General features: G+C 37.2%; 1 protein-coding gene and 2 long non-coding RNA genes across 4 annotated transcripts; 1 reads left to right on the top strand and 2 right to left on the bottom strand.

Annotated features, from left to right (window-relative positions):
* Positions 1-19,593: 19,593 nt before the first annotated feature.
* On the bottom strand, positions 19,594-27,339 carry LOC131535909 (uncharacterized). Of its 2 annotated transcripts, none has more exons than XR_009269780.1 (6): positions 26,950-27,339; positions 24,686-24,849; positions 21,516-21,631; positions 21,252-21,335; positions 20,016-20,086; positions 19,594-19,812 (listed from the first exon to the last, which is right to left on the bottom strand). It is a non-coding gene; the product is annotated as an uncharacterized LOC131535909 (long non-coding RNA). The 2 variants fall into 2 exon arrangements; XR_009269779.1 differs by having other exon boundaries at positions 24,646-24,849.
* A 21,083-nt stretch (positions 27,340-48,422) lies between these two features.
* Positions 48,423-59,386, bottom strand: LOC131538033 (uncharacterized). The gene is made up of 10 exons (XM_058771825.1): positions 59,197-59,386; positions 54,296-54,788; positions 53,221-53,528; positions 52,900-53,095; positions 51,993-52,100; positions 51,777-51,910; positions 51,507-51,689; positions 50,393-50,619; positions 50,056-50,274; positions 48,423-49,322 (listed from the first exon to the last, which is right to left on the bottom strand). Exons 1-10 carry the CDS (start codon positions 59,217-59,219, stop codon positions 48,922-48,924), a joined length of 2,292 nt encoding a protein of 763 aa, XP_058627808.1. The 5' UTR covers positions 59,220-59,386; the 3' UTR covers positions 48,423-48,921.
* On the top strand, positions 54,803-57,568 carry LOC131538034 (uncharacterized). The gene is made up of 3 exons (XR_009270458.1): positions 54,803-55,778; positions 56,596-56,636; positions 56,732-57,568. It is a non-coding gene; the product is annotated as an uncharacterized LOC131538034 (long non-coding RNA).
* Positions 59,387-72,089: the final 12,703 nt, after the last annotated feature.

Here is a 72,089-nt window from a genome sequence, read left to right on the forward strand (position 1 = left end):
TTTAACTCTCTGAATATCATCAGTTACGTTAACAACAGCCTGCGCCATCTAGAGTTTCATGACTGAACTATATAACTAGTGCTGTCAAACGATTAATCGCATCCAAAATAAAAGTTTTTGCATAATATATGTGTATGCACTATGTATATTTATTATGTATATATAAATACACACACATGCACATATATATTTCAGAAAAATGTTGTTTATATATTAAATATATTTATTTATAATATAAATTATATGAATATTGTAATTTATATTTGCTTTTGATGTGATGTGACACTCACATTCAGTGTAATCAAGTGTCAGCCGTTAAGCAGTGAACACCAGTGAGCACGGTCTATGTCAATGTATTTCTCTGAAGGCTGCGTTTATGCAAATGTTTGTGCCCAGGTTACTTCACCTTGCACCTTAGATTCAAATGAGCTCTTTTTGGAGCTTAGTTAAATTAATACTTTTTTATATAATTAGGAGGCACAGGGCCACAGCTAGAGAATTCTAGGCCTTCTGAATAAATACTGATGTGGGCCCCCACTGCCGTATACTCAAATCATACAGTATAAGATTAGAGATGTTCCGATACCCTTTTTCCCTTCCCGATACCGATTCCAATACCTAGGCTCAGGGTATGGGCCGATACCGAGTACTGATCTGATACCTGGGTGTGTATCTGTATATACAGCTGTATGTACTACTAACCCTATATGAATTGATAGAATTATTTTATGGTGTGCTTCAGACTTATCCCTTAATAAAACATGAACAAATACATACAGTGAACTGAAGTATACATTTTTTACAGTAATATTATTTTTCTTAAGTGAAACAGAACTTCAAATGCAGCCACAAATCTAACACTGTAAACTGGAAAATGTATATTAGTTATAAAATATGGAATGATATGAATCAATGCTTTAGCTTATTAAACAGCAATTAACTTACATTTTAAACAAATAAAAAGGTACTCATCTTTCTTATTAATTTAAATGATGTTTTCAGCTCACAGTTGATCAATTAAATGTCCATTTTTCGCCAATGAAATCAAGTTACGTGCCCTGTATGGATCACCATTATAAGCCTGTATGGAACACTGTTAAGCCTTATAATTTTATGTACACTGGCAGAGGAGGTACTTTTCCCCACTTTTCTCAAAAACTACTGGTTCTAAAGACATCAATCAAAGTGTGGACTGTATAATGGGTATTCCCCCATTATAGTTGTTAATACTTGTGCCACCCCTCGAAATTGCAGCATGGCATATGAGACATGTTGCCGTTTTACTGGCTGGTTGGTTCAGTCTGAAATACTGCCAAACCGCGGACATACTGATTGCACGTTGTATTGTCTGTGGAATTTCCGATACTAGTAACGGAATCGGAACAACCCCTATATAAGATATTGGCATGGAAGCCCACATCTGTTGCCATGTTTTTTTTTCTTTAATGATTCGTGATTCATGCGTATCACAAAGCTAATGCTAGCCGAGCATTTGTGGTTAAAAAGTGTATACATTTTTTTAAGAAAATGACAGATCGTTTCGCTAGATGAGACCCTTATTCTTCGGCTGGGATTGTGTAAAGTCCTTTGAAGCTGCATTGAAACTGCATTTTGGACTTTCAAATTGTTGGCCACCATTGAAGTCCACTGTATGGAGAAAAATCCTGAAAAGTTTTCCTCAAAACTTTTTTTTTTTTAAAGAAAGACAAGGTGAGTAAATTATCAGGAAATGTTTATTCTGAAAGTGGACTTATCCTGTAAAGGTTGCTTAAGAATAAGCGTCCACAAATGAGTTAGATTGTGTGAACTATGGAACCGCTTTAGCCCCGATTGATTTGTCAGGTTCTTTTCAAAGCAGCTTTTGGACTTTAATCCTGCTTTTCCTCAGGTCATATTCATGCAGCAGCGGTGATGAGAAAACGCGTTTGAGAAACAGTATAGAAATCAATCCATATAATATAAAATATTGTTCACAGATTATTGGTCACTTTCTAAACAACAAAAGTATAGTGCATCCACTAGTAATTATATATAAATAGTTTTTACCGATTGTGAATGGATAACTCAATCAAAGGGCTCTCCCCTTTATAGCAAATATAGTCAATATAGTTGCTTGACTCTGGAATAAAAACTTACAAAATCTCTGTTTCGCCATCGCTGCTTGCCGTGAACGAATTTGTTTTTTATGATAAATTGATTCGCTAATAGGGAGCAAATGAGACACACCTTTTCTGTCATGTGTGGAAGTGCTTTACTCTTAAAAAAAAGTTAATAAATATTAGAATAAGGCGTAATGTTACATCCAATAATAAATACTTCGTTCTGCATTCCTTGTTTAATCAACACGTTAAATACATAAAAAGACAAGCCTCTCTTTTGCCGATCACAACAGATACAGGAACACGGTGCGGCCTTATGACGTCACTTCATCAAACCAAAATAAAAGTCCTGTTAATTTTTTTTTATTATTATTTTAGAAACAGAAGCGTTTCGGTTTCTAAAATAATAATAAAAAAAAATGCATAGATTTACATACAAAATTTGTTCAGTGTTGTGCTGAACATATTAAGAAGCACTAATAAAAGAATGTAATATTTCGTCTAAAAGTTAAAACTGTAATATTTGGGTATAGAAACCATTTCTATCAGATATCAGCGTATTAATAAAATTTTATGAAATTGCTGTGTGTTTAAATGTTTATCCTATTAATTAATATTATTAGATATAAAAGTCAGGCCTGTTTCTTGCCAGCTATAGATAGGTTGGCTGGCAGATATCCTGGGTGGGCAATTTAAAAACAATAGAAACCATCACAGAATTTGTAATGGTTTTACTGGTTATAATGGGACTTGTATTTGTTTTAATGGAAACTGTAATGGTCCCTGTGAGTTTCTGCTAGTAATTGGTTGCCTTCTATCGGTGGCTTGTTAAAACCACTATATCCTAATGGAACATGTCCCAAAACACACTACAGAAACCATTTTTAATGGTTTTAATTGTTGAAAGTTGATGGTTTGTAATGATTGTAATGGTATTTGTAGTGGAAACCATTAGAATTTCTGTGATCGTTTTTTCCTCCAGCAGGGTAGTCATAGTTACCACAGTTTTACTCTAGTATTACAACAATATTACAGTAGTAGAACCATGGCATCAAAACCATGGTTTGAACCAAAAAATCATGGTTGCCATAGTTTTACTATTTTAAACCATGGTTAATTGTTGTATAGGTTTAGTGCTTTTCACAATACTTATTTCAAAGCAGGTTTACAGGAAATGCATTTCAAGGTTGCAACTGAAAAATATGATCCTGGACCACAAATAAGCTTTCCACTGGTGTAAGGTTTGTTAGGATAGGACAATATTTGGCCGAGATACAACTATTTGAAAATATGGAATCTGAGGGTGCAAAAAAAAAAAATTCAAAATATTGAGAAAATCGCATTTAAAGTTGTCCAAATGAAGTTCTTAGCAATGCATATTACTAATCAAAAATTAAGTTTTTATATATTTATGGTTACAAATTTACAAAATATCTCCATCGAACATGATCTTTACTTAATATCCTAATGATTTTTTGCATAAAAGAAAAATAGATAATTTTGACCCATACAATGTATTGTATGGGTATTGTTATAAATATACCCATGCTACTTAAGGCTGGTTTTGTGGTCCAGAGTCACAAATATCCTTTAAATAGCCAGAGGTAACTCTATTGCCAGAAGATGGTCTTCCCCAGTGAATTAAAGTAATATCCATATGACAGTAGCTCAAAGACAATACAAGTCATGTATTCAGTTAAACACTATCCTTCAACATTATTAAAGGGTAACTTCAATGATTTTTCACCCACTTTGTATTGTTACATTGTTGGTAATATATGTTTGTTTCTCAAATATACCGTTCGTTTATGAGCAAAACTCTGCTGCTTGACGCAAAACACATTTTGATGAATGATGTCTTTTTGTGAAAACTTGTCATTTCATTTGCATCATCTGGCGGAGTGTTGCTTAAATATATAATAAAAAAAAATAAAAATAAAAAATATATATATATATATGTGTGTGTAGATTTATAGGTACTTGTAAATCAGAGAAAGAGTAAATATTGGTCATTTACAGATATTACAGAAATTGTAACAATACAAAGTAGGTTGAAAAATCGTCAAACTTACCCTTAAAGGCAATACAAGGATAATATTTGTCAGTTTTGTATGGCCATTTACAGTTGCCATAATCTGAAGTCTTTGTAAGTGTTGGCATAATTTGAAGTCTTCACAAATCAGGCTGGATCCAATCTGGAACAGGCGTAATCTCTAGTAAGAATCATTACAATGTATTGCTTTCAATATATATATTTTTTTTATCCACCGTTAACTGTGAACAGTGATGTTGTGCCTTGGATTTCAGAATTGATGTCAAGTCAGGAGTAATTAATGTAGTAGAGATGCGAAGCAGATCACAAAGATGGCTGTCAGTCAGACTGGCTCTCAGTGGACTCTTGTTCAGCATCATCAGCGAAATTATGATTTGCTCACATATGTATGTGGAGCCAAACAAACTCATCATCCTATGTGCATGACGTTTGATTAAGGGAAATCTAGATGTTTCCAAACTCTTGTAAAACTCGGACAGGAGAAGATGCTGGTGGCGGCTGCGAAGAGAATCATCGCACTGCAGTTCTATGAGTTCCAGCTGCACATTCTCTTGTACTTCTACATTAACAGAGAAAGGGGTTGAGAACAGTTTGATGCCATTATCAATAGTGGAAAAGTCTTGGAAACGCTGATTAAATTCTGTGATTAGGGATGTGAGCACTGTCAAATACTTATCCAATTTTCCAGGGATCTGAAAACTAGGAAAGTGCACAGCATTGCGGTCACTGATTTGTCTCTCAAAAAGTCTTAGCTTCAAAGCAAAGGATTTTAAGTGTGCATACGTTTCTGATATCCAGTTGGTAACATTTACAGTTGCCATAATCTGAAGCGTTCGTGATTATTGGCTTCATCTGAAGTCTTCACAAGTGTGAGTCTGGATCCAAGCTGGAACTGGTGTAATCTCTAGTAACCTTGGGATGGGCATCCTGAGATAGAAACAGGAAAACATTCGGTAAAATAGTCCATGTGACATCAGGGGTTCAACCGTAACTTTATGAAGCTACAAGAATACTTTTAGTGCGCAAAGAAAACTAACATAATTTATTCAGCAATTCTTCTCCTGGAGTTACCGTCTTCTACCATTTTGGAGAGTATCCCAGAACGTAATCAGTGTTGTTTACATTCAGTAGAAAGTGCACACATGCTGAACATAAACAACGCTGATTATGTTGTGCACTAAAAGTATTCTTGTAGCTTCGTAAAGTTACGGTTGAACCCCTGATGTCACATGGACTATTTTACCAATGTCCTTGCTACGTTTCTGTGCGTTGATCGTGGTATTATCCTTGCTGTCTATGGAGGGTCTGAGAGCTCTCGGATTCCTTCAAAAATGTCTTAATTTTTGTTTGAAGATGAACGAAGGTCTTATGCGTTTGAAACGACATGAGGGTGAGTAATTAATGACACAATTTTCATTTTTGGGTTAACTAACCCTTTAAGACAGTGTTTTTAAAAGATCAAACTCAGTAAGCAAATGATTAATAAACCATGCTATGTACAGACAAGCACTGTTTTAATGCATTAAGCCATGTTAAGCATTCTCCTTATAACAATTTGCAATGGGAGGAAAATGCTCAACACTTTATTACCCATGTTGCGTTTGTATCCTGGACTCATCTGCTTGTCTGTACATAAGTATTATTTATTAATAATGTGCTTTCTGAGTTTGAGCTTTGATAAACACTGTCTTAATGCATTAAGCCACATTACAGTTTTTTTTTTTTCAATTGCTTGCACACATTTTCAAAACTTTGCCACCTTTTTTCAAAACTTAAAACACAAATCCAAGAATTGCACACAGAAAATGCCTCACATCTTTTGCAAAATGAAGCACATATCACAAACACATCTCAAAAGCAAACATTTGCAAACACCTTTGCTATAATATTAATTTCTCTTAGATTTTTGTGTTACATAGTGTTACGTCCCAGATGTAAGGGTCTAGGGTAAGGGAGTAACAGAGGAAAGTAAACATAAAAATTGGTTGGGGTGAGTGAGTACCAGTCCCCTGCCAGGCACAACAAACACATCAAACTCCAAAAACCAAGCATTTTATTTATAGAATTTCCAAATTACAAAGTAAAATAGGAAGCAAAATAGACTTCAGGAGGGGGAAAGGCCAAAACAACAAACAAAAGGACCCTCTGATTAGTTAGGTAGTAAAACGGTCTAAACTGACAAAACAAAAGAAAATTAACAACAGAAATGTATACTAACTCCTAACTAAGCAAAAACAAGAGACAAAGATTCACAGAAACAAAATGGCACCCACCTCCCTACAGCTTCCAACATAGAGAGACACGTAGCGCAACAACACCATTTACATATTCGGATGGCTTCAATAAGCTGTAACTTGGGTAAGTTTTACACAGTACCAAACTCATACAAAACACAAGGCAGGCGAGAGGTACAGCACTCTGGAAGTCAAGCTTCAGTACGTATGTTTACATGGACATCAATACTCCGATTTTAATACGATTAAGACAATACTTTGATTAAGAGTCTACCATGTAAACAGAGATTTTTGATGATCTTAATCCGGCTAAAGCCATACTCGAAGTAAACAAATCGAATTAAAACACGTGGAGTATTCCTGTTTTAGTCGCATTATTGAAGTGCAGTACAGACATGTAAACACCTTAATCAAACTATTACCGTCGTGTAGGACTTTTCGCCGCATTTTGTGACAGGACACACACACGGCAGTGTTCAACCGTTTGACGGCAAACAAAAGAGCTTCAACACCGCCGTCGTCTGTATGCACATACAAATAATTAACTGCACTTGAAGCTTTCATAAAATTAAAAATTAAACACCCAAACCTGTATATGGCATCATCACGAAGACTAACTATATGTTTATACGTGAAATTCTGGAGGAGACATCGGATGGCGTCGCGTGGTGACGTAATGACGCATGCCATTAATCGATCTATGTACTCTAACATGTAAAACGGGAACATGAAAGGATTATTCTAAAAGCAACTCGTGAAAACACCTTAATCATAATTATTCAGAATAAGGTAAATAATTAGATTACTGATGTCCATGTAAACGTAGTCAGTGTGGCATCTTCTTCTTGTGAGATTTGCGGCAGTTTAGACACTTCAAATGCGTATCACTGCCCTCCTCAGTTCATCTAAAGAACTCCTCTTAGATTAAATCCTCAAATAAAGACCTGTGTGGAGTAAAAAACTTATAACAGTCTTTGTTGCATATTCCTTATTTTCAAGAATTGATTTTAAAGATAAAGTTGAGACTCCGATTTTCAACAGATCAGAAAACATGCGATTTCTTGCAGCACGAAGAATTTCACACTCCATTACTACATGCTTCACGGTTTCCAATTCTCCACACAAACATCTGCCGTCTGGATGCTTGCCAACCCTTGCCAGCCCATAATTCAGTGCACAGTGCCCCAATCTTAATCTAGTGATTACCACACTATCCCTCCTCTCCAATCTTGTGAATGATGTGTGCATTAATGTAGGCTGAATTGAAAAATAATGTCTGCCTTTATTTCCTTCTTCCCATTCTTTCTGCCATATTTGCTTTATTTTTTGCTGTATAATACTCTTGCACTCAACTCTTCCATACATTACTTTCAAATCAACTTCACTCTTGTGTGTAGCTTTTTTTGCCATCTCATCAGCCTCTTCATTCCCCTGAATCCCTACATGTGCTGGAACCCACATAAATCCCACTATATTTCCCACTTGTATCACCCGATTTAGTGCAATCAGAATTTCAACTATTAAATCTGGTCTGGCCTCACTCTTCCTGCTCTTAATTGCCATTAGTGCTGCAGTGGAATCTGAACATAAGACATTTCTTCCAGGTCCTTGTCCCTCCACCCACCCAAGGGCCCACAAAATTGCTACTAATTCCGTAGAAAAGACTGACATGTTATCTGGTAATCGAAAACCTTGTTTGATATACCTCTGAGGGATACTTATCCCTATTGCTGCTTTTCCATCAAGTGGATTCATAGAGCCATCAGTATATATCTGCACACTACCTGACCAATTTCCTTTTAACTGTTCACTAACCATGGCTACAGGATCACCGTTATCTTCCTTAACTTGATCTAGTACTAAAAAAAATCAACTGTAGGCTCTGGCAGAAACCATGGTGGGACTGGAGACCAACACACTGCTGGTCCTATTATGTAGTCTTTCATGCCCATATCTTGAGCTCTCTTGTCCACGGAGTTAATCATGCTCCCCTTTCTTTCCCTTCCACCCCTTCTCTGAAACTCCCAATATTCCTCTAATAAACTTCTAGCCGGATTTTTACACTTAAAACTTCGCAGTTTAGACCAATAGTTCAGGGACAACTTAATCCTCCTTAACTCTAAAGTAGTCTCCCCATTTCAACTAATAGTGCATTGATAGGTGTTGTTCTCATTGCCCCACTACAAATTCTTAAAGCCTTAGCTTGAATAACCTCCAATTTCTTTAAAACAGATGGCGCTGCTGACCCATATGCCATACACCCATAGTCAATATTGGATCTGATGATTCCCCTATAAATCATCATTAATGTATTTCTATCCCCACTCCAGTCTCTTCCAACTAGACATCTTAAAATATTAATAACTTTCTCACATCTATTCACTATTTGATCTATATTTACCCTCCATGACATTCTTTCTTCAAACCAAACTCCCAAGAATTTAACTGCTTTAACCCTTTCAATGGATGTATTATAGATCTTTAATCCCTGTTCTGGTTTTTCCCTTTTAAAACCAAATACTACATATTTAGATTTTGAGACTGATACTTTAAAACCCTATTCCTCTGCCCAATTCTCTACTGTATTAATTGCCTGCTGTATATATATATATATATATATATATATTAGTGGTGGGCATAGATTAATTTTTTTAATCTAGATTAATCTTGGAATTAATCTAGATTAATCTAGATTAAAATGGCTCATTTGAATTCTGCCAAGTAGATAAGTAAACAACTAGCAGTCATCAAGAATTTAATATTGATAATAACATTGAAGACATTGTATGATTATTCCTTAAAGATAAGGTTTTAATAGTTTTAGTAGTAGTAGCCTATTACGTTCTGCCCAATGTCTTCAAGTGAAACCGAACTTTTATTTTGACGGGTTGCTGTGAATACCTTTACGTTTCTGTGTGTATATGATATGAGGATAGTTTTTCTCAAATGAAACGCTCGAATGCTCATGAAGTGACTCTCAGAGCAGTTCTGGAGATGTTGTTCGTGTATTTATGTCCTCATTTAGTGAGACGACAGACGTTAATATCGCCGCAAGCGTCACGCGCGCTTCTGTATGAGTAAACAAACCCGTGCGTCTGCGCCATGCATTAACACAGAGACACACAGAAGTCATATTTAAATAGACGTTTTGCGGCTTAATATTTACAAATAGGAGTGGGAGTGTGCTTACTTGTGTGTGCGCTTACATTTGTGTGTGTGTGTGTGTGTGTGTGTGTGTGTGTGTGTGAACCGGGGCGGAACTCCGCTGTGCGCGCGATACAGAGAGCACGACCATGTAACGTAGAGACAGAAATGACTTGCCGATTTCCATTGGGAAGCTTCTTAAAAATAAATTTTCCCTGAAGCAAACCCGGCGGCTTCATAGCTGCATCCATTTTAGCACGCATACACACAGGTTCGAAAACTCGTTCTCGCCCCCTACAGTGCAATTCGGCTAGGTATACATCCGCGCTAAAATATCAGGTGAAAGTCGTCATAGTTTGCGTAGTATAGACCCAGCTCCCAACCCAACTTTGAGGATAGATTAACGGCGATATTTTTTTTATCGCCCGACAAGAGTCTCACGTTAACGCCGATAACGGCCCACCACTAATATATATATATATATATATATATACACACACCTCAAATTTCGTCCTCTTTTCCATACTGCCCCATCATCAGCAAATAGTGACAAACCAAAACTCCCTTCCAATTTACTAAATATATCATTTATCATCACATTAAATAACACTGGACTGATTACACTACCCTGGGGGTTTCCATTTACCACCTTTTCCTCGCTGGAAAGAAATCCATCTACTTTTACTTGGATAGTACGGTCCTTCATGAAATTATTTATCCAATTTAACATCCTACCTCTAATCCCTGCATCATACAGCTTAATCACCAGCCCCTCCTTCCATACCATGTCATAAGCTTTTTCAATATCTAGAAAGACTCCCACAACTGCTTCTTTATTAGCTAAAGCTCTTTTAATATCTAAATCCAATACCAAAACAGAGTCCATTGTGGATCTACCAATTCTAAAACCACTTTGATAAGTAGTAAAAAACTCCTGCTTCTCCAAAATATAAACAAATCTATCAGTAACCATTCGTTCCATCGTTTTACACAGCACTGACGTAAGCGCAATTGGGCGATAGGAGCTGGGTTCTCCTGCATTTTTACCAGGCTTCAATATCTGCATAATTATTGCATGTTTCCATTCACCTGGCAATATACCACACTCCCATATATTATTTATTAACTTCAACAATTCGTCCAATACTGAATCATCTAATTTACAAAGAATCTGACAACCTATCCCGTCTCTACCAGGCACCGTATCTTTTCCCTTTTGGATAGCTTGTCTAAGTTCTCCCATAGAAAAAAAAGCATTCACTGCACTTGTATTATCTTTATTATACTCTAATTTAAATTTCTCATTCTTCAATTTCTCCTCTCTTTTGTTTTTGCTAGCCGAACTTAAATTCTCTGAACTATGCACTTCCTTAAATATTTTAACCAACATCTCTTCTTTATCCTTACTATTAACTGCTTCTTGCCCCTCAACCTGTAAAACTGCTATTTTAATTGCTTTATACACTCCTGACATTTTATGTATTAATGACCACAATTTCCTAACATTTGTTTCCATTCCTAAAGACCTACAAAATTTGTGCCAACTCTCTCTCTTTGTCTCTTTAATAACTCTTCTAGCTTTTGCCCTTAATTTCTTATATACAATTACTTGTTCTTCTATTGGGTTTTTCCTCAATCTTCGATATGCTTTATTTCTAGCTCGAACAGCAATAGTACATGCCTCATTCCACCAGGGCACAATCTGGCGTTCTTTTGGTAATTCAGCTCTTGGGATAAACTCATCTGCAGCCTTAATTAATATATCACAAATTGAGCTATTCCATCTATCTAAATCTCCTCGAGACACATTATGCACCATTTCCTGAGTCCTTTCTTTAAATTCATCCCACCTTGCTTTTGAATAATTATACTTCTTTGGTCTGTAATACAGTTCTTTAATTAGCCTTCTTCCAATCCTACTTAAAATTGGAACACGGTCACTTCCAATAGTATACCGATCTATTATATCCCATTCTCCTACTATAACAAGCTCAGGGGAAGTAAAGGTTACGTCAGTAAATGAGGTTGCACCACTTCTTGTTTGAAACCAAGTTGGCCTGCCATCATTCAACACTACCAATCCATGATTATCAATAAAATTCTCCAGGACTGACCCGTTTCTATCTCGAGACCTACTCCCCCAAATTCCACTATGTGCATTAAAATCCCCAGTCCAAATCACTGGCACCTCAACTTTAGCCATTATTCCTTCCAGTATTTCTTCCTCTAACTGCAACCCTGGATTATAATAATTAACTATAGAAATCCTTCCCTGCTCTGACCATACTATTAGTCAGTGTGGTAGGCAAGTTGAACAGCTTTTGAGCTTGCAGCCTCTTGCACAGTAACGAGCAGCAGGTGAGAGCGATCACCTTCCTCTCCTCCGCACCTGGTTGAGCAGCAGTAACACACAGAGACACAGAAGGAGAGAGAGAGAGAAAGAGAGAAAGACAGCACACAGCAGCACGTAGAATCCAACAATACTATATAAATAAACACGGAACGTAACAATAGAGAATTGTGTGTCGTGTTTTGTAAAAAGTGTTTTATGAACATTTTATGAGTCAACGGCTGAGAATTAGTGTATGGTTTTTCAGATTTGGTGTGTGCTTCTGCTGTTTGAGTGTCAGCTTTCAGAAATTGTGTGACAATGAAAGATTTTGTATGTAAGCAGTTGAAAAAAACTGTACGTGTTTTAGAATGTCCTGAACAGAATGAGGACTGTGATGTCCACCACTTTTTTTTAACCTAAAATACATTTTATGATGACCTTTTGAACACTGTTGTAATTTAAATTGTATTGTTTGCATGTAAAGTAGTCTGTGAAAGCAACCCGATCTCATTAAAGTGTGTATAAATAGTACGCCAAATAAAAATGAAAACTTGTGGTATTGATACGCAAAAATGCATTTGGCTTGTATGCTACATGATGGGTGGGATTAGGGTTGTGGGGTAGATGTGTATCATATGTACGCCAAAACTGCGTATCATATGCATGCCAACTAATTTCGTATCATATGCATGCGAAAACTGCGTTTTATATGCACGCCAAACACGTTCGTAGCATATACACGCCAAAGTCCACATTTGCGTATCAATACCACGAGTTTTCGTTTTTATTTGGCGTACTATTTATACGCATTTTCATAAGACCGGGCTCGTGAAAGAGGTAACTATCTATTAGTCTGTGTAAAGTTCTCCTCTAGGTTATCCAGATTATCTCAGACAGTGGATGTTTAACATGAAACGACAGAATTGGACTCCTAATAAGGCTTCTTGTCTGTGCAGTGAACACTTCGAGAGTCATCACTTCAGGGTACAGAGAGCTTGTTTTATACCTTACAAAGAGTCAAGTAACTTAGTTGAAATTTAAATATTGACCATCATACATTAATTTACATTATTAAATATTTGATTAGGCCACTGTTAAGGTGAAATTAGTGACACATCAGTGAATTTTAGTGTTTCACCAATGCAAAAATCCAATTGAAGATTTGACCAATCAAGCAACATGACCACTTTTTGCAAACCTTTACATTTCAGTGCATTTAATACAAATACCGTATCACAGAGTGAGAATTGCTAAAACAAATTATTCTCCAAGTAAGACAGCAGGACAGCATGATTTTATAATGACAGTTATTGAGCACAGTTACATATTCTTTTAATAGAAATAATAATTTTAATGTGTAATCTGTACATTCATACTGGTGATAGACCAATTAATGAAACAAACACATATATCTCAGTTATGAATTAAAACTATTTACTCTGCAATAATGTCATATTTTTTATGTTTCTTGTCATTTTTATTAGGGGAGGACATGCCTGAAGGACACTGCCGTGCCTACCATTTTCTCTTTCTCCAATGGCGAAGAACAACAGCCAAAAAGAAGATGCTTGGTAAGTATTAATGAGGTGGTAAGTGGCATCCCTATTTCTGCTGTAAATAGTAATGAGGAGGTTGCATATGTAGACAATGGGAATAGTGCCAACAGCCTTGCTGCCCATCAGAGCAGTGTCATGATGCTGGAAGACACATCTAAACAGGCTTTTGTTGCTCAAGACATCATTCATGATAGAACTTATAATTTCATCTGAATGTGTCTCTCTTCTTGAAAGTCTGGATGATGTTCCCCGGGAGATCTTTCAGAGAATCCAGAAGAAGAAAAAATCAGTTTTTCCCGAAAACTTGAAGCAGTTTGCAACTACACTGCACTTCTACTCTCCAAAGGCCTATGACTATGTGAGAGAGAAGTTTCTCTTGGCTTTGCCTCATCCTCAGACCACACGAAAATGGTACAGTAGCATCTCTGCAGATCCTGGATTTACTGTTGCTTCATTCACAGCTTTAAAAAGTCATGTTGCTGAGCAGAAGAAAGTTTGCTCATTGATGATGGATGAAATGTACATTCATAAGCAAACTGAGTTTGGTGGGGACCAAATTCAATGGCTATGTTGCCATCGGTGGTGGTGAGATAGAAAATGTTGTGGCAACACAAGCACTGGTCCTCATGGTTGTTGCAATCAATTTCAAACCTTTACAGGACCAGAGACAGCAAGTATCATCTGAGAGAGCCTTGTTAGGTTTCATACAGTCGGAGTTAGGGTTGTCTCCTTGACATGTGATGGACCCTCCCAAAACTTAGCAATGATCCGGGAGCTTGGTGCTAACTTGGACATCATGGACATGAGACTTTATTTTCTCCATCCTGAGGATCACACACAAAAAGTCCATGTGCTGTTGGATACATGTCACATGCTTAGGCTTCTTCGGAATGTGTTTGAGGTTCTGGTAAGAGAAGATGGCCAGCAGATAAGGTGGCGGTACATTGAGGAGCTCCACAAGCTTCAGGAGAAGGAAGGCTTGCATCTTGGCAACAAACTGAAAATGGCACACATTCAGTGGCAAAATCAGACAATGAAGGTCAATTTTGCAGCCCAGCTCTTTAGCAGCAGTGTGGTTGTGAGTATTGTGAGCAGGAGCTGAATTATCACCAGTTCAGTGGATGTTCAGCCAAAGTTCAAATCCTGCGCACAATTGATGCGGCCTTTGATGTCCTACACAGCCGCAACCCACTTGGAAAAGGACACAAAGCACCATTCAAGCCAACTACAAAACACCGTGCTAAGGGTATTTTAGCAGAAACAGAGTCACTTTTCCATGGGCTCAAAATGAAAAGAAGAGACAACACGCTTGTACATGTGCCTTCCACACAGAAAAAAACACCCATCTATGGTTCGTTCGGTAGCTCTCTGGCCAGAGTGAAGTCAAAATCAGTGGAAATTTAACTGTAGGAATTTATTTGTCATTCAGTCAATTCTAAGGCTACAGTTAAGTATTTTATATCAATATAAAGCTTAGAATCTCATTGGCTGAGACTACACTAGAAGTACAGGAGCTGAATAAGGAGCTCTTGGGTCTTAATATTTGATGTCTTACATTTTAATAAAAAATGTTGAACCTGTTTCACTGTGTTTGTATAAAGTACATGCCAATTTATTAATAAAATTAAGTTAGTCACAATTATTCACAACATCTACTTTTTGTTTTGTTTTTTTGGCATTTCACTGAATGACGTGTTTTTGTAACCTATGTTACCACACCATGAAAAGGTGAAATTATCAACTATTTAAGAGCAATAAAGTATCTCTTTCTGAAATGGAAAACTCAAAGCTTAAATTCAGGTCTTTTCTGTGCACGGGCCTTCAAAGCAATGGATGGAAATCTGACAGCAGTAAATTATTTTTCATTCAGGCAATTTTTTGGCCACAATAAAGTAATTCATATTAATATAAAGCTTAGAATCTCCCCTTTAAAAATAGTTGTATCTTTTTCTGAAATGGAAAACTCGAAGCTTAAAGACTGCAAAACTATGTATGCTTTAAATATGCAGTAATATTCAAATAGTATTTAATAATATGCTTCTGTGTACAGTATTACAATGTGTGTGTGTGCTGAACAATTCTGAAATAAAACACACATTGAAAGTGCTTCAGTGTACTTTTCCTCTCTTTCAGAGGCTGTGTGCGCAGACACATGTAGGTGTGAAACCATCCCCCCTGTCTGCACACAAAGACTGTGAAAGAGGTCAAACAGGTTCTGAGGCACAAAACACTGAGTTTTTTATGTTTTATATATATATATATATATATATATCTGCTTTACTTAATGTTCTGAATGTTGTTTTGTGAATATTGTACTGTAATAGGAAAACAGGAAGACTGTAGTAAATTATTTTTCATTCAGGCAATTTTTTGGCCACAATAAAGTAATTTATATTAATATAAACTCTTAACTGGGTGTCCGGTCACCTCGGGGCCTGGAGCGTTTACTTTGAAAAAATTAGTGTTCAAAGCAGGCTGCCCATCACCGCTGAATACCGCAGCTAGGAATAATGGAATAGGACTCCGGTTCTATTTTGTGGGTTTCTGGAACCCGGGCCATGATTAAGAGGGACGGCCGGGGGCATTCGTATTGCGCCGCTAGAGGTGACGGACAAAAGCAAAAGCATTTGCCAAGAATGTGTTCATTAATCAAGAACGAAAGTCAGAGGTTCGAAGACGATCAGATAGCGTCGTAGTTCCGACCGTAAACGATGCTGACCGGCGAGTCTGTGAGGGAATGGAGAAACCAGAGGTCAAATTCAGGTATTTTCAGAGCTTGTGTGAAGCCTTCAAAACAATGGAAATTGGTTGGTAGTAAATTATGTGTCATTCAGTAGGTTCTAAGGCTTAAGTATTTTATATGATTTTAAAGCATAGATTCACTGCTTTAAAATGATACTAGTGGAATTGTTGTATCTTGTACAGAAATGGATAAATAAAAGGTCAAATTCAGGTATTTTCAGAGCTTGTGTGAGACCTTCAAAACAGTGGAAATTGGTTCACTGCAAAAAATGCTTTTCTTACTTATATTTTTTATCTTGTTTCCAGACAAAATATCTAAAAATTCTTGTCTTGTTTTCAGAAAAAAACAAGTCAAAATTCAGTGATTTTTGCTTGAAACAAGCAAAATAATCTGCCAATGGGGTGAGAAAAATAAACTTGTTTTCTGTTTGAAATATGATTAATTTACATATGACTCCCTCTCTGACCTTCTAGGTTTTGACAATCTGTCTGAGTACAAGGAAACAGTAATCTCTTAAATCACAGGCTTTATTGTGAAAAAGATAAAAAAGTGACTTGCATGCCTTGCTCACAAGCACTGACCTCAGATGACTTGGCAGAGGTGGCCTACAGAAACCATCTCCAGGCATCACTGCAGTTTGCCAAGCTACAGAAAGATGCTTTCAGCGGCTTCTAAAAACCAATGAAGGAAGGGCTGCACGGGGAAGAGGAACAACAGAAGCCATTGTCACCCAGGTTCTTTCTGATTGTTCTGAGAAGAATCTCTTCCCACAGCTGCACAGTCACATGTTTGACGTGTGTTGAAACTAACCATGTCTATGTTCTGGTGAAGATGGCTTCTGCGTGGTACTGCAGAGTTAGATTAAATCATATAACAAGGCGGGAGACAGATGAAATTAAAGAAGGCAAGGTGGTCCGCAAAAAACTCACAAAATTAATACATTTTTATGGAGATTAAGGAAAAGGTGATTGGTCATTTCTGTCCATGTGTGTGTATGTGGTTGATGTATAGCATGTTTTTCTATGTGTATGTCAGAAAGTTTGTTGTTGTTTGACTAATACATGTTGCATTACTTGCTTTGCCTCTTTAGAAGCAGATTCAGACTTCATTATCCCAAAAGATCGACTGGCCAGGGAGAATTACATTAAGAGAGGTCCCATTCAGACAGAACTACAAAGTTATCCAAAACATTTAATCAAAGGAAAGGAGCTTCAATTTGGTTGATGTATAAATATAAAATAAATAGAATATTGCTTTTAACGTCTGTATTTGTGAACACGTTTCTGTTTGTTGTGCACACTGTGCCCCCTCAAAAAAAATAGGTGCATGACGCCCCTGCCAACAGACACCGATGCCTGGCAGACTGAGGTTGCTTCCCATGGTCTGGGCAGCTCTCTGGGCACCACGTCTGATATAGCTGTCATCAATGATCCACACTGTGTCTATGAAAGGAAAATAAATGTGTTTAATAAATGCTAGAGGTAATGAAAAATAAGAGCTTAACTATGAAAGGTAGCTCAGTTTTTATGTTGACAATTCTGTCACATGCAGAAGAAAATAGAACAAGGGAGCAACACTTCAAATTAAGAGGCATCAAATGAACAATTTACATTCTATTTAACAATAGAAAATGTCCAGCATCTACCTTTCAGAGAAAACCCCAAAGTTCTCCAGAAGGATAAGGGTCCACCATCTCCGTATGTTTGGAAGGTCACACTGGAAGACAAAAACAGAGAAATCTTGAAACATCATCTGATACAACATCATAAACGTTAGTTACTTTAACTGATAATTACTTACAGATGTAAAATCAAAGGGTGCTCCCAAGATAAGATGTAGAGCATACCGTAAGACAAAAAAAAAAAAAAAAGAATATTCTCTCTGTAAATGCCTAATTAAAAAATACTTCCTTGTTCCTTTTTCAACAACTAAATTAAAAAATAATAATAATTCACACCATAATTGGTTTATATCAAAATAGAATTTGGGCAGCAGTCAAGTTAGAAGGGAGTAGAAATAAAATCCCCAAACCCGTTTGGCGTGCCGATGAACTCCGGTATAGTTCGTTTCGATAGCTTCAACTCCTCCTTGTGCAGAGTCAGATACATCCAAAGATACTAACCGCCATAAAACGTCAAAGAAGAAGAAGACGGAAGTCGAGTCACGGAAGTGAGAGCCAGGTGGAAATGGCAGAATGGAGTTGCTGTACGGTTGCACCGAATAATTGAGGTCATCTTTGGAGAAAAACCGTTATCGCTTGAGTTTCAATCTTAAGGGATACAACAGGAAGATCGAGTTAGTATCTTTGGATGTATCTGACTCTGCACAAGGAAGAGTTGAGACTATCGAAACGGACTGCTGCCCAAATTATTCTGGCACACAACCCCTCTTTTATTCTGAAAAATAGAAGAGATGAAATGCTATTTCCATGCTTTTAGAGCTTTTGTCGATCTCAGATCCCTCACAGAACTTATCGGCCTTAGCTAGAAGAAGCCAATCATATCATTCGTTTTGGGAATTTAGTCATTTCTGTCCATGTGTGTGTATGTGGTTGATGTATAGCATGTTTTTCTATGTGTATGTCAGAAAGTTTGTTGTTGTTTGACTAATACATGTTGCATTACTTGCTTTGCCTCTTTAGAAGCAGATTCAGACTTCATTATCCCAAAAGATCGACTGGCCAGGAGAATTACATTAAGAGAGGTCCCATTCAGACAGAACTACAAAGTTATCCAAAACATTTAATCAAAGGAAAGGAGCTTCAATTTGGTTGATGTATAGCATGTTTTTCTATGTGTATGTCAGAAAGTTTGTTGTTGTTTGACTAATACATGTTGCATTACTTGCTTTGCCTCTTTAGAAGCAGATTCAGACTTCATTATCCCAAAAGATCGACTGACCAGGAGAATTACATTAAGAGAGGTCCCATTCAGACAGAACTACAAAGTTATCCAAAACATTTAATCAAAGGAAAGGAGCTTCAATTTGGTTGATGTATAGCATGTTTTTCTATGTGTATGTCAGAAAGTTTGTTGTTGTTTGACTAATACATGTTGCATTACTTGCTTTGCCTCTTTAGAAGCAGATTCAGACTTCATTATCCCAAAAGATCGACTGGCCAGGAGAATTACATTAAGAGAGGTCCCATTCAGACAGAACTACAAAGTTATCCAAAACATTTAATCAAAGGAAAGGAGCTTCAATTTGGTTGATGTATAGCATGTTTTTCTATGTGTATGTCAGAAAGTTTGTTGTTGTTTGACTAATACATGTTGCATTACTTGCTTTGCCTCTTTAGAAGCAGATTCAGACTTCATTATCCCAAAAGATCGACTGACCAGGGAGAATTACATTAAGAGAGGTCCCATTCAGACAGAACTACAAAGTTATCCAAAACATTTAATCAAAGGAAAGGAGCTTCAATTTGGTTGATGTATAAATATAAAATAAATAGAATATTGCTTTTAACGTCTGTATTTGTGAACACGTTTCTGTTTGTTGTGCACACTGTGCCCCCTCAAAAAAAAATAGGTGCATGACGCCCCTGCCAACAGACACCGATGCCTGGCAGACTGAGGTTGCTTCCCATGGTCTGGGCAGCTCTCTGGGCACCACGTCTGATATAGCTGTCATCAATGATCCACACTGTGTCTATGAAAGGAAAATAAATGTGTTTAATAAATGCTAGAGGTAATGAAAAATAAGAGCTTAACTATGAAAGGTGGCTCAGTTTTTATGTTGACAATTCTGTCACATGCAGAAGAAAATAGAACAAGGGAGCAACACTTCAAATTAAGAGGCATCAAATGAACAATTTACATTCTATTTAACAATAGAAAATGTCCAGCATCTACCTTTCAGAGAAAACCCCAAAGTTCTCCAGAAGGATAAGGGTCCACCATCTCCGTATGTTTGGAAGGTCACACTGGAAGACAAAAACAGAGAAATCTTGAAACATCATCTGATACAACATCATAAACGTTAGTTACTTTAACTGATAATTACTTACAGATGTAAAATCAAAGGGTGCTCCCAAGATAAGATGTAGAGCATACCGTAAGACAACAACAACAACAACAAAAAAAAAGAATATTCTGTCTGTAAATGCCTAATTACAAAATACTTCCTTGTTCCTTTTTCAACAACTAAATTAAAAAATAATAATAATTCACACCATAATTGGTTTATATCAAAATAGAATTTGGGCAGCAGTCAAGTTAGAAGGGAGTAGAAATAAAATCCCCAAACCCGTTTGGCGTGCCGATGAACTCCGGTATAGTTCGTTTCGATAGCTTCAACTCCTCCTTGTGCAGAGTCAGATACATCCAAAGATACTAACCGCCATAAAACGTCAAAGAAGAAGAAGACGGAAGTCGAGTCACGGAAGTGAGAGCCAGGTGGAAATGGCAGAATGGAGTTGCTGTACGGTTGCACCGAATAATTGAGGTCATCTTTGGAGAAAAACCGTTATCGCTTGAGTTTCAATCTTAAGGGATACAACAGGAAGATCGAGTTAGTATCTTTGGATGTATCTGACTCTGCACAAGGAAGAGTTGAGACTATCGAAACGAACTGCTGCCCAAATTATTCTGGCACACAACCCCTCTTTTATTCTGAAAAATAGAAGAGATGAAATGCTATTTCCATGCTTTTAGAGCTTTTGTCGATCTCAGATCCCTCACAGAACTTATCGGCCTTAGCTAGAAGAAGCCAATCATATCATTCGTTTTGGGAATTTAGTTTGATTGATTCTGTCCATTTTCATTTTCTAAGTTTGAAACTGTGATCTAAAGTTTTTTTTTTTTTTGAGCATGTGTATTGTGTTCTATGAATGCCCCGAAAAGAATCCTTTTGTTAATTGCATGCATGACTGAAGTGAAATAACTCTTGACTTTGAATTTGGAGAGTTCTTTATTTGGTAATAATTATTGGGGTCATAATTATTTTCGACAGTTATTTAACGGTCTGGCGCCCGAACGAAAATTTGAAATTGTGTGGCCACGCTAAAAGTTTGTGTTCTGCTGTAATAGTAAAAATGGATACAATGACTTGCATCAGGATATAAAGACTTAATAAAAGATAACACTTACTTTGGACCATCATGGATGTCGGGGTCGTGTCCTCCATCTCAATGTCTGAGGGGACTGGCTCGTCAATAGAGATGTCAGAATTTTCTATAACAATACAAAACAGCCAACAAGAGCTAGATCCAAACCTTATATTTCCTTTAAACACACACACACACTGGTTGGTGATCTACGGATTTCCACTACTTACCACTACACAACAGCCTGTCCATGGTTGGCAAGTCGTTTTCATACGGCTAAATGAATCAAACAGGCTGATTAACTCACTGCTGCCGCTGTCTTGAATATTAGTGATGGAGTTTTCATCTGGAAACCAAGTTTTCCCACCACAAGAAGATCTGTAGTGCTACCACAGTGAATGTCGTATTCACTGGCAGCATTACCTATGCAAACAATCACATTAACAAAAACATTACTAATCAGTAACTAAAAAAAAACAAACAATAGAACCCTGCCCAAAACACAATAGAAAATGTAATGTATTTATTGATTTTAATGGAAACTATAATGGTGTCTACTGGTATGTGATGGATTCTATTGGTGGGATGTTAAATCCTATTGGAAAAATGCCCAAAACACATGACAAAAAGGAATCTTGTAGTGGTTTTACTGGAAAAAGCTAATGGTTTATAATGGTATTTTAATGGAAACCATTTGAATTTCTGTGATTGTTTCTATTGGGCTTCTATTATTTTTTTAAAGACACTCACTAACAGCACGTTTGATCTGGTCCAATTTGACTGGACTTTGGTTCTTGGTGGCTTGAAGAAAACACGTTCGTTTTCCGCGGCAAACACGACTACAATGTGAAACTCGTCCCGGTTCACTTGAAGCACGGCATTAAAATATTTGTTGCAAGTTCGAGCTGCAGTCTTCAGTGCACTAACGTTATGCACATACCCACATACCGATTCATTTTTCTGGTCACGCTTTAATTTTTTAGCCGATGAAGCCATTTTTTCACATCCTTTACCACTACTTCTTCTTCATTTAATTGGCAATTGCTAATCTTACAATTGCATTAGCGCACCGGTTCTCAATTCCAGTCCTTGCCAATTTTAACAGACAGTTGCCATAATCGAAAGCAGAAATTGCAATTGGGCCAATGGAAAAATTTAGATGTAATCAGTCACTAGAAAATTGAGTTGGGAGGTCTGAAATTTTTTACAGAAGCGCTCCTGTTCAAGACCGGCAGAAAGCTGATCGTGCTGGCGCCTCCATGTCCTGTAAAGCGCGCTTCAGCTTCCACTGTGCACACAGACTGTTGGATATGCATCTAACAGCGCACATCTATATAGGTTAAACATTTAAACTAACATTGTGATATGCTTGAATTGTTTTTATAGATTTTATTTTAGGCAAGTCGTGATGATTTCATAAGACTAAATTAATCAAACACAGGCTATGATTAACTCACTGCTGCCGCTGGCTGCTTAAGCCTGATAGCACACGTACATCTCAGAGAGGTCTATTTGACGTCTGCATTTACATCTGCAAGAGGTTATTTTTATTTTTATTTTTTTTTAAAGAGTATTTGCTCATCTGCAATACATCTATTGGACATCTCCATTTACATGTCAAATAGACGTCTATTAGATGTCTTTAAGATGTTTATGATTTAGAATGTATGTAAAACTGACATCTGAAAGACGTCTGCCAGATGTTTTTTTACAGTGCACAATGATGAACCGAAACTCATCAACTGTCATTTTTTTCATCACAGTCTAAAATATAAAAAAATGGAAAAGCCTAAAACAGGCCCAATTATAATTCGCGTTTTATTTTATAATTGTATACAATTAAAAAAATTAAATACAAATTATAATGGTATATATGTGAAACTTTGTCCTTTAATTGTATAGCTGCACATATTTTCTGATTTTTATGTTGCTCTATCCTGAATACCTTAAAATTTTAAGGATTTGCTGCAACTCAGTTTTGTCTATGTTAATTATTTATTGGCCAATTTTTTTTTTTTATCTATGCAGAAAATGCTTTAAAAACATCTTTATTGCATTCCAGATGAAATTGACTTTGGCGTGCAAAAGACTGAGCCTGGTTTCTCCCAAGGTTTTTTCTTCATTCTGTCACCGATGGAGTTTTGCTTGCCGCTGTTGCCTCTGACTTGCTTAGCGACATCGTCGACTTGATTGCACAGAAACTATGAAGCCGGATTGACTAATCGGGAGCACCGGAAGGATTCCTGGTGGGCGGTCCGTTTTTTGGCCGCTAGGGCCGGTGTGTCATGCCACTGGGTTGAAATCATAGGTTGAAATATGCTGTCCCTATAGACTGCCTGCACTCACAACAGCCCTACTCTTTTTATTTTTATTTTCTCGCAGTCCATATTATTATTTTCACCAGACCATATTAATAACAAATTCTCAATCGATAATTAATCACTCTTTTTGCGCAAATCATTGTTATTTGTGAACGTAGGCCAGGCCCGGCCCGGCGCTACGGGGGGGCAATGGGGGGCATTGCCCCCCCAGTAAGAATTTGTGAGTTGAGGTCTGATTTTGATTAAATTAGAAAAAATTTGTCTGGCCCAGAGGGCCACAACCTTGCTTAGCTTCTGGCCCAATTCTGACTGGGACCCCGGCCCAAAACTGGCCCACACACTGAAAACCAAAAAATTTCCTCTGGCCCAGATGCGGCCCAAACCCTGTAAAATGACTCATTTATTAACGTGGCCCAGATCTGGCCCGCATACTGTTAAGTGACTTATATTATTTTATGTGGCCCAGACACTTAAGACCCAGATCTGGCTGAGACTCAGCTTGGTCCTCAGGCCAAATGTGTTGTATATCTCGTATAGATGTTTACGGCGCCACCAGCGCAGTCCGACTTTGATTCAATAGCAATCACTCGTTGAAAAAGACGAATCGAATGAATTAGAGCAAACAAAATAGAATTTAACTCATTAAAATTTAATCAGCTGACATTATCGTGCACTGGATACAGCTCATCGGTTTTTATATAAAAAAAATTACATATCGTTTCTCTAAAGAGACTGCGCCTAACAATTAGGCCTAATGTTAACGTAGACTAACCATGTTCCGTACACAACGATGTTCCGTACAGATTACTTTGTACCGCCAATCACTGAATAAATACTTCCGGGTCATACATAAAATATATATATCTGTCTCATCTTTATTTCTCCCTCTTTCACCCACCAATCACGAGAGAGACCCTCCCACCAGTGAGAGTTTCAGTAAGTTTGCTAGGTGCGCTTGAAAATGGACGTTGGGCAAGCTAAACGCGAGACTGCCGCTTGGGTGGGGAGACAGCTAGAGCAGCGAAAATGTGCATTTAGATTTAATTTATGCTTCTCACAGTACTACAGTCTTTATGAAAGGAATATTATGTTATCACAAATTGTTAAATAAATTACCTTTTGTTGAATAAATGCTTTAAAATGGGAATATTTAGACCTCAATTGTGGGCGATGACCACTTGGCGCCACTCTCCGCCTGAGACGTGCAGCAGACACTGTTTGCTCATCATCCTGCGACGATCTTTTAGCATATTTTTTCTTCGCTCTAGCTGGTGGTTGGGAAGGGCCAGCTTTGTCTTCTCCTTGGACAGGAGTGTCTTCCTAATGACAAAAATAGACAACAGAAAAGTTTAAGCAATTCCTTGCTTAAATGGTGAACTATAAATCTGATGGTTTGCTTTATGCTCGATAAAGTCAAGAGACAAATTCAAAACCACTTTGTATGTGTTCACATCATGACAGCATAATGTGTGTTACACTTTCAAGAAGGATACGACGTCCGTTCTTATGGCAACACATTTATTTTCTGTTAAAACAGATAAGAAAAACACAGGTAAATCCAGGAGCGTCTGTTGCGTGTACCACGAAAGCTCATCACGTACTGAATACTATTTCCTTGTTCGTGACAGATAATCATAAACAATAACATGTCTTATAGTGCAAATGTTTAATGCGGATACCCGACACTGGACACATTACTCTTTAAACCACACTCAATTCTCAAGAAATATCTGCTCTAAACTCATAGATCCGAATGTGTTCTGTGCCCACTGCACACAGCATAAAGAAAAAGTATGACAAATAAAATCAGTAATTCCAGCATAAATCTGAAAATTTCCACACAGAAAAAACACCCATCTATGGTTCGTTCGGTAGCTCTCTGGCCAGAGTGAAGTCAAAATCAGTGGAAATTTAACTGTAGGAATTTATTTGTCATTCAGTCAATTCTAAGGCTACAGTTAAGTATTTTATATCAATATAAAGCTTAGAATCTCATTGGCTGAGACTACACTAGAAGTACAGGAGCTGAATAAGGAGCTCTTGGGTCCTAATATTTGATGTCTTACATTTTAATAAAAACGTTGAACCTGTTTCACTGTGTTTGTATACAGTACATGCCAATTTATTAATAAAATTAAGTTAGTCACAATTATTCACAACATCTACTTGGTTTTTTTGGCACTTCACTGAATGACGTGTTTTGTAACCTATGTTACCACACCATGAAAAGGTGAAATTATCAACTATTTAAGAGCAATAAAGTATCTCTTTCTGAAATGGTGAACTATAAATCTGATGGTTTGCTTTGTTATGTTCGATAAAGTCAAGAGACAAATTCAAAACCACTTTGTATGTGTTCACATCATGACAGCATAATGTGTGTTACACTTTCAAGAAGGATACGACGTCCGTTCTTATGGCAACACATTTATTTTCTGTTAAAACAGATAAGAAAAACACAGGTAAATCGAGGAGCGTCTGTTGCGTGTACCACGAAAGCTCATCACGTACTGAATACTATTTCCTTGTTCGTGACAGATAATCATAAACAATAACATGTCTTATAGTGCAAATGTTTAATGCGGATACCCGACACTGGACACATTACTCTTTAAACCACACTCAATTCTCAAGAAATATCTGCTCTAAACTCATAGATCCGAATGTGTTCTGTGCCCACTCGCACACAGCATAAAGAAAAAGTATGACAAATAAAATTTAAACATCACAAACCCACTTTAACATGAATACAAGTGAGTAATGCAAACTCTATAAACAACCATGAGGATGATTAATTTTTTTTTTTTACCAGTATTACTCCAGCATTGATAACTATGAAGCTGTATTAATACTCTTTTTAATCAGTTTTAATCCTCTATGAAATATGTGAATTATCTGATTTTATTTCATGAACTAGGTCTTAACCGGACACAAGTTACTATGTTTTCCATAACAATATGACAAAATGATTAATAAAAGCATTTTACCACTGAATCTGACTGGAATTCTTATTAACTGTATTTCACGAATGTTCTTTCAAATGTAATGGCTGACAGAGTGACGCTAAATGAAGTTTTATCATGTTAACGTGTTATCATAGACACGTGTGCTTTCTTAATTCAGGCTGTATGTCACTACACACGACTAATCGATGTTCGTACACATCTATTTAATTCATCATTATTCCTCATTTTGCATTCTCATCTCCACTATATGTATTTTTAGACATTTACTTCTCACTTTGCTCGTGCTGAAAGTTAGTCTTTCTTGGAATTGATAACACTCTCATCCGCCATTTTATGTACGGCACTCTTAATCACGGTTAAAGTCAACATTTTATAATGCCTCAGGTCAGAAATTCGACTCTAGTAATACCCAACAGTATACTGTGTTCCTATAGAGTAATAATTATCAGCTTACCTGTTAAAACAGACAAGAAAAACACAGGTAAATCGAGGAGCGTCTGTTGCGTGTACCACGAAAGCTCATCACGTACTGAATACTGTTTCCTTGTTATTCAACTACTGATGCATAGAGTAAAGCGTGGGTGCAACCTGCTGATGAACCTGAGTTTAACAAGATTAATTTTACTCACAACACAGTATAATCCAGTAATACATAATAAATTGTCACAAGAATTACCATTGTTCCCGGATCGGAAAAAGTTCAAAATTTAAATGGGGGCCATTTTTATTTGTCTCTTTTAAGTTACTCCGGGCTACATTTATATTAATAAAGGATCAATTAAGTTAGCATTAACTTACATTCATTTGATTTAACATTTTTAATTGTCATGCTTAAACAAATTAAACAAACTAACAGCTAAAACTCAATTGATTGTGTTATTTCATTGCCAAATTTTCATGAAGTTATTTAACTTAACATTAACAAAGTTAAACACAATGATAGGATATTCAGACATTTAAGTTATTTAATAAGATTTCATACATCAAGTTAACTAGTATAATTACAAGACTTTGTGAATATAAACAATTTGATAATCATTTGAAGTTAAGGTTAAATTAACATTAAGTTACATGATTAACATAATATCATATTTCAAAGGAAAGTCAGTAAAGCAAAAGAAAGATGTCAGGAAAGAAAAAACAGTACTCAAAGGAGAAGTTAAAAGAGGCAGTTGAGGAAGTGAAGGCAGGAGCAAGTTTGAGGGCAACAGCAAAAAAATTTGGCATTCCCCACACCACTCTACAGGACTATAAAAAAAATAAATATGCCCATAACCCTCACCCTAATTCGGCCCTGACACCTGCAGAGGAAGAGGCTCTCCTTTCCTTTATATTCTGGATGGTGGACCATGGCTATCCAGTGACAAGATCCCTCGTCAAAGTACTGGCTATAGGTGGATCTTTTGTGACGCCATTGTTTACGTTTGTCGCGTTGCATCATGGGAATCGTGTGGCAGAAAACACCGCTAGATACCTGTAATTTGATTGTTTTGCACGTTTGGATGAGGATTTAGAGAAGAGGATGGTTCACTCTTGCTGTGTGGTCGATTGTACGGCTCGTTGGGGGCCTGATAAAAAGTTTTTTCGAATTCCCTCCGAAAAGGATCGCGAAAAACGAAAGAAATGGTTGCGTGCAATTAGGCGATTGAACCTGGACGCTCCGAAGAAAGCCTGGATTCCTGCAGCTTCTGATCGAGTTTGTGAGGCTCATTTTGTTCATGGTAAGTCTTAGTGACTATGTATTTATAGAAGATTGAAAAAAATAAAAAATAAAACTGAGTCAAATCAACCGAGTCATATGTTTTCGCGTTCTGATTCAGGTGTCCCAAACCGCGATCCACAGCACCCAGACTATGTTCCTCACATAAAAATGGGCTATTCTGGATCGCAAAACTTAAATCTTTAATCTTTCATGAGTGAAGGGTCCAGGGGTTTCTATTAAATAAGAATAAATGTCTCCCCAGCAGATTGGTGGCCAAGACACCGGCGAGTCGGACCAACGTTTTTTGTCATCCCAGATCTCATATGGGCTTTGAATAACTTCAATTTTGTCACCAATACAAATTTGGAGCTTCTCTCCAAACCTCCTCCGGTCTTCAGATGTTAAAGTGCTTATATATTGTGGATTTCGCCCGCTAACTCTCTTGAAAGTGCTCGTCGCGTCTTTACAGCCCGCCATACTGTTTGTTTTGTTGCCACACAACCACTCGCGCATGCGTACAAAGATGTCAACAAAGATCCTCCTATTGGGATCATAAAGGAGAGTGGCAGAACCGAGACCACCACTGTAAACCTGGAGAAGGGGCCAAGTGATGTGTGTGGTGGTTTAAGGCCCGCCATCCAGAATTGGCCTCAAGTACGGCAGATTCCCAGGACAGAGCCAGACTCCATGGTGCTACACCAGAGGCCATTGAAGGGTTCTTCAAATTGTACGAGGCCCTTTATGTGAAGCACAAGCTGGAGAACAAACCACATCTCAGCTACAACTGTGATGAGACCGGCTTTGGAGACAAGCCTCGGTCCAGGGAGAAGATCCTGTGCCAGACTGGGAGGAAACATGTCTATCAGCAGCAGCAGACGACCAGGGAGCACATCACGGTCCACTGCTGTGTGAATACAGCTGGGGACAGCACTCCACCCTTCATCATTTACCCCGGCTGGATGGGCCCCCAACGCCCTCTATGGCATCCAGGAGAAGGGTTACATTGACTCAGAGCTCTTCCTGAAATGGCTCCACCATTTTATTAGATATGCTCCTGAGGAGAGACCACTAATTTTAATTTTAAATTTTAAACACGAGACACATGTCTCAAGTGACGTAATCATGTTCTGCAGAGAAAATAAAGTTGAAATTCTCTGCCTACCTGCCCACACCACACACATACATACAACCCACTGAAAACTGCTTTCTCCACCATGGCCTCCAGGATGGGTCTGGTGCGAGGGGACATTGTTTTGGGGAAGAAGCAGTTTTCAGCTCTCCTCAAACATGTGTATTCAACTGCTGTCACAGCCCAAAACATCAAGGCTGGGTTCTGCAAAGCTGGCATCTTTCCTCTGTCCAGGACTGCTGTGGACACAACCCAGGTAATTTTAACATTAATACAATAATTCATCCTCTAAGCTGCTTGCATTTCTTTTCAAGTGTGTTAATGAGTTTTACATACGTTATATTTTCTTAGGTGGTGAGAGTGCTCCCATCTGCAGATGGAAGTGACGCCACACCATCTATCACTCCCGCCACCCAATCCAGCACTCAACGTACTGACACATCAACCATCACTCAAACACCTTGCCCCACCTGCAACATTAATAGAGTGGCCCACAAAAAATATCTGGTAACAGCAGGTGTAATTCCAGAGAGTCTGGCTAACATCCTCATGAGTCCAGCCCTGGAGAGGAAGGAGAAGGTGAGGCGTCGCATTCCGTTGCCAGCCTGGCCACCTGGCTCAGCAGATGAGGCCATTGATGAATGGGTCCAGTGTGACCTGTGCCATTTGTGGTTCCACCTGGAATGCGCAGAGGTGGAGGAAGTGCCAGACACCGACTGGCTTTGCCATAAATGTTGTCTGTCCACATAAAAACACACACACACAATGTAAATAGTGCACACAGAAAATGAACATGTTAACTTTTAGTTATGGTATTTTTTTAATCAGTTTAGTGTTGAATGTAAATAGTTGTAAACACACACACACGCACCTGCATCCTGATCATTTATGTTTTTAAGTCACACTGGTTAATCATTAAATATCTTGAATCAGTTCAAATTGTTTGCTCTTCTTTGTCTTCAGAAAGATATGGTAACTTTATTCACTAACGTTTCAAATGGTTCATCCTTAACCCACATGCCATAATCAATATCACGACACAATAAGGCCTAGCTCGCATGGTCCTCTAGCTTATTAAAGTAATTTAAAGTAAATAAAAAAATAAATAAAAAGGTACTCACCCTTCTTATTCATTGAAATGTTGTTTTCTTCAGTTAAAATAAATAAATAGCTCTCAATTGACCCGTTAAATGTCCATTTTCGTCATTGAAATTAAAGTTATGCACTCTTTATAGAACACCGTTAACGCTTATCATCTTCTGTACACATGCGGAGGAGGTACTTTTCCCCACTTTTCTCAAAAACTATTGGTCCAAAAGACATCAATCAAAGTGTGGACTGTGCAATGGGTATTCCCCCAGAGAATGATCAAACAAACTTGCTTGTCTGCCTTAAAACACAGCGCCTCCCTCATGCTCAATAAAAGCCGTAATTACAGTTGTGAGATAAAAGATTCTGTTTTATATATAAAAGATCTAGAAAACGCCACGAGCATAGATCAGTGGCCAAGCAACTGATTGACAGATAAACCACGAGCTCTATCAGTTAATGTTAATGTTCTGTTTTTTTTGTTTCAATGTACAGTTTGTTAATTTTGTCCAAAGCATACAGTCAAAGTAAACATCATCATACAGCTGAACTGTGCACATTTTAGACACTTCATGTCTTTTTCAATTCATGCCATATGCATGTGCCTGTTGAGCAGTGAGCTATGACTAATTTCACGGGCAAAGCAGACAAAATTACTATTTAAAAATCAATCATAGCTATAGAAATGTATCGTAATTTTTTTTTTTACAAATAAAGCTTCATATTATGAGAAGGATACTTTCTACGACCTTTATATCCTGCAGTCATGGCGAGATTAGGTTCCTTCGATCTAGAAATACAAGAATCGTAAAAGAATCGAAAACTACAGAGGAATCGATTCTCGGAATCGAATTCCATCGATTCCACGATTCCAGAACCAGGAATCGGAATCGGACTCGATTCCAAAAATTTCAGAATCTTACAGCCCTAGGCGGAAGAAAGTAGTTCTGCATAAAAGAGTGCTTTTAAAGATACTCCGTTGTTGTTTCTAAATTATTTACATGTGCCTACGGCCGCTTCCACAAGCACAGCGCATCGTGGCTGGTGCCGCCAAAGATAAAAAATAATTGTAGCTTTTTGCCGTGGCGGTTTCAACCAATCAGAGAACTGATTATTAACAACCACTTGTAACATTTCACTGAGCTCATGACGGAGTGTTGAAAACATGATGAAGATCGCTGTAAATCCTACTGGAATTCCCGGAGTTGCTGTGTGATCCATCAAAATCTCAGAGATATAATAAAATAAATAAATAAATAAATCCAGAGTGTGAGTGTAGCTTTGCGTCACAGAAATAATATATTAAAATAGAAAACCATTATTTTAAATTGCAATGATATTTCACAATATTAGCCAGACCCCGCCCCCTTCAATAAATAAATAAATAAAATCTTATATAAGGGTGTTTCTTCAGCTTATTAGAAAATAAATAACTTGAATTTTTATATTAAGTAGAGCATGATCTCATAAATTGTGGATACATTTTTAATGTGTGATGAGAACTTTTTCAATATTTTTTTAAAATGTGTGGTGATGGAAATGACAGGGTGTTGTGGAAATGACAATGAATTAATGTGAATGTAGAGAAACAGCAGATATATTTATTAGAAAAAGTCTGAAACTCATCACACTTATTAAACTCAATTCACAAAGTCATTAAACATATCAATTGTACTCCGTAACCATTTCCACCACAGAGGCAGTGTGGTGGAAATGACATTTCTGTAGTTTTTTGTGAAAAAAATGGAAGATAGCTTCACTGATTAGCTTTGAATTAATACTTAGCATTTCATGTATGCAAAATACTCTTATTTAACTTAAAATTTTTAGCTTTTTAAAAACACCCCTGAAGGTACAGCATGTTTGGAAATGACGTAGAATAAATATATTAACTGATCAAGTAATATTTACCTTGATTTTTCTTCACATGTTGTTGATGAAAATTTAAATTCCCTCCATGTCCAACATGTGCTCTGATGTCACTGAACATTTCCATAGAAACCACCTAAACAATCTTTCACACAAACTTTTTAAAGGAACATTACAGTGTTGTGGTGGAAATGACACCAATACTGTGCGACAGCTATATTTTGTATAAAAAGTAATATTGATAGTGGTCTCACATTAAATACTATAATGTATTTTAATTATTTTACTAGTGCTTAATTCAGGTACATTAATAGTTACCAGATAAGTCATATTTTTAAACTGTATTTTCATTGTTGAAGTTTAAAAGTCTGGGTGTGCGACAAGGAGAAAACAGTGATTTTGACACCTATAAGGAGGTTGTTTTAAAGTTGGTTTTATTGTTAGTTTGACAAAGAAAGAGGAATTTGTCCAAAATTATATGTATTTTTAAAAATATGACCAAAGAACATTAAAGTGCCCAGTCTAAGAATCACCCATAATTGTGATTCACTTATTTTGTTTGTCGTGTCCTTGTTGTTGTTGAGAAAACCTATTTCTAAGATAAAAGCTTATTTTAAGATGATCAGTGAATTATGTGTACCAAACAAGCAAAGAAGTATTTAGTATATAGGGGTGTGCGATATCTGATTTTTATCCATAACGATAATCAGACTATATTTTTCTGAGTGTGTTGCGCTGCAGGACTGCCCTAGACACCTGACTCCTAAAGTTTTTGATATTCTTCATGTTCTGCGTGGTCAGTTCACAGCGGTGATAGAAATTAATATTTTCCAACAAAAGTTATTTTTATTGCCCCTTTATGGGCATTTTTACTTTTATAAAGCCTTTTTTTTCTAGAAGTGTGCATTATCTTTTGCGTCAAATTCTTATATTTAATCAATAAAGTGAAGAGGCATTTAGATGCATTTACACACTGTTTAATGCAGGACATGAATGCTTTAACCAGCAGTTACAAATGCAGAAATAATGTTTTGATATTTTAATCCTAAAATCTTGACACAACAGCAACATGACACAAGCAACTGATAATAGGAAACAGCAGACAACTGGACACAATCAATTGTATGAATGTACCAAAGCACTTGTTCAAAAGAGACAAATTGCTTTAATGATGAGCACAAGTGACTAGATGATGTGGAAGTTGAATATATAGTTTTTAGAGTTTCAGCTGTGATCTGAGAAATGTACCAAAGCAACCGAGAAACCTGGAAGTAAAAGGTACAGTCAGTTATTCAACCTGAGACTCTAACTATTAGGCCATGACTTCCCCACACTTTCACGTTTCAATAGATTTGAAATGTAATGACTTGTGACTGCTTCGTATGATGATAATATAGGTAAAAAATATGAATATTTTAATAAAAAGCAGCTATTTGTATGGCTTCCAGATTTCAACAAAATTACATTTTTACTGGTATCAGTGTTAAGGTTTTTTTTTTTATTTTAAATGAACCGAATAAAACAATCTTAAATTGTGGCTTAATGCACTGCAGTAACCAGTAATTCGCACTTTTTTTTTGTTCAGTAAAACATACGTTACATACTGATAAACAACAAACATACAAACCATCGGTATGCCACGTCTGTGTGCAGTATTTAATTGCAACATCCGGGCCGGTAGGGTGCTGTCACTGTTCAGATTTCCACAGAATGAAGATCGCATTGTCAAAAAGTATGACTTTTTTTGTTGTTGTTGTTGTCAATGACCTACAACAATCTTACCAAGACCTATGACAACTTAGAATAGCCAGTAGCCACTATCTGAAGTTTTCTCGTAATGACGAAAGTTGAACAAATTGTGTTTTATTATAAGCCGTTAGAAAAAGAAATATTAAATATAAAATATTAAATAAAATGTATAGTGCATCTAGTTGGCAACACTTATGAAACGAAGAATGTAGAATTACAAATCTCAGCATCTTCTTTCTTCAGTTGAAATAACAGTCAATGGTCACTTAAATTTTTCCAGTTGGAAACAAAAACCCACAGCAAAATTGAATCGACTCTTATGAATTTCTTTACTAAAGGCAAAAAGTGTGGTTACACAATATCAGAAGAGCAGACCTCTCTGAAAACAACAAAAGAACAGCTTCAGAAAGGTGGATATGTGGTCTGCGAGAAGCATTTTAAGGATACAATGATAATAACAAAAGTAATTCATCTGACTTTTTTAATATTTACTATCACTTAATGTAGCCTAATTTTAATAAATTAATATAAACACCCACGCCTAACAAAAACATACACGATTCTTCTTAAGGGTGGCAGGAAATATCTAACCCCCATGCTGTGCCAAAAATAAAGGGGAAAGGTAAATTAAAAAAAGAAAGATCTACAACAGCTTCCACATAAACGTACATGTCAGCATCCACGTTATTGTCCACATCAGGGTCCAGGTCAAGGTTCATTTCAGGGTCAGGGTCAGGGTCAGCGTCAGCATCCACATCAGCGTCCGGGTCCGGTATTAATTCCAACATAACTGCAATGTATGCCTTTCTTCTCTGGTAATGAAGAGAAAATTAAGACGACATTGATCATTTAACATTTTTTTGGGTTAAACTAAAAAAAATTAAAAATGTGATGAAATGTTTGGGGTACTTTCATGCAAGTAGATCACACAAAAGTAAAAAAGAAAAAAAAGTTGTATGGCTGATTTGTTCCTTAAGTTAACTGTATCTAAAGTATGCCTATTAATACATGTAAAAATATAAAAAAATTTCAGCCTGGATTCCTCAAAAAGGTACTCTACCAGATAAGTTGTCTGTGTGGAGATGTGCTGATATCGTGTTCGGTCTCGTTCTGTATCACGTATCTTGTCAGTGTCCGTGCTTGCTTGGCCATTTGTTGTGGAAAAATAAGGAAGTGTGAATACCAGCTGAATTCAACTAGTATTTTGTTAAACAGGTATACAAAAGCTTAGTTTACCACGGCAGCTGTCATGTGAAGGCTTCCTCGTGTGAAGACCATCGACTCCACCGTGCAGGGACACCGGCAAAGGATATAAGTATCGCTTTTTATTTATCCTCTTTCCTACTACTTGTTTCACTTCGGTTTCAGTTTTTATAACCATTTCTTACTATGTGTGTCACGCTTCACGGGGAGTCCAGGAAGCACGGAGACGAGGAATTTCACAAAACGAGTCTTTAATCATTAAATGAGCTACACAGAGCAAAAGGAAGACATTCAAGGACTGACAAACACGAACTGAATGGACTGGGGCTTTTAAACTAAGGATAATGAGGGAACCAAGGGGACACACCTAGGATCAAATCAACAATCAAGAACAGGAAAATAACCATATTAGGAAGCTAAGGAAGGACAGGGGAAAAACAAAGAACAATAAGTCCCAATCCTGACAATGTGTAAGTAAGTTGTTGTTTTTTAGCATGTGTTTGGCAGTGTTGTTTTTTAGGATTATGGATAAACTACTGTTGTTTGATTTGTATTTGTTATTTATTTTAATTTGAGTTAAATTAGATCTGAATTTATTATGTCTGGATAGGTCTTTTAAGTTTTAGTTTTTTCATTTGAGTTATTTTAATACTTCAACAAACTAAATGGAAATTAAATAATATATATATTGAATTTATAAATGTGTGTATATATATATATATATATATGTTTGTGTGTGTGGTTGTATATGCAGTTGTTTTTTTGGTGTTTGGGTTAGTGTTATGTTAGAATCATTATTATACTTAAAGCTTTTGTTCTTTAATATTTTGAATTGTTTTTAGCTTTATTTTTTGTTTTTCCATTTAAATGTAAAGTTTTGAAATTTTGTTGTATGCATTTGTCATTTTTATGTAATCGCTTTATTTTTCAAATGTGTATATATAGTTGTCACAAAACACGGTCTAACACAACAGGTGAGTGAATAACAAGCAGGTTTATTGAAGGGAACTTGGGGAACTGGAACAATAGTGGCAAAAGGCAGGTGAGTGAGCGTGCTGGGTGGTGACTGTGATGATTGTGACTGATCCCTGACAATAGTATTTATAAAGTTTTAGCTTTTAGTTTTGGATCTGTTTTTAGTTGTTTTAATACTATAATTGATTGCTTCTGTTGTCCTCATTTGTAAGTCGCTTTGGATAAAAGCGTCTGCTAAATGACTAAATATAAATATAAATGTATCAGTCTAGTTATCCAGGAGTCTCTCAATGTCACAGTCAAGGCAATTAACAAAATAAAAGCCCATGCCCTGAATGACCGACTGTTCTACTGTTCTGACAGCTGTCAGGAAAATGATGAGACGTTTGGATGTCTTTTTCAGACAGATGTCCACTGGCTCCAAAAAGGTAACTGCCTTGCTCGTTTGTGTGAGCTGTTTGACAGCATAGTTCCTGGAGGAGGTTGCCCTGCTGAAAAATCCAGCATTGCTGGTTACCAGCAGAAGGTAGGTTTTGCATGCTGGGACCAGTATGGGCACAATGTCCAGTTATTATAAACCATTTTGGCTTTATTTGTTTCATATTGATTTTGGTTAAATTAATTCTACTTCCGCAATTGTTGAATGTGCATGCTATAACTATTGTCTACAATATTTCATGCTCCTGACTGCAATGACATACCTTACTATGCACTCTTTTTGGAATCAGTTACTGACAGCTGGATTTTAACGCAAGTTCTAAAAGTTCTCAAGAGCTCTTTATTAGCAATAGCACTTCTCATAACCCCTTGCTATTGATCAAACTGTTTATGATTATGCTGTTATTTCTCTTTGTGTTCATGTCTCTGAATGTTTTAGTTTTGCAATATACACAAGCTCTTTTAAACATAACTGATTGAAACAACAAATCTTTTAAAACATTTAACTAGTGTGAATTTAAGACTAAAGGTCATAGCACGTCCGAAATAATAAATACGACCTCACGTTGTGTCAATCATGTTTTTCTGCGTTTTCGCATACGTAGCATGCATTTGATAGGAAAGGATGAGGAATACGAAAAAAAAAACCGGAAAAACGCATGCGATAATTTCGGACTCAGTGTGCAATGACCTTTAAGATAATATTGATTAATAATATAATCTTTACTAAAACAAGTAAAATTTCCAGTTCTACTTTCAACAGACAGAGCTAAAGAAATTACGAAGTTATACATGTATTACAATAAATCATGTTTTAATCTTATATTGTTTCTGCATTATTAATCTGTTAAATATAGAAAAATGCTAGTAAAAACAATGCTTGTCCCCAAACACACTCCTTGCATACAGACAATTGAAAAATGAAATGAAGTCACACTAAATTTTCAAGAAAACAAAGTCACTCTAGTCAAATGCAATGCGGTCATCCAGTCTCACCTCCAGACTAGATCTGTACAGGCAGGAGGTAGTTTGCTCATTTCCCACAGCTGGCCAAGGTGATCTATTTCAGAAATTATATTTTTTATATACCACTAATTACTAAAATTAGCCTAATATATTTTATTTCCATGAATCCTATTGTAATGTGTTTTTATAAATATATATATTGAGTTATTATATTGAGACTGAAAATATGCATTATATATAGTCATAATATAAATATAAATATTTACAATAATAAGCAAAGCAGTTCAGATTCGAATAATCTAAAAACAGGCCTGGAAATAAGATAACTGAGAAACGATGAGGTTGTGTTTAACTGAGAAAATATCCTGTCAAACTTACAATTGAAAGAAATTTGAAAACGGCATGATGCCTGTATATTTTACAACTACAACTCTGCGTCTTACCTTAAAATGTACTAATAGCCTAACCACCATGATAATAGCTAAATGAGGTAAAGTAGAAGGTTGTTTGATAAATCGGTGTTAGTCATGCTCATTTCTGTGTTTTTCCTAACTGTTAAACAACAATATTATGTTAAATCACAAATAACAGATAAAGAAAAAACTGTAGTAAAAACAAGTAGTAGGCTGTGCTGAGTTTCAGCTCATTTTTGTAACGTGCTGTACAAACAAGTTTATGGAAACCAAGATAGCAGAAAGCGCATCCTGTGTTTGTTTTTTTTGTTTTTGTTTTTTAGAAAAGCTAAATTTATGTATAAATTTCAATTCAATTTAAAATTCATTTAAATTTAAAATTTAAACAACTAATTTTAAAAATACTTAAATCAATTTTTAAACCATTTCATTAATTTGTCGGACAAAATTCTTACTGTCAGGTTAACTGTGTCACGGCCCTGCTGGTGTGTCCTGGTTGGCCACCAGATGTCACTGTGTGTGTTAGCACATGGCTTGTTGTTTGTTGTTGGTGCCATGTGCTCTCCTGTCTATTGTCTGACCCCGCCCTCCGCTGCACCACAGAACCTCAGGGTAAACTTCCTCACGTCAGTGCCCTGCTGACGGAGGGAGCTCAGGGCCTGGAACTGGAGGATGCGTTGGTAGAGGGGGCTGCTGACGTTAGAGGCTGGTGGATGGTGTGAGCCCATTCTCCGCTGAGTCCTCATTTGGCTGTTACGTTCTGTCACGGGATGGTCGAGAGATGAGGCGAGGACTCAAGTGCAGGAGAAAGTGGGTCTTTTAATAATAAAGAGCAACAAAAAATGAACAAAAACCACCCCGAAGGGGAAAAACAGGCAGGCAGGCAGGCAGGCAGGCAGGCAGAGACCACAGCACATGTAAACAAACCCACACACGACATGAAACATCCGACATTAAACAACGTAACAGCACAGGACTGCATACACCAGGAGACTATATGGGGAGCCAAACGAGGAGGACACAGGTGAAGTGACTGAAACAATAATAAGATAACAAGGAGGGCGGGGTCAGACAATAGACAGGAGAGCACATGGCACCAACAACAAACAACAAGCCATGTGCTAACACACACAGTGACATCTGGTGGCCAACCAGGGCACACCAGCAGGGCCGTGACAACACCATTTACTAAAATAGACACTTGTACAATTATGCCGGTGGTGTTTATTTACATTTTTATGCTTTTCTTTTTGATTTATAAAAACTGTAATTTATTAAACCATGCTTGAGACAATCACACCATAGGACAATTTTGAGATTTGGCTCAAAAAAAAAAAAGAAAAGAATAACACTGCAGCTTTTATAACAACAGGTTATAAAATTTTCATTTTCACTGAGATTGCAAGATGGCAGGCCGCTCTTAAGGTGACTGAAACTCTGCAACAGCAGGGTGTCCAGGTGAAGTCCAATGGGATGACCCTTTCAACCAATGGAAGAGAAATTGATCATTTCAAATCTGTGATTTTTCGAATATTGTAACTTTACAATGACACTAATTCACTCAAGTCCCCCAAAAAGGCTGGTCGTCTACGTAAGACAAATGCACGGGAAGACAGGATAATGTGGAGACTCTCAATGGGGAATCGGTTCAACACTGCAGATGGAATTGCTCACCAGGGGCTGGTTGCACCAGCTGGACATACACCTGGTTGTAAGACTAGGCTAGGCTGGACGTAAAATGCACTTTAAGTCGTGCGTAGAATTTAGTGCTACGTCTGAGACTAAATCTTACTCCTAGTCAGAGGTAGGGGTAAAGTGAAAAGTCATGATTTGCTCGGACATTATTAGTTTTTAGGATTCATGTCTGTTAGTTAATTATTACTGCAGATGTGAACTGTAATGTTTATGGTCTTTTCGGGCAGGATAAGCGATATCAATCGTGAAGCTCGGTGTTGACTACCACGCTGCTGACAGTAATTGACTTAATAAAAATATATTTCTGTACAGCTTGTAATTATGCAGTAAATTATTACAAATGATCTGGGATTATTAAAAGGAACTGTACCATTCGACATCTTGCTTGGAAAGACCGTAAATGCTTGGAAATATTTCACGTCTTTAATTCCATTCATTATTTGTAGTGTGCCTGCCATCCAATAATCGCAGTAAGTTTTGTGCTTTTTAACTTCAGAAATAAAGTATCAGCTTTCAAATTCTTTTATCACAAAATACAAACTACAAATGTGGTTTTTCAGCCACAGGAAGACGTCAGTAAAACACACAATGTCACGTAAAGTCACATTTACCTCAGGAAAGACATTGTACATAAACCCGATAATCGGCTAGAAAAAAATAGCTAGAGAGAAGCATTCGCATGGTATTATATTCATTATATTTTACTTAACCTGCTGCCCTCATTTTTAATGTTTGTTTGAAGAAATCTGTCATGAGAACATGAAGGAAGACTTCAGATATAAAAATGCGTAAAAATGTTTACTCGAAATCATGGCACGGTGGGTTCAATTGTTACAGCGTGAACGTCGTCTATGCTATCACTGCAGGAGAATGTGTCAGCATGGATGTGCATCATCTACGCCGGGCACAGTTGCGCCTGATCGTAGTTTTAGTTGGTGCAACAGGTGTAAATATTTATCGTAAAGCTGGACATTGCAAAGCCCAGCGTAGGGCTTACACCCAGCTTTTTTACGTCTAGCTGGTGCAACCGGCCCCAGTTCAGTGCTGAACATGGCATGGATCTGTCTCAGCACATTTAAGAGGAGTCAGACTAAAAAGTGTACTCTGCAGTAACCAAACCTCTTATCAGAAATAAAAGGCTCACCTTTGCCGAAGAGCATGTTGTGTGGAGAGAGGAGAACTGGTCCAAAGTTCACTTTAGTGGCGAGAGTAAGTTTAATTTATTTGAGTCAGATGGGAAAAAATTTGTTGGCGTCAAACTGAGAAAAGACTGAACCCAAAGTGCGTAAAGCATTGTGGTTTACGGGATGTTTTCTGCAGCAGGAGTTGGGACTCTTGTACAGCTGTATAGCAGGTGAATGCAAATGTTTAGCAGAACCTCCTTCCCTGCAAGCATCTCCCAATCTGCCTGCAACTTTCATGCAAGACAGTGCCCCGTCACACTGCAAAATGGATAAAGCAGTTCCTTGAAGCTGAAAACATTGAGATAATGAAATGGCCAGCCCAGAGTCTTGGGCCCGTATTCACAAAACATTTTATCTTAGCAGTAAGAGTTCTCCTAAAAAGAGTTTTCTCTTAAAACCTATTCACAAAGCTGCCGAGACAAACTTTTACTAAGGAATAGAGGGAAGTCTTAAGCTAAGAGTAAGGGTGGGGTTGACCTTGTTGCTATGGATCTAAGCCCAACTGAAAATCTCTGGAATATCATTGGAGACAAAGTTATAGCTAAGAAACCCACTACAGTTACTGAACTATAGAATGGACTGGAAGAAGGTTGGTCCAAGATCACACCAGTGCAGTGTGAGAAACCTGCAGCCACAGATGTGCTTAAGGGCCTCTATTCCTATTCCTATTCATTTCTGACAGCTGTAACCCTTCAAAATTTTAGTTGTAATATTCCTTTGTGGTACAGTGGTTACTGTTGTCTGATTTTGATCACTGTGTTTTCCTCAAAATGCCTTGGTTATTTTGTCAAACATGTTAGTGGAACAGTGGTATACCTACATCTTATATTCCCTCAAATTTTCAGTGATGAAAATAATTCAGAGAAAATCAAGTATTTATAGATTGTTCTCTAATTTTGATCTCCACTGAATGTGTGTGTAAATATTTGTATTGCTAAATTAGTGAGGACCAAAATACAGGATCACAGGGGGGGTTGGGCATTGTGAAACGTGACAAGAAGTGGTAATATGTCGGAACGATTTCAACGGAAACTGGCACGGCTGCGAGAACACCACTGAGCCTGTGAGGAGAGACACAAGAGAAACAGATTAAGGGACAAGCAAGTAACCCAGAGGGCAATTGATGTTGAAAAGACATCAGTCTGTCATCAAAAAACTGGTCAAATATGCAGGTCAAACTTATGTCAAAAACTTGACGTGACGTTGATTTGATGTAACGGCTACAGGAGGTAGTGAGTACGCACTGAAAACACAAGAATCAATAGTACTGTAAGCATTTTACTTTCAATAATAAATTTCCCCAAATAAAATAGTAAGCCTTTTAAAAGAAAACAATAACAATTAAATCAACAAAAGGACTATAAGAAACAAATAAATCACATTTGTTCAATGTAAAGAAGAAAAAATAATAAACTCTTCAATTTCTCAGTAATTACTGATTTACAGTGACACCAAATTCACTTTACTTCTTCCTCTTTTCCTAGTATTTGACCAGGTCGAGCTCGCCATCAAAAGTACCACTAAAAGTAAGAGATCGCAACACATGTTCAATATCTTTCAGGTAAGTGATTTCCTTGTATTACAAACAGCATTAACATTATGAAAATGTTTACAATAATCTCAAATTAACCTCTCTTTTCAGGCTCACGTGTATCATGTTTCAAAGCCACGTGACTTACAACTCCGCATGAGACTAATTAACTCAACGAATAACTTTTATATTGCAAAACAACATACAACCAAATAACGCATATCTTTTACAATTTCAATAATGTACTTCAGCTAGGCACCTCTGGGCAGTGTTGGCAAGTCCGAATTACTGTGCGTTCACACCGCAGGCGGCGAGAGCGTCAAAATTCGCTCTGGCCGCCCTGCCAACGACGCTGTAGTAAGATCCGTTGACGCTCTGACGATCGAACGTTTGGTCTTGTATTTAAAGGAGCCGAAAAGCAAACAAGCATGTTGATCTTGTGCAGACTGACCAAAAGTAGGGTATAAGTTAACCTCATGAAATATTTTAATTGTGAAAGTAAAAAATTGATCGATGGAAAGAACTTAATTATAGTTACATGTTTGCTAAAGAAATAAACCAATAAAAGCCATTTGTGTGGTGTGTTTTTTGTGTCCGTGGTTAAGTGCTAGTCTAAATGCAGTTGGTCAAATTGGTGTTGTTTTGAGCAAATGAATTGCATTCCCGCTGAAAAACAAGCGTTCTAGCGTGAAAATGCTTAGGAACTAATGTGGTCGGAACCAAAGTTTACAGGACTGCGTTCTCTGGACTCCGCTCAAGCGGAGGACTTCTACTTTCCGATTGGTTGCCGCCCAACCGCGTCATAGCTCATTACCATAAAGTTGACCTGATTTCAACTCTCCTTGACGCTCTCGCCGTCCAAGCCGCGCCGCGCCGCTCTCGCCGCTGCTTGCCGCCGGCTCACATTGAAAATTAATGACTTCCGGCCACTTTGACGCTCTCGCCGCCTGCGGTGTGAACGCACAGTTAGGCTACTTTAATACTCTTTCTGGGATGTTTTTCATGTCCGTGGGTTGAGGCGACCCCAGTAATGTGATATTTAGCCCCTGGAATGCGACTTTTACCAGGGGAACCCGCCAAAAAAATTCGTATTTTACCCCCCGGAATATGATTTTTACCAGGGGATGCCCCCTGAAAAGCAATTGGGCTATTTTTGAGTGATAGGCTACATTACTCAACGCAGCCAAACAGGTTGTGAGTACTTTAGAAACCTTTGAAGCTCCTTCAGCGCAAACTCAAATATGCTGACTGGGTCAGTCGCACGTTTCTCCTAAATATTTTTTTTCATAGTCGCACGCAGTAGCCTAGTTTTCAGCCTCAAATGCAACTGAAATGGTCGCACTGTAGAGCCCTGAGTAATATTAATCTAATAAAAACTTAGATCAGTTCGTAATTAATGCCTTAGTGACGCCTAATCTATAGCCAAACAGTATTGTATTATGTGAGTTTGACAGAATAAACTATTTAGTTTATTTACTAGTTTTATATAACATACGAAAACTAAGTTTTACTTGTAAGTTTCCTCTCCCGCGTTGATTGCATCTCTCGAACTTGAACAGACCATGTGCTGCAGTGCTTCGATAGTGCGGCTGTGTGAGAGCGCGAAGTCTCTCGCCGCAAGGCAGGTAAAGAGGGGGAGGGGTTGAGAGCGAATTCTACGGTACACATAATACAAGTTTATTATATTTATTTTTAATGTAGTGTTTCGTCAATGTCCATGTTAATTTATGTAAAAAAAATATTATTCTAAAAAACACTCCACTCTTTCTGTTTGGGGGCAATGGGGTGGCCAGTGTCATTTTAGGGGTGGCCGTGGCCCCCCTGGCCCCCCCTTGGAGGCGCCACTGCTCTTGAGTCCTGCAGTAAAAAACAGCATCAATTTTAGATTTCTACTAATTATTGATATTAAATGTTTAAAACATAACAAATAATAATAATACAATTCTGTATAACTACTAATTCTACAACCGGTGTTAGTATTTTCAGCAGCGAGTGTTGTCTTAGCTTTTTATTTTTGTAACATTAAGGGAATAGATTTCAGCAGGTTTATGAGGCTAATGCACAGATCAAATTTAGTGATACACAGGCAATTTTTCTCTCAACTGTTGACTCTCACTTCAGACCTGACTGTTTACGTGAATACTCATTATGGACATTTTGATATAACTTTGTGTGTATCTGACAATTTAAGCAAACTAAGCTGCTAAAAAGTGCTGAATTTGTGATTGCATACTTTCTGCGGGTCTGTGTGAATAAGCACGTTTATCATCTTACACATCCTGCACTTTATTTTCTCATTCATGTGTTTCTTCGTGGCGAAGTCATCATATACTTTGTTGGCCAGTGATAACAACAGTTTCACATATGTGACCCTGGACCACAAAACCAGTCTTAAGTGTCAGTTTTTCGAAAATGAGATTTATACATCATCTGAAAGCTGAATAAATAAGCTTTGTTTGTTAGGATCAGACAATATTTGGCCGAGATAGAACTATTTGAAAATCTGGAATCTGAGGGTGCACAAAAATCTAAATATTGAGAAAATCGCCTTTAAAATTGTCCAAATTAATTCTTAGCAATGCATATTACTAATCAAAAACGACGTTTTGATATATTTACAGTAGTAAATTTACAAAATATCTTCATGGAACATGATCTTTACTTAATATCCTAATGATTTTTGGCATAAAAGAAAAATCTATAATTTTGACCCATACAGTGTATTTTTGGCTATTGCTACAAATATACCACAGCTACTTAAGACTGGTTTTGTGCTCCAGGCAGAGTCCTGCACGCGGGCGGGTACCCGCAAAAATTGACGTAACGGGTGGAAAAATATTGACGTGTCGGGTGCGGGTCGGACTGGTGACAGGCACGGGCGGGTTGCGCGTACAATTATAACCAAGACTATTTCGACTTAATCCAGTACACGCTGAACGGCAGCTCCTTTCAAATTGTCCCGTGCTTGTGTTCGCGCGCTCTGTCTGAAGACCGGGCTTCTACAGCGGGATTTGCAAACACTGAGCACTGTAGCCAATCGACAGCTGTATTGACATTGATTGACAACTGTAGATCTAGTGATTATATTTTCTGTAGTTAATCTATTCACAGTTTGAATAAAAACTTTAGTCCGCAATAGTTTTATATTGTTTACACGTTGAATGGTGCTTTCTCTCTCTCTGTTAACTTGTTGGGCTGCGTGTGTTAAATGTTATTATTAAATTTATTATTATTTATTATTAAAATATTAACGCATTAACTCAGAATGACTTGTTAATTGCTTGTTACATTAAAAATAAAATAAAGGTGTTTTGTCTGCCTTATGTAGATTTAATGCGGGTGCGGTTCGGGTCACGGTTTTTATGTCAAACGGGTCGGGTCGGGTCCGGAATTAAATTAGTGTTGCTGTCGGATAACGGGTCGGGTAATCGGTTAACTACTGTGGGTGCGGGGCGGGTGCGGGTTTATCAAACAGGACCCGTGCAGGACTCTGGCTCCAGGGTCACATATGCACTGATATCACGGTATTAAAAAAAAAAAAAAAACTGTGTACCAGATTAACTACTAACTAGCATATCGCCCAGCACTGCCAACACATAATTAACCTCTATACAGTTAATTCTATACTCGCTTAATCGACATAAACATTTGAACTGTACCTCTAACCATATATATTAATACATAACGTTGCCTTTCAAATGCTAACTGCTAGTGCTTGAAAAACAAAGCTCGCTAACTAGTTAGCCGCCAGACTTCTTTCAACACGAAGTTCATTCTTTCTTTTAGGAACATTTACAAACCTAACTGTGTAGTTTATTTGGCTTACTTCTAATCTAGGTAGAAAAGAATTGACCTTGTCAAGAAGACATCCACTCCCTTTTCCTCATCGTTGTTGATATTTGAAACTGCAAACCCTGTGTATAATCCAGAGATGGCGCTTTGCGCATGCGCAGTGATGTGAAGTTAACCGCTCAAATGAAGAAGTCAAAATATCGAGTTTACTCAACTTTCTTATTTATGTTCATTAAGCGAAATATAGTAAACATTCAGCTAACTTGTTTTGATGTGTAAACTCAACATTTTGCTAAAAATATGTTCACCTGACTTTAGGGTAGCAGACTATAATGGGTCGAACTATAGCTTGCTGCAATGGGTAAATGCAAGATTAATGAGAAATAGCTTGAGAATCATGAGTTCTCGTGGTGGTTGAAGCCAGTGCCTGGAAATGTATAAACTGGATACAATGGGCATCAAGGCGGTGGAATCACACACACAGAGAAGTGAAGGTTTCTGTTCCACTCTTCCCACTTGCAAAGATGTTACCATGGATGTTGGGAATCCACAATCTACAACACCATGATCTGACCTCCAGACTGTTTTTGGCTCTACACCAACACTAAGGGGATTTGGGTGCTGAGAATGGTAACAAGTCATAACTCATTCAGGTCAAATGATGGGATTGAGCAGGTCTTCAAAGCTATGTTTCCGGGCTTGTGCAGACATTTACATGTTGAAAAGATAAAAGCAGATATGTACCTAAGTTTGGATTGGCGCCGTATGTGCAGTGCTTTTGTGATCATGTTTGATGAGGCTCTTAACCAAACAACTAAAAGCAAGCAACTGGAATTGGTTAAATAACCGTGTTCAGTCAAGGTTCTTTGGATCTCAGTTTATGGGCCATGCAACTGCACAAGACTTACTTCAGAATTTCAATATCAATTTTCTTTCAATCAGTATATTTATTAACTTACCTATTAGTGCATTTTAACGCATGTAGAAAATGTAAACTAACATAAGTTCATATGGTAGTCCGTATGCCATTTATGGGGTGAAAACGTAGGGACACGACTAAAATGTGAATTTTATCTAAAATATTATAGATTTATTTTGAAATAAATGTATTTAAAGCACAGATGGGATATGGAGGCGCACAAAAATGCTAAATAAAAATATATAAAGCATATTTCATGTTAAAATGTAGCATTAGAGACTGGGGACATATTTTTATGCATATTTGTACACAATGTCCTGGGGACAGAAATGGCACTACTGGATATTTATAAAATTAAGACAACACCAATTATGGTGCTAAATACAGACAGTGCCACCCTGGAAATCATGGTTGAGTCAGGTATCATACAACAATGGAATACGTTTCATACAATTTACTCAAAAACACGATAAAACATAAAACTGGTCTCTCACAAAAATAATGTATCATGGTACTCTCATGAATGAGGGATAAATTTATTGAATCATTTGCCAGCATGCTTGCATGCAAGGTGTTTTTGGCATGGCATTTCTTAAAGCATTCTACTAGGATTTTTCCAGACCATAGTTTTTTAACATCTTTAACTGTTATGCTATGCCTGTAATGCCTTTCTTTACTGCAAATGGAGAGAATTTTGTGAGTTTGTTATTTGTGATTCTAGCAATATGAATCTCTGGCCTTTTTTTTGGAGTGTAAATATATCCACTATCCGAGTCATCATCCAATGGTTGATCTATCATCCATCATTTCAGGGTTGGACCGGGTCTTTCCAACCTCTCCCGTCTTAATGAATTCAAAGCCAATTTATTGCATTGGACCTGAAGCAGCTACAGCATACACGTTCCTCAAATACCAGGCTCTTGTGCGCCCAGACACGGGTTGCATTACAGAAGAGGTCGCCTCTTACAATCAGAAAGGGGGTGCTAGGGATCATATCAGACAGATCTTATTTCACAATCATGTATTCATTTGGTTACATATTTTACCTCTCAATACATCTTGTCTCTATGCTGGACTGCCTGACATCCATATTTAGCTCTCATGTCATAAAATATATCACAACTCCAGTTTTTCGTTTGGGATCTCTCTGTGTTGCGCTGGCTGAAATAACACTATATTGGTACTGGAGAGCGCATTTCAAAGCTCCTCAGATCATCTAATTTGGTGGAGTAATAAAAATTATCATTCTAAAGAAATGTGATGTACACATGAATAATGTACCAATAATGTTTTTAATGTGCATGCTTTTGGCCCCAGTGTTTTTTGTGTGTTTACAAATAAACAGAAACAGACACAAATTAATAAGTATGTGTGTTCTCTTTCTTTTGGGAAATTACAGTAAATACCACTTAATTTCTGCATGATTAAAGAGCAGTCCTGGCACAAATTAATTATTGTATCGTTTTTATTGTAAAACGTTCCTTGGGTTTTAATACTACACGTGAAAAAAGGCAAACATAATTTTTTAATCACGTTTGTTTTGCAATCTTGCTAGTTTCCAATGTGATAAAACGTCTTGTTTGTGAGATGAGGTTGCATGCCGTTGCATGTTGAGGACATTTTGATTAAGCACTGGCCCGACAGTAGAAACGCAGCCTCATTTTGGGCTTGGTGCTACTGGTCCAAGGCTATTTGCCCCGCCAGCCCGTTGAAAGCACTAGCTCGCACTGGCCTGCCAGTGGAGAAGCAGCTATTGGACCTGTGGAGCCGGCTTACTCATCCAGCCAGTCCAGGTCCAGGCCAAGGAAAGACTCTCTCATTACTCCAGAGTAAAATTTGAATTGTGTGTCGATGTTGATGTCCTGCAGCGCCTTGAAGAGGATGACATCCTTGTCCTCTCCGTTCACCTTCATCACACAGTGCAGGGGCTCCAGGTTAGGCCTCTTAGAACAACATTTAATTCTTCTGCCAACTGTGTCTGTATTGGGGTGGCAATCGCAGCCAGTCTTTGCATTGATGCATAGGTCTCTCTGTCCAGCTTTGAAGAAGAAGAAGTACCTGGCGTCGTCATTAAGTCCCTCCATCATGGCCATCCCTTCGGCTGCTCTGATTACCTTTCCGTGGTAATCGCACACAATGTCGCCTTTAGAAAACGGTCGGGTGGCAACCACGCCTATAATCAAGAGAACATTACATTTTAAGATCAAAACTGAATACACAATACATACACAGGCAAACTATTCAGTATTTGTGACCCTGGACCACAAAAACAGTCATAAGTAGCACCGGTATATTTGTAGCAATAGCCAATAATACATTGTATGGGTCAAAATTATTGATTTTTCTTTTATGCCAAAAATCATTAGGATAACAAGTCAAGATCATGTTTCATGAAGATATTCTGTAAATTTCCTACCATAAATATATCAAAACAATGCATATTACTAACCAAAAATGAAGTTAAGGACTTCATTTGAACAACTTTAAAGGCGATTTTCCAGTAGCCCCTCACTGCAGAACAAAGATCCAGGGGGCGGGGCTGGATCCACATCTATGGGGTGGAGACGGGTAGGTTTAGGTATATGTAAGGTGGGAGGAGTTGGATTGGATCCAACCACACCCCCTGGATCTTGTGTTCTGCAGTGAGGACCATCTCCGATTCTCTCAATATTTAGATTTTTTTGCACCCTCAGATTCCAGATTTTCAAATAGTTGTATCTCGGCCAAATATTGTCCTATCCTAACAAACCATACATCAATGGAAAGCTTGATGTATAAATTTAAATTTCAAAAAAAGGTTTTTGTGGTCCAGGGTCACATTTTAGTTCTTGGTACAGCTAACGGTGGCTGAAATGTATATTTAAGTGATTTTCTCCTCTCACAAGGAAAACGAAAAGGTTTCTTACCTAGACCCTCCTCAGCACCAAAGTCCTTGACGGCCAGGCCTGTCCAGGCCTGCTCAGACACACATTTTATTATAACCTCATCTGCCTCAATGGTGCCTGTGGGCGCTGGTTTCCACAGCCGTTCGATTTCTTCTGGCTTTGGACAGTTGGCCTTCCAACCCTCCTGCGCAATCAGCCTTGCCACCTTTGAGACAGACGGCTTGCGGTGTGTGAAGTGTGCTGAAAGAAAGAATGAAATAACTTAACTCATGCAATTCACTTGTTACAATGAATTAATGGCCTATTTAGTGTTAGAGTTAATGAGCGTCAGTGCTTTATTAATGCATCGGGGACTCACACAGCAGATATTCCTCTCTCTGGGTATACTGGGCAGTTCTCCACTTGTCGTAAAAGACACGGTCTTCAGGAAACCCCAGATCGACCCGCCGTTTTTTGGTTGGTGGCCGGCCCTCCAGCGAAACTGGAAATCTGTCCAGAAAGGCAGAGAAGTCTTTCCGTGAAGTGTGTGTGCTGGTTCCAGCAGTACTCAGTTCAGCCAAGGAGGTGTCATCATCCAAAGAAGTGCTGTGTAAGTGAAGAAAACGATACTTAAAATAGGGCTGCTCGATTATGGCAAATCATAATCACGATTATTTTGGTCAATATTGTAATCACAATTATTTAACACGATTATTAGTGGGTCATTAATTTGAGTGATCAATTTAAAGATAGCAATACATACATTTTTCAATACCACAGCAGAATACTAGGCTAATAAGTAAAAATAATAAATCCTCAAATTATTGAAAAATGCTTTAAGTTTTTAATGCAAGTTAAGTATTCAGCTAATAGTCTTCACTGTAAGAATTAAATTAAAGCTACAAAATGCCTTCGGTCTTTTGTTGTTTGATTAAAATTACAGACAGCAGAAGGAATATTACCCGCTGTCGCTTTAAGAGTTGCACGTATTTTCATTCCCAAATGTTTACGTTCACTTAAGGCATAACTGACGAGGGTTTACAATCGCAAAGTGCCGCATTTCGACACGTTTTTGAGTGTATTAAGACAGTTCAGGCGAACAGTTTATGCTAAAAGTTTACTTTACATGTCCATGTTCTGCTCCATGTCGGAGCACATGCACAAAACAGCGCGAGTTCTCTTTCGGACTTTTAAAAATAAGAACAAATCTCAAACATTAATAAGTCAAGCACGACTCGTTTTGCGAAAATCACGTTACACGATTATACTGATTTGGACGTTAAGTTTGGGCTTTTATGGAGGAGCGAAAACGCACCACTGGAAAGGGGCGGACTGGGGCACAATAATCATCTCGATCGTTGGAAGCCGAAATCAAAACTGTATTTCGATTAATTGCACAACACTAGTTTAAAATAAGAAAAATGAGTACAACTTGCTAATCAGATGTTCAAGTTGTTGGTGATGTGTTATGCTGGTTGGATGAAGAGACCTACCCCTTTAAGGAGTCCAGCAGTACAGCTGCATTCACAATATCCTGCGGCAGTGGCGTTCTGTTCACATCAGCGCTATGGGCCAGGTAATGATTCACGGCCTCACGTTTGTCCGCTGGGAGCTTTTTTGCAGCAGTCTCAACAGCCCTCCGTACATCCTGACTCCTGAAAGGGGCCAGCTTATACCTGCAGTAAGACATGAAATGTTAACTGTGACTGACAAGGCACAAAGTGTGTCCATTTACACACATACGGATCTGTATAGGTACGTACATTTCATGGAGGCGATACATGTCTTGTGAGACGCTGTGAACAGCCTCGCCGGCCGTCGAAGTAAAAAAACTTTGGCAGAATTTTTTAAGCCCAATGTTCTTAGCCCTGATCTGCTTGTAATACAGCTGAAAGCACTATGGAAAAAGACCAAAGAGTTACTGAATGTAAAACACTGGTGGGTATGCAATATACTCTTTAAATCGTACTAAAACTTACAGTTTCCTCGTCTTGTGTCAAGGCGATTTGCATACTTAAAGTTTTCTCCTTCCATACGCCAATCACCACCCTGCCACCTTGTGCAATCCTCTCCACCCAGTCAGCATCCTGCAACATCGACTACGTTTTAGTGGTGTCAAGCGATTAATCGCGATTAACCACATCCAAAATAAGTTTTTGTTTACATAATCTGTATGTGTGTTTATTTATATATACATAATAAATACACACAGAACACACACATTACGCAATCAAAAACTTTTATTTTGTACGCGATTAATCATTTGACAGCACTGCTACGTTTACATACGCACGAATAATGCGATTATTTCCAATAATCAGAGTAAGGACTTAAATCGCATTATGAGGGAGCTCTTCGCAACACGTCAAGAGCTCTTCACTCCAGTTTACATGCAATTTTCATTATTCCCAAGAATTGTGCCCCCCTCTGACATTTTTTTTTTGTGACGCGCCTAAAAATTTTCCCTCAATGCACTGCATTATGCAACATGAACTCTATTTCCTCAGCTCCCCAGAAATGCAATGCTTTCATTCCCGCCATTGATTCTAATCTGCATATTACTGCAGGTGCGTGTCTCATCACTCATGTACGTCACGAGAACATGCGTAATTTGGTCAAAGCGGCAAAAAAGTTTACATGCCTGTATATTTCAATTTGTACGCTACCCATGTTAATATGAATATGCTTGCTACAATTATAAGCTTAACCGCATTATTTAGAGCGAACTATTGTGTTTACATAAGGTAAAGTTTAATCACAAAATCTCATAATCGCATTAAGAGGGTGCATGTAAACGCACTGATTGAAAATGTTCAATTTACTATTGCATGCGTGTTCAAATATTACAGCATGTCATGAATACAAACTAGAAATAGTTGAACTTACTGTGAAGCCTTCCACAGCTCCTGGGCGCTGCATGTGATGGAAGATCAAGAGCGCCTCGCAATAATAGCGGTACAACGTCTTTTCTGTATTTGAGACCTCTTTCCCCGTAAGCAGATTCTCATGGATCCTCAGGAAGTCTGGCTTTGCCACTCTCAAAATTTTCTGGCAATCTTTAATGGAGGGAGTGCCATCGAGTCTGTGTTTGGATTAAACATAGCAAACAAGGCAGGTTATTAAAGAAGATGTGAGGAAACAACAATAACATTAGTAAAAAAAAAAAAAAAAGAGGGCAATGCAAAATGAACATAAAAATCCATTAACCTGAAATCACATGTCTTGTCATAATTGGTCTTGAATAGAGTCTTCCGCAGAGTCTTCAGCATGTTAGTGTAACTCTGGCAGTTGGTCCGCAGCTGAGGGTCTTTTTTTTTTAAATCCAGCCTTAGCGTCAAGTACTCCAAGAACCTTTTCATGCTCTTGATGTAATTGAGGATGGAGGCTGGACACATGTCAGTGCGCTTTAGGGCGATCAAAAAGTCCCGGGTCTCTCTGCTTTTTGACAGGAAGTCCATAGATGGCTCACTCCCAGTGGGCTGCAAGTACCGAAGGAAACGGGACACGTTGTCAACCTTTGAAGAAAGACGGTGAAAAAGAAATGTCAACAATGCGATCATGAATGCGAGAAGACCTACGAATAGTTTGTTTGTTATAAATTTTTCTAGCTACAGAAGCTGGCATTGTGTTAAACGCAAATTATGTGACCCTGGACCACAAAACCAGTCTTAAGTCGCTGGGGTATATTTGTAGCAATAGCCAAAAATACATTGTATGGGTCAAAATTATGGATTTTTCTTTTATGCCAAAAATCATTCGAATATTCATGTTCCATGAAGATATTTTGTAAATTTCCTACTGTAAATATATCAAAACGTCATTTTTAATTAGTAATAGGCATTGCTAAGAACTTCATTTGGACAAATTTAAAGGCGATTTTCTCAATATTTTGATTTTTTTGCACCCTCAGATTCCAGATTTTCAAATAGTAACTAACAAACCATACATCAATGGAAAGCTTATTTATTCAGTTTCAATGACTGGTTTTGTGGTGAAGGGTCACATATTAGTTTTTTTTAAGTTTACTTACGCTATAAACTGTATTTGGCTTAAAAATCTCTTCAAAAGAGTTAACAATAATAAAAAAACAAGTTATCTCGCAGGGTTAAAACCAGCACAAAAACATGCTTCAGAGATAAAGGGGTTTGGCAGAGAGAACCTGTTGAAGGATTTTCTCCTTGTGAGTCATCCTGGAATGACCTACTCTACAGTGGGTATAAACAATCAGGTCCCATCGTTTTGGGAAATTGTGCTGAGGATAGAAAGTGAAAAGAGATCTTACCTCTTGTTGCCAGTTGGGGACCTTCCTTGACACAGTCAGGTACTTTTTAAAGCTCACCAGGAGCTTGGACCGGGCAGGGAACTTGCCATGCAGACCCGCCTCTTTCATCTTTATCCTCACAGAAGCAGACATGGTTCGAGGATCTCCGGAGGATTCGGCGGTTGTTGCAGCATCAACAGTGGCCGAGTCACCTTCAGGGTCCAAGACCATGTCAGACTCCTCGGGCTGGTTAATGATGAAGAAACCACGGCGAAGCAGCTCCTTGACCATGGTGATCCGAGAGCGTCTGTCAGGCAGGAGCTGACGGAGATGCTCGTAATTCCAGGTCCGGTTCCTCCGGATCCACTCTTTGCTGGAAGCCCTGGCCTTCTGCACCTGCTCCATTCTTTCTTCTGGTGTGCTTTTCTTCATGCACACCCTGGCCAGGTGAACAGGGAGGCTCTCCTGTGGCTTGTAGCACTGCAAACAGTGCACAATGTTGCGTTCAGCAGGCCTTCGAGAAAAAATAAATAACAAATGTTATGAAATATTACTAAAATAAACTAAATAGGCAGCAGCAGAACAGGGCCTACCCTATAAGTATTTCTACCTGGAATGGGCGTTAATGGGTGTAAAAGTGCACACTGTCTTTAATACCCTTGTGAAAATTAACCATGGTTTTGAATTTAAAAAAAAATATGGTTAATATAGTTTTACCACAGATTAACCATGGTTTCTGTAGTAGAACAGTGATTACAAATGCTTAATTTGCTAGCCGTGATGAACGGGCTAACAGAGCATGGTGGGTAATATGCATTTAAGTAGATGAATACAGAAGGACTACATTAAAAGTAATTTGTATTTGCCACATTTCCTGCTGCTATAACTAAATACTGGCATGTAGGTGTCTTCAGGTAAGGACTCTTATCAATAGATATGGATATTGTATGCTTCAGTTACAATAACTTATTTCATAATAACATGCTTTACCTCAGTGTTGTCAAAAGTACCGACCGCGATACCATTCGGCACTGAAATTTTAAAAACGTCCATTTCCCGCTAAAATTTGAGCGGATTCTTAAACAGCGCTGATTGGTCATCCTGTTCACGCGCTCAACAGATGGTCTGTGATTGGCTTGTTCACGCTCTTCACCGACCCACATAGCAAGCACACTCGGGCCGATTCTGGCTGAAATGCGGCACTGTCGGCTCAGTCACGACGTCGGTGAGAAGATAATGGGCCAGAGCCGCGCCGACTCTACAAAACACTTCTGGCTGACAGACGGCTTTTTCTCTCTGGGCCGATCTTGGCTGAAAGCTGTTGTACGTGCGGCAGGTCCACACTCGGTGTAGTTGCGTGTATCTACCTTCGGCCCGAGCTGGTTTTGTCTCCGGCGGCCGCTGCTGGAATGAAGATCAGCCGCTGAGAGAAAGATTTGGCGGTTAATCCTGAGGAGATTTCGGCGGACACAGTTCTCAAGAGGAATACTTCAGCTGCAAAAAGGTAAGTTAAGTTATTTAATGATCAATCTAGTGTTGTTTGATATTTAAATGCCACGAAGAGTATAGTTTTTAGATGGTTTCTGTTAGGTTTGCGATGATAATAGCGTCAGAAAAACCGTTCGGTCCTGGATATATTGAGTGTTGATGAGTAACGTTAGGCCTAACTGTCAGGCGCAGTCTCTTTAGGAAAACAATATGCAATTTTTTTTAATATGAAAAACCGATGAGCTGTATCCAGTGCACGATAATGTAAGGTAATTACGTTTTAATGAGTTAAATTCTATTTTGTTTGCTAGAATTCATTCGATTCGTCTTTTCAACGAGTGATTGCTATTGAATCATAGGAGTCGAGCTGCGCTGGGCGCCATAAACATCATCTGGTGACTCTCTGATTCGATTCACTTAACCATTCAAATGAGTCATTTGTTTGTGAATCAAACTGAGCACGCTGTTGTAGCATTACACCTGCTAAGATAATTCAATATGTGCAATCTGAATTTAATAATAATATTTATTTTGTGGTAACACTGCCGTTTGGGCAGCTCTGACAGAGATAAACACTATAGATACGTAAGAGAAAGCTGTATAATGTAAGTGCATCATCATTTGTTCTTCAATGGAGGCCTAATCTGTCTGCTGCACTTGAGCAGGTTCAGTTTTTAGAGTGAATGAAAACTTTTGAAGCATAGATATGCCATGTAATGTGATTAAAATCATACTTATTTTACTGTGGTGGGGATTATTATGAGCAAACAAATTTAAAAGTTTAATCTGAACACTATATATATGTAATCTGACATTATTTTATTTTTTTACAGAAATTCTGAGCTGCTGCATGAACATTCATCAAACATATAAGGTGTGAATTCTGGCTCTGGTCCTAATGATTGTAAAAAGCTGTAATGCTCAAGATTAAATAATTACCTTACAATATATATTTGTACATATTTCAAGGCTGCAATTTGGAAAAAACCTTCAAGCTAATGCTGCTGAAATGGAGGTCAAGGGGACTATGAAGAGGTGGCTCCAGCTGATCAAAAGGGTGGACTTCAGGAGGCAGACACACTCTGTGAGTTTAAAAGACCATCTCTTTAACCTTCAATACACATGACACACTATCACATTTCTATAATTCAAATCTCTTAAAGGATTTGTATGCTGCACCAATTAGGGTAAGCAGCAACACTTCCTATAATATCTAATGTACATGTTAATTTTTAAGAAGAATGACATCATTGCTTATATTAGTTGCTTATATACTGTCTCACCCTTATCCCTGGGTTACAATAATCAGCTGATCCAGTCGGTATCCAGACCAGGTGGTGGACCTGCACCCAGGAACAACCACAACACATCCCTGACTGTCAGCGGAGACCATGTCAGCTAGATGACAGATCCCTGTGAAGACCTCATTGATGGCCCCAGCACAGATCCTCAGCAAAGACTACGAGAACCAGACAAGCCCTCTGCGCAGACCCTTTTTACCAGCTTCACCTGCTGGCGTGATATTACTTCAAGCAGAAGAAGTTGGATGAAATATTCTGAATGATATCAATCCACAATCTGACTTGTGATGCAGCCTGGAATAATCACACCACGTTCATTCGTTTGGCCAGACGAGACTGTTTCCTGACTGAGCCGGGTCTTGTTTGGGTTTGGGTTCCTTGTCACTGTTGCATTTTGTCTTGCTTAGATGAAGACACCTAATATTCAGCAATATTATTGACTTGTCTGCACTGACACCATTTGATAAGAACTGAACTGAATTATGACACAAAATGTTTTATATATGAAGAGTTTATTTGCAAAAACGGATATCTCCGTTTTTAAAAATCATGTTTTTTGTTGTCATGTTTTTGTTTTATTGTGTTAGTTAGCTAGTATTTATTAGTTATTCTTTACCTAATCAAAACAACCTGAATGCAGTTTGATTGAGATTAATTGGAATGCACAATGAAAAGACATGATTTTTAAAATAGTTAAAACGAAGTTATCTGTTTCTGCAAATGAACTCTTCATTTATATATATATATATATATATATATATATATATATATATATATATATATATATATATATATATATATATATATATATATATATGCAGTAAATATAATTTACTTGTTACTTTGTGGTTTAAAAAGTGTGAATGTTTATACTGTAGTGCATTTGTTCATATATATTTAAAGTATTTGGTAATTTTATAATTAAAGCCTTTTTAATGTTTTTAAATGGTTGTATTTGTGTTTCACTGCTGAATTACATTTAGCAGTTTCTGGCCACATTCGGCCCGGGGACCAAGCCGAGTCTCAGCCAGATCTGGCTTAAAGTGTCTGGGCCAGACCTGGGCCACATAAAATAATAGAAGTCACTCTACAGTATGCGGGCCAGATCTGGGCCACTTCAATAAATAAGAGTCATTTTACAGGATGTGGGCCACATCTGGGCCAGAGGAAATTGTTTGAGTCTGTTTTCAGTGTGTGTGCCAGTTTTGGGCCGGGGACCCAGCCAGAACTGGGCCAGAAGTGAAGCAAGGTTGTGGCCCAGAGGTGGGCCAGACTAATTTTGCTATCTGGGGAGCGCTTCATTAATCATTGAAGCCAATCATAGATGTATCTGTTGAGCGCGTGAACACAATGACCAATCAGCGCCGTTTAAGAATCCGCTCAAATCTTAAAATACTCTTAAAACAATATTATTTTCTTTCCCCACTGCCTGATAATTTGACATTTGAAGCAAAATGCACCTAATTTAGTTTTTTCCTTTGGAAACAAAACTAACAATTTTATGTAATTTTGCTTATTTAGTAAAATGCATCTTAACTAAGAATTTTTTAGATATTTTGACTAGAAACAAGACAAAATATTAAGTAAGATCAGCTTTTTGTTGCGGTGTAATAGTGCATGTCAGTGTTAAACATTATTAGACATTTTAAGCAAAATGCACCTAATATGTTTTTTCCCCCTTGGAAACAAAACTAACAATTTTATGTAATTTTGCTTATCTAGTAAATGCATCTTAATTAGGAATTTTTAGATATTTTGACTAGAAATATTAAGATCAGCTTTTTGTTGCAGTGTAATAGTGCATGTCAGTGAAACATTACTATATGCTGCCAGCAGCTGGCGCTATGACTATCTCTGAATATTGGCATGTAGGTGTGTTTTCTCATTAAAGGTGTGGGGTTTTGTGCAGATTGAACAGTGTTTGTCTGAGTTACAGAAACGACCTTTTTCAATGCAAAACATCAAACTTCCCTTGACCTCCAAGATAATTATTTGTAGACATTTGGATGTTAGATGTAACTTATGTACCAACTTTTGCACTAATTCAGATGCAACAGCCATTGACCTTCACTGCTCATTCTTATATAGCTGTGAACATGGAGAAACAGCGTCTTAAGCAAACACAAGCCTCACCTCTTCTGGTCTCGTTCAATCATCGTCGCAGCAGTCACAGCATCTGAAGCAGGAGAAGAGCTTGTTCTCGAAGGTAGAGCACACAGAGACAGAGCAGCAGCCTCTTCTTCTTCTTTGTTTGTTTTACAGCATTCAGCTTGTAGGAGCACGAACGCCCTCTTCTGCTCCGGAGTGTGTATCAGTTCACAGGTTTAACACTTGTGTGTGTGTGTGTGTGAGAGCAGAGCAGAGACTCCACCTCCTGTGTTTGTGTGTGCCGGTGTGGGCGGGGCTCTCCTGCTGAAGCTCAGCCAATAAGAAGTACCAAAGGCGTGGCCAGACACCTCTTGCTACTTTTACTAATATTAAGCTGTGCATGTGTTTTTCTTTTCTTTTTTATGGAAATAATGCATTCAGACATCTGTTGTAATGCTTTTATTCATCAAGGATGCCTTAAATTGACTAAAATGACTGTGAAGACATTTATAATGTTACATAAGTTTTCAACAATAATAATCAGAAATGTTTCTTGAGCAGCAAATCAGCATATAAGAATGATTTCTGAAGGATCATGTGGCACTGAAATGACAATGACAAGAATAAATTACATTTTCACATATATTCACATGGAAAACAGTTTGTTGAAATTGTAATAATGTTTTGCAATAGTGTTTTTGATCAAATAAATGCAGCCTTGGTTATCTTTTTTTTATTCAAATATTCTGAATTACAACAACTTGGTAATGAAATGCACACATTATTTTATTATACTCAGTTTATTTGATATAGTTTACCTGTTTGAAATAGTTACTACATGTATTTACTACAGTAATAGCAATAAATTATAGAATTATTCATTACCAGTGATTATTTTAATAATTACACTTTAACTATATCATCTTAAATTAAAGTGTAACCAACTGTTGTACTAAATACTTTATGTCCATACTTTAGTTTGACTGAAGTAACTTTAGGTTGTTTTGTCACAGTACTGATTTTAAATCACAAAGCCTGTCTTTTGTGAGTTTGCTTGTTGAAATGGCTTCCATTAACACAATATAATGAGCCGTTACCACAGATCACAGATTAGTTTTGATTGCTGTAAATTATCTTTTCATGATGCTTTATTGAAGGCTGAGATGCTCTGCTGTTACAGAACAAAGGCACAGTATGTAATTAAACAAACAAACCATTATTTTAAGTTCATTGTTTTAAGATTGTTGTTTTTTTACTAGGTCAGAAGAGTATAATTTAAAGTTAGAGTTTTATTGTATATATTTTAAGTATATTTTACAGTTTTATTGTTTATTTATAGTTGCAGACAGCCACATTTCGACACTCTTTAACTCTCTTCTTATCTGTGTTTTATTTTTTACTTTCTGTTTTATTTGTTATTAACTTATTTCTTCATTGTTTTACAAAACATGACATTTATGGCATTTGTGTTAGCTTCGCTCATTTAATTAAAATGAAATTGCAGCTTAAATGTTGCTGTGAATACTTTGTTCATCACAGGGCTTTTTATGTTTTAATGAAATTATATCAATATATATCTGTATTATTAGTCTGTGTTTACGTTTGATAAAAGCTAAGTTCAGTTCTTTAAGTTCTTCCGGGTGTTATGTTTGTTCATCCTCACCCAAGTGAAAAAGACATCAAATTAAAATATACTTGATATTCAAGTAGTGTGTTTATAGTACATTTAACATTTAAAGTGCATTAAAATTTTATTTTTTAATATGTTTTCCAAAAACTTTGGTAATGAACATATGCTTAGTTAAGCTTTAAAGAAATATTCTAAAACACAAGCATACTTTAAGTGAAATTTTTGTGTATTTACAGAAAACATACTTTCTTACTTAAAGGCCTGGTTTCATAGACAGGGTTTAGACTAAACCAGGATTAGGCCATAGTTCAATTAAGACATTAAAGTAATTTTTTTACAAACGTGCCTTATAAAAAACATTACTGGTGTGCATTTTGAGACAAAACAAAGGCACTGATATATTTTAAGATCAATCAGTTTCTTTCAGTTGAAACACCTCAGACTTACATTTTAGTCTAGGACTAGGTTTAAGCCTTGTCTGTGAAACCGGGGATAAGTATATTTTATGTTCAATTTTTTATTTTATATGGGTTTAAAGTATATGAGCTTGTGTAGGCCTACTGCAGTTGTAATACACACAGGTTGCTTTATTGGCTCAAATAACGATATCGGTGTCTTTGCGATTGAAGTCTGCTCAGTGGTGTTGTTGTGCTTCTTCTAATTTTATGTTGATTGTAACTCAGAGTGTTGTAGAGTAACGACAGACAAGAGGATAAAAACAGATGCTCATGTCGAGCTCGATGAGGATTTGGTCAAAGCTTTGAAATGACAAAACATTTAGAAAAATGAATATTAACATGAAAGAAAAAAAAACAGCTAAAATAAAATAATGCTTGCACTTTTTAATATGTCACTGAATACTGAGAAAAAAATACAGTATAACAGTGTACTGATAATGCATTTCTAATGAGCTGAAAGGCTATTCAAATGTTGTCGAAGCACATAAAAATCAAATATTCAAATATATTCTAACTGTACTTCAAGTACAACGGTATATTTTAAATGTGTTTGAAGAAATACACTTACATCGCACTAAATGTACACTGTAAAAAAAAAAAGTTTTTTTGAGCCAACTTAAAATTTTAAGGCAACCAGCTTCAGCTAATTTTTGAGTTTTCTCAACTTGTCGTTTTAAGTTTATACAACAAAAATTTGAGAATCTCCCACAAAAATAAGTTGAGCAAACTCAAAAGTCTGCTGAAGCTTGAGTTGAAGTTACAATTGCTGACCAGACTGGATCTATTGATCTAACTGTGTGGGGTGAGCAGGGCATTACAACTGGGTGTTGGTATTCATTGGCGCATCTTTCAGTTCGCAAATTTCAGGGAACCACTTTCCTTTCAACAACAAAAGATCATACAGTTTCAGAACTCAGTATTCAAGAAGACACATGCTATGTAAACCAGGCCACTTCCCAGAACCTCACTGTTGACATAATCGGTGCAACAGTAGAAGTCTTGCATATTTGTCCACTCAAACACAACATCCCAGACATGCCACTTCCTGCATCCAAAGTACACTGTGAAAAATGCAATGCGTTCTACAAATCCTCATGCATAACACACTATACACACGGCACACTAACGATCAAAACACCAACAGACAATAAAAATGTCTAAATTGAGAACAAATTCATTAAATCCATCATTAAGGTTCCTAACAATGCAAACAGTAACACAATAGTAGATCCACTGCTCGATTTACCACCTGTAACCATTACACTACATCAGAACAACATAACACACATCGAAACCACAACCAAACCTCACACCATACAATTCGATGTACCTGGCATAGTAATTACACCATCCTCACCTACGTACTCCTCTGCCACCACACTCTTCCCATCCAATGACAATCTAGAAGAATTTATGGTAGAGGACTTCCCAGAAAGCACACCATCCCCTTCAACATCAACAATTCCAACAACATCCACTGCATCATCTTCAATCATACAACCCACAAATGCCCCTTAGTCTGCAAAAATAAGAACTTCTGATCCGAAAAAATACATTTATACATGCATTCATACACTTTTTTTTTCTTACACATACATAAATGCATGCATAGATACAAGTACATGTGCACATTTATACAAAGATCTACGTATACGTACTTAGTACATGCGCACACACATTAACACAAACATCTTCAGATATACATAATATGCACATGTTCTTGTATGTATCTATACACATTAGGGGTGGCACGGTACACAGATGTCACGGTTCGGTACGTGGTTCGGGGGTCACGGTTCGATACGATTTCGGTACAACAGGGGAGGAAAAAATCTACTATGCTCAGTTTCTTTTCATTTATTTCGAACAGACAGTAGTGCAAATTACAATTTTCCATCTAGATGTGAAAATACTAAATATTATTACATGTTCTATATATAAAATCTGTTTTGTTTTCATTGTGAGTGTACACAAATAAAAGCAGACCTTTATACAGTGATTATTAATAAGACAATAAGTGTTTAAAGTTGATTCTGCTGGTATAAGGAAACAGTTGAAGTGATCACGCACACACACACACACACACACACACATACTGGTTTTTGTGATTTAGCAGGACTTTGATGGCCAAACCAGTTGGATGGTGTTTTAATGTGTTTTCAAGCATCGGAAACTTTGTTTTTACAGTTTAAATGACCTTTAAACTAAAGTATCTATCTTTTTTGAGGGGCGTAACAGTTAATAACGTAAAATGTCACTGAGTTTTTAAATTCAGGTCATTTTTGTTGACTCTGATTTGTTGCCTGACATTTATCAAGTCATATAGCCAATTTTTGTATTTTGTGGCTGTCTAGCCGCCATTTTCACCGGAGGGAGAAATAAGTTTCCTCACCAGCCGATATAGCACTAATTTTGAATGACATAATTCTGAATTTGCTTTCTGACATAAGTTAATTTGTGAAATATGGGCTTTCAGGCTGGCTGAGGAAGAGTACTATGATTAATGATGTGAAGCAGAGGCAGAAAAGGCTTCAAGTGCTGTACTGTCTGGGACCAGAGACGAGTGGAAAGAGAACAGCACGAGAAATATTTTGTGTGTGTTTCTAAATTGTGTAGTTTTTGAGACAGAATATATTTTAATATTATACTGTAAGTTCAGCTGAGTTTGTTGTTTTTGTGTTTCTTCATTGTGTCAGTGTGTCACATTTAGAAGAGCACTGATAAAGGGATAAAAGGGGTAGTTCACCAAAATGTGAATATTTTGTCATTATTTACTCTCCCTCATTTACTTGTTCCAAACCCATAAGACTTTCATTCATTTCTTGAACACAAATTAAGATATTTTTAGAGATTTTTTGCCCTCCATTAAAAGTCTAATCCCAAAACACTTTTAAATGTTCTTAGAAAGATCATACAATAAATCCATTTGAATGGAGCTGTTTAATCTAAGTCTCCTGAAAAGACAGTCACTTCATATGAACAGATATAATTTATGCTTTTTTGCAAATATAAACACTGATCAGAGGACAATGATTACAGCATTTAGTTTTAATTAATGGAAGGTTAAGACTGCTTGCTTGACGCGTGAGAACCAATGAAGTTTGTTCTCGTGCAAGTACCGTTGAACTTCTTTATATACTCACTGATCAATGTTTATATGAGAATAAAAGTCTTCAGAAGACTTGGATTAAATCCCTCCATTCATATGGATTTATTTTACAATGTCTTTATGAATGTTTTGAAAGATCAGCATTTTGCAGAAGTAAACTTTCAATAGAGCAACAGAAATCTCTCCGATTAAAAAAAAAAAATTCTTCATTTGTGTTCTGAAAATGAATTAATTTCTTATGAGTTTGGAGTGACATGAGGTTGGGCAAATGACGACAGAATGTTAATTTTTGGGTGAATTAAGCCTTTAACTGTTAACTGTCAATTTTTATGTTATGTAAGATTAATTACATAAGACCAGTTGTTGAGATGGTATAACCCTGTTGGTTTATCAAAATGTTAACATTTTACAAAAACCTGAAAAGTATAAAAAAAATGTGTCAGAAAATGATTATGAAGTATTATATTGAACCTGTACAACATTTTAATGTATGATTTTTTTTAAATTGCACACTTTCATTTTTCTACAAACTCATGTGAGTTTGTAGATTAATAAACAGTGGAATGTGCATGCAGAAAACTGACATTTACCTAACTGAAATACTGATGTTGCTTTTATCTATCTATCTATCTATCTATATATATATATATATATATATATACACCGTCCAGGTGAGATGCCTCAAAAAACCTAATCAAAACACGCATATACACTATGTGGGGCCAGTCCAGTACTCATACTGGGCCCTAGTATCAGGGTTTCTACAGACATGAATAAGTTCAATTTAACACTTCTTAATAGTACCTTATATGAAATTTAAGACCTAAACCTGTAATGAAAATACACATTATATTACATACATATATGTAATATTTAATGTGTTTAACATAAAAAGAAAACTAAATATCATAGCTGTAACAAATTATATTTATTACTAAGATATACAGTGAACCTTTCATATCAGCAGACAATATACCATGCAAAATATCCCCACAAAAGCACCGTATCACCGAGATTTTTGGTGGTGGAAACAATATTTTAAAGCAATATTTTAATCAGTGTTCTATCAGCTTTTACATACTTAAATCTGCATAGTTTTATTTACCTTTACAAAGGCCTATTTTTACAAATGCATTAACAATGTTTTGATATATTAAACATAAAATGTTGAATACTGATATTTTTAATTATTTAAATAATAAAATGTGAAATTAAAAACGCCAGTAGGTGGCAGCAAGTCGCTGTTAATAAGTGAGTCATTGCGATTTAACCCTAATCATTTAAATGGTTGATTCATTCACTCTAAATGCGCACGCACTAGATTTCATGTAATGCATGCGTGCACTTTGTAGGTGATCCGAATGCTTTTTGCGTCGTTAGAATTTCAGCAAAATAGCTCACTTGTCATGGTATGTTATTTAACTATATCATGTTATGAATAAACTCAGGGTTTCTACAGATATGAACAAGTGAAATTTAAGAGACTTTTTAAGACCTTTTTAATACCAACTTATTTGAAATTTAAGACCTAAACCTGTAATGGAAATACACATTATATTACATACATATGTGACCCTGGATCACAAAACCAGTCATGAGGGTCAATTTCTGTAAATTGAGATTTATACATCATCTGAAAGCTGAATAAATAAGCTTTCCATTTGAAAAATAAGCAAGCTTTTCCTATTTGAAAATCTGGAATCTGAGGGTGCAAAAAATCTAAATATTGAGAAAATCGCCTTTAAAGTTGTTCAAATGAAGTTCTTAGCAATGCATATTACTAATCAAAAATTATGTTTTGATATATTTACGGTAGGAAATTTACAAAATATTTTCATGGAACATGATCTTTACTACGGTTGGGTACCGTTCACATTTGAACCAGTACAGTACCAGTACCTTTTTTCGGTACTTTACTCTCTGTGTAATAACAAAAACATTTATTTCAGTGAAAAAGTAAGTCCAAAACTCTCAATTTCAACATTTTGAACAATAGGGCCCTACAATTTTTTTTTTTCTTCCAGAAATTCTTGTTTTATTTTTTCTGATAATCAAATGAAGGCATGAAACATTTATTTCTTTTTAATTTCTTGGCAAACAAACAAAGGTTTACTGTTAATATTAATACATGGTAGAAAAATTGTGTGATTATTCCTTTAAATAAGTTTTAATAATAATTGTATTTTTTTTCTACAATTAAGTGGTTAATGTGGTTGTAATAATTATTTGGTAACACTTTATTTTAGGGTCTCTTAACTAGTTACTTATTAGCATGCATATTACTACAATATTAGCAATTTATTAGTAGTAATTAAGCACATATTAATGTCTTATTCTACATGACCTTATTCTGCATCCCTAATCCTACCCAATAACTAAACTTAACAACTACCTTACTAACTATTAATAGAGAATGAGAATGTGACGTAACTTATACGCTGCCGCCATCTTAGCAGGATTCCGTTGTTTGTTTACAGTCTATGGTTGGTTGTTTGTTGCTGTCGAGTTCTGTTGATTTTGTGGAAACTGCTGTTGTGTTCTGCTGTTGTGTGAAAAACTGCCATAGCAGGTCACACGACCTTCGTGGAGACAAAATCCACAATTTTATTAGGTTTTTCAAGTTTCCAACATGGAAAAGGCATGAAGGAGAGCATGTTGCTGATGTGACTAGAAGACGCCGGATGGCTTGGATAGCCGCTGTAAGAAGAAAGGACTTAACTTTCGATAAGATTTCTCATTCGATGAGAGTATGTTCTCTACATTTTCATTCCGGTAAGTTCTCTTATATTGTGTAGTTTTGTTCATGCCGTCTACTGTTCATATTGCCACTAAACTTTATGTTTGACTGTCTCTGTAGCTGCTGCTGCAGTTTATATCAGCTGCCGCTGACCAGTTACATAGCCTAATTCGTGGTAATGTTTGTAGCCTGCTGTAAAAGGACTCTATATGCAAATAATTATAAACATTTACTAAGCTTAGCTGCCTCTCTTTGTACCAGCTGCCGTTGACCAGTTGTATAATTTGTAATAATGTTTTTACTTTAAGAAATACATACAAAAAATGCTTTATTTATTTACTGTAAGTTTTGTTTATTTGTTTGTTTTTAAATTAAAATTATTAGTATTAAATTAATCTGATCTCTCTCCCTGTTGCTATTTCTCTTGGTCTCGCTGTCGAAGTAACCATGGCAACGGATAGCGTATCCTGCTAATATGGCGGCAGAGTGAAAAGACTGTGACATAATCCTCATTCTCTATAGGCAGCCAATTAAGAATTTATTGAGAAAAGTCATAGTTAATAGTGAATAACTGTTCGCAATTCTAAAGTAACCAATTATTTTTTATCATTTAATTGTTTTATTTAAATTTGTCAGTAAATGGAATATATAAAGACGTACATTATACTGTACAAAAGTAATACAAGAGTAATATAGGCTATTTTTGTTACGTTAAACCGCACTTTTATTTTGACAGGTTGCCATGAAGTTTCTGAGTGTATACAGTTTGATATGATGCTAGTTTTCTCAAATGAAACGGTAAAATTGTCATGAAGTGACTCTCACAGCCTGTAAGTTCATGTGTTCATGTAGCGAGATGCAGAGTTCACGCGTGCTTCAGTATTTGTGAAGTAAACACAACCGCGTCTCCGCCATTCATACATACCGAGGCTAACGGAACATGCAGGATTCATATTTAAACCATCTTTTTGCGTTTTAATATTCACATACACTAGTTCATATCGCGATTCAAATTAAGTGACAGACATTCTTTTATTCATCCAAAACTTGATGAATTCTGCGGCATTCCGCGCTACAGAGTAAATTCAGTTTTTATGAATGGACTCCGCATCCTGTCCGCGTCTTCTCGGAAACCATATGACCCTAGAAATGTAAGCACACTTCAGAACATTTCGGTTTGCCCTCTGTGCTGTGTTTTAAAGAGTTGCAGGGGTGACAAGTCAAGGGTCTCTCTCTCTCTCTCTCTCTCGTAAGCGCCCAAATGCGTTCTCAGGTACCAAATGATTTAATGTGAATCGATACTCGGTAGTACAGACGCAATTCGGTCCGTACCCTTAAAAATACAGAGTTCGGTACCCAACCCTAATCTTTACTTAATGTCCTAATGATTTTTGACATTAAAAAATCTATAATTTTGACCCATACAATGTATTTTTGGCTATTGCTACAAATATACCCCAGCGACTTAAGACTGGCTTTGTGGTCCAGGATCACATGTGTGTACTATTTAATGTGTTTAATTTAAAAAGAAAATTAATCGCTGTCATAAATGATATTTTTCACTACAATATAACTTTTCATATCAGCAGACAATATTCCACACAAAATATCCCCACAAAACTACCACATCACTGAGATTTTTGGTGGTGTAAACAATTATTCTGAAGCAATATTTTAATCAGTGTTCTATCAGCTTTTACATACTTAAATCTGCATATTTTTATTTACCTTTATAAAGGCCTATTTTTTATTTTTTTACTTTTTAAATGTTTGCATCACCGTTCATGTCAAATTATTACAATTTATCAATAAACTGTAATAATGTTAGCAGTCAGATTAAATAATTTACACTGCAATATTACAACTGCAATAAATAATGTTATGAGGTTAATGTTTTAAATACATTTATGAATATACAAATAAGAAATGTTTGGGGGGGGGGGGGTGCATACTTTTCAACATACTAAACTAAACTAGGTGGCGGTAATTCACTTAACGAGTGAGTCATTGAGTCATTAATTGAACCGATTCGGTCAAAACGCTGAATCATTCAGAAACAAAACACCGCTGAGTGCTGCTTGCAGAATGTGTATTCTGCTGTGATCCCTGTTTGGAACTATTTTCGTTGGTGAAACAGAACAAAACAGTAAATATTGTGTTTAAAATGCAAGTAACTTAATAACTTGACTAACTAACTTTAATTGTTTGTTTATTGAACTAAAATCAGTGTAACGTTTGCAATCGTGGGAATATTCAGCGAATAGCTCCCTTGGTATGTTACTGAACTATATCATGTTATAAATAAACTACATATTTTGAATTTTGTGTTTCTTCAGGGTTTCTTTATGTGTGCTGTTGTGCTCATTTGAAGTCTTTCACAAAGAGACAGGCAGCGCGACTGATACCAGAAATACCATTCCATTATCAATCCCTGTTTACGTTGAATCTATTAAAATCAGAAGTATCATTCCTTCGTTTCGATGCTTCGCTGGTTTTTTTTTTTTTCACTAAAGTTTTAATCAGGATGTTCGTCCGGCTGGGCAAATAAAAAAGCCAAAAACATTTTAAACTAGCTAGAAGCCTGGTGGTCAGCTAGCTGTAGCATGACTTATATTTAGGCTATTATTATTATTATTATTATTACTGAGAATATTATATTCACAAAGAAGGTAGTTCGAGCTGTATTCTCCTAACATTAACGTTACTGCGATTTTGTCTGATGATGCAGTAACTACTGAGGGGGTGGATGAATCTTCGGTCTGTCCAATGATTGTAAACGGTTTTTAGGTCCGTCAGATTGAAGATATTTTAGCGGTAATGTGACAAAATATTTAAGACCCATCAAATCTGAATTTAAGACTTTAAGGCCTTTTATTAGGAAAACGTTATTTAAGACATTTTAAGGACCCGCGGACACTCTGAAACTAAACATTCTGAATGTTTTACCTCAGTGTGTTTCTTCTGAATTTCTTTGTTTGCGGTTACGCTCATTTGATCTGAAGTCTCTCACAAAGAGTCAAAGAGAGTGAGCCTCAACAGCGCGACCTTGATACCAGAAATACACTATCCATTATTAATCATTGTTTACGTTGAATGTATACTAATACAATTAGAAGAATCATTCTCACGTTTCGATGCATCGCTGGTTATTTTTTGTCACTTGTGTTTTAATCAGGCTATATGTCCGGTCGGGCAAGTAAAAAAAAAAACATTTTAAACTAGCTAAGGCTGATCAGCTGTAGCTCAACCTATATTATTATTAAACATTAGTAGGTGTATAATAATAATAATAATAATAAATATATAAGTATAGTATTAAACATTAAGAAGGTAGTTCGACCTGTATTCTGCTAGTGTGATTCTCTCTGATGATGCAGTAACTGTTACCGCGGGGGAGAAAAAAAAAAATTGTAAACAGTCATTAGGTCTGTCAGACTGAAGATATTTTAGCGGTAATGTGACCAAAAATATTTAAGACCCATCGAATCTGAATTTAAGACTTTTTAAGGACACTGTAGTGCAAGATAATGTGAAAGTGTCTGTGTAGTGTGAGAATCAATGTGGTGAGCGAGTGACCTCTGGTGGTGGGTGAATGGAAGTTCATAGGCCGGATTCGTGACAATAGAATGTTGGCTAGGTTAACCTTGGCACCAGAATATGATGAGTCCTGCCGGTCATTCCAGTTGATGGTCGCCTGCATCGTGCAGGATTGGAGACATCAGCAATCCACCCCATAGTGCTGGATCCTCACCACACAGTCACTAAGCTATTAATAAAGGACTATGACAACAAGCTCTGCCACCCAGGACCAGAGAGAATATTTGCAGAAATAAGGAGAAACTTCTGGGTATTAAGAGGTCGGGAAGCTATCCGTAGGCAGCAACATTTATGCAAAGAATGTAAGAAGTGGAAGGCCAAACCAGTCATTCCAAAAATGGCAGATCTGCCACCAGCCAGATTGAGACTTCAGAAACCACCTTTCTATAGTACTGGCATGGACTGCTTCGGGCCATTTCAAATCAAATTTGGCAGACGGTGCGAGAAACGATGGGGGATAATCTTTAAGTGCCTCACTACAAGATGTGTTCACCTTGACCTACTTACCTCCATAGACACTGATTCCTTTTTGATGGCCCTGAGGAGGTTTGTGGCCCGTTGTGGTAAGCCTTGTGAGTTGTTTTCGGACCAGGGCACAAACTTTCATGGTGGAGAAAGGGAACTACAGGAGGCCTTTGCATCTCTTAGCCCTCAACTGCAACAGCAACTGGCTAAGCAGAAAATATCCTTCCATTTCAACCCACCAAACGCTCCACACTTTGGTGGTGCCTGGGAGTGTGAGATTCGTTCTGTCAAAACCACCCTTCGTATCAGCATTGGCTCACAAACAGTAACTGAAGAGGTTCTACTGACTGCACTCATAGAAGTGGAAGAAATCCTAAACAGTAAACCGCTGGGGTATACTTCTTCCAATGTAGTGGACTTTGACCCTGTTACGCCCAATTACCTCCTCATGGGGCGGCGGAGATGGAGGCAAAGCCAGGTGCTTACAGATCAGTTCTGGTCGAGCTTTATTCACCACTACTTGCCAACACTCCAAGCTCGTCACAAATGGCATACAGATGTGAGTGACATCTCCCCAGGAACTATTGCCATGCTTGTTGACCCACAACTTCCACGTGCTATGTGGTTAGTGGGTAAAGTAGTTAAGACCTTTCCTGGATCAGATGGTCACATCCGATCAGTGGAGATCCAGGTTAAGAATAAAACATATACCCGACCAGTCGGCAGACTAATCCCTCTTTCTGCCATTGATGAACATGCCAAAGACTCAGAACCCCATAACTGACTGTTCGGCGATGTTGAGAAGGAATGACCAATCAGGTCTCGGGTTTACTGTGCACGTCAGTAACTTTCAGTTCCGGTTGAGTTGACTGCACGAGCTATCGCATAGGGTTCTCCAGAATATGGACTGAATTTAACTTTGCTTGGTCGAAGGTATATGCG

Source organism: Onychostoma macrolepis, chromosome 03, assembly GCF_012432095.1.
Source record: "Onychostoma macrolepis isolate SWU-2019 chromosome 03, ASM1243209v1, whole genome shotgun sequence".
NCBI classification, from domain to species: domain Eukaryota; kingdom Metazoa; phylum Chordata; class Actinopteri; order Cypriniformes; family Cyprinidae; genus Onychostoma; species Onychostoma macrolepis.

What these genes read in the sequence shown, in the direction of transcription:
- LOC131538033 (XM_058771825.1), bottom strand. Translation starts at nt 59,219, where the DNA reads ATGATTGAACGAGACCAGAAGAG. An exon ending in ATTGAACGAGACCAGAAGAG is followed by an intron (nt 54,789 to 59,196) that starts GTGAGGCTTGTG and finishes TTTTTCTCGAAG; the next exon opens with GCCTGCTGAACGCAACATTG. An exon ending in GAGCTGTGGAAGGCTTCACA is followed by an intron (nt 52,101 to 52,899) that starts GTAAGTTCAACT and finishes TCGATGTTGCAG; the next exon opens with GATGCTGACTGGGTGGAGAG.